This window comes from Capsicum annuum, chromosome 7 (assembly GCF_002878395.1).
Source record: "Capsicum annuum cultivar UCD-10X-F1 chromosome 7, UCD10Xv1.1, whole genome shotgun sequence".
Classification (NCBI taxonomy): domain Eukaryota; kingdom Viridiplantae; phylum Streptophyta; class Magnoliopsida; order Solanales; family Solanaceae; genus Capsicum; species Capsicum annuum.
Genome location: NC_061117.1, coordinates 34,192,717 through 34,264,805, shown reverse-complemented (window position 1 = coordinate 34,264,805; position 72,089 = coordinate 34,192,717).

Sequence of the window (72,089 nt, the reverse complement as noted above, 5' to 3'; positions counted from 1 at the left end):
ATATACGAATTTGAAAATTGAGAGAGGCCCAACCTGGAGAAAACTGAAACAGTCAACCTGGGCGATCATGATGAACTCAAAAAGACAAGTGTTAGTGTTCACTTAGCAGAAGCATTAAAAAGAGAACTCATTTGCTTTCTGCAGGAGTACACTGACATATTTTCTTGGTCCTATGATGATATGCCGAGATTGAGCACTAACATTATGTCGTATAAGTTACCAATTAATCCTGAGTTTGATCCAGTTAAGTAAAAAATATGGAAATTCAAGTCGAATTTAAGTTTGAAGATCAAGGAAGAAGTGATGAAGAAAATTCAATCTAAGGTTGTGGAGGTCACAAAATATCCAGTATGGCTGGCCAATATTTTCCCAAAGCTAACAAAAGACGGCAAGATCCTAATTTGTGTTGATTATAGAGATTTGAATAGAGCCAGTCCTAAAGATAATTTTACACTACCCAACATCCATATCCTCATCAATAATAGAATAAAGCATGAAATGCAATCATTCATGGATTTTTTCGCCTGGTATCATCGGTTATTAATGGATGAGGAAGATGCAGAAAAGACGACTTTCATTTTGGCCTGGGTGTTTATCATTACAGGGTGATGTTGTTTGGTCTTAAGAATGCGGTTGAAATATACATGAGGGCTATGGTAATTATTTTTTATGATATAATTCATAAATAGATTGAGGTGTACGTGGATAATGTTATTATCAAATCCCCCAAAAGTTCAAATCATCTGAATCATCTAGAAAAGTTCTTTGATAGACTAAGAAAGCACAACTGAATTTGAATCCTGCTAAGTGTACTTTTGATGTACCAGTTGGGAAATTATTAGGTTTCATAGTCAACAGAAGGGGCATCGAGCTAGAACCATCAAAGATCAAGACAATTCAGGATTTACCGCTACCAAGGACCAAGAAAGAGGTTAATAGTTTCCTGGGTCATTTGACTTACATAAGCAGGTTCATTACCCAATCAATAATCATATATGAGCCAATTCTCAAGATATTGAAGAAAGATACATTGAATGGGTAGATAAAAGAATGTCAGAAAGATTTTGATAGAATCAAGGAATATCTGTCCACTCTGCTTATTTTTGTCTACCAAGGGAAGTAAGTCCATTATTTCTTTACTGGTCAGACTCAAAAAAAAAATTTGGGTGTGTCCTCGAACAAGACTATGAGACTGGTAAGAAAAAGAAAGCAATCTACTAATTGAGTAAGACTTTTAAGCCATATGAGGCTCGCTACACTCTTGTAGAAAGGACTTGTTGTACTTTGACCTGGGCTGCACAATAGTTGAGGCATTATCTATCCTCAGACACAACATATTTTATTTCTAGAATTGAAACACCTAGGCTTTGAACCTTGAGAAGAGCTTCACCATTTGATGTCTCTAAGTAGGGTATGACTAGGGACTTTAGTCGTACCCATGGATACGAGTTGTACCCACTCTGCCCTCCCCCTTCATACCTTGATCAGTCTATAAGGGCAACACACTATCCATTATATGGCATGGCCTCCCCTTGTTCATAACCAATGCACACGAGTCACATACTACTCAATCGTATGGAGTAAATTTTTAACTTGAGTGGACTATTTTCTATACAAATAAAGCTTACGAGTTAGGGGTTGATTCATACCCTTTGGATACGACTCAAAGATGTCCACTCATACCCTTAATAGTATAGATGACCAAGGAGGATCCTAGGGTACAAGTAAAGGTACCACTCGTACCCTAGGGTACGATTACTTAGGGAGTTATATGGGGGAGTCGACCCCTGGATGGGGTAATTTTTAAATTTTTAACTAAGGGCCTTATGGTCATTTTCCATGCTGAAAAACCTAAGTCCCTTCATTGTATTAGGTATTGTAGCCTCCTAAGCCCTTATTTACTAGACCCAAACACTCCAAATCACTCTAAAAGTTTCTTGAAATAAGATTGGAGGCTAGGGTTTAGAGGGTGATCTTAAATAGGTAAAAGAGGAGTCAATAATCTTAGTGATTTAAGTTTCTCAAGGCATGTATCTCTTACCCTTCTTAAATAACTCTAAAACCCATGTATTTGACACTTGAATTAGTAAGTGTACACGGTGGTTTTGAAATCAAATCAAAAAGAAATTATTGTTAATGATGAACAATGATGATTCCTACTTGGACTTATGTTTATTCATGTTATTGATGATGATTTGCATATGGAGATACTTGTTATATATGGTATAACATATGGTTTGTGAGTAACCTTAATCTTGATGAATTTTACCATAGAAATGACCTTGATAAAGGTAAGTACACTAGGTGTGTGTGAAGATGTCTAAGTGAATTGTCTAGTCACATGTTCGTGATGTTTTGAACTACAGAAATGGCCCAATATATATGAATGGTTTATAAATAATATTGTGAAGGTAAAATAAGCCATGTATTGTGTAATTTATGACCTTTATGTGTGGAATTAAATATATGTTGATGCATGGGCAAAGGGTTAGAGTCCCAATATCGACTAATGATAGACGTGATGGCTTGAGGTTAAAGTCCCTTGCCTAATAAAATTGGTTATGGTTAAAGTCCCTTACATAATAAGATCTCATGAGGTCGAAGTGACTCACCAAATGAATTGGCTTGGGGTTAGAATCCCCTATCTAATATGCCATAAGGTTAGAGTACCTTGCCAAATTTATGAACATATGGTTAGAGTCCCTTGTTTGAATGAATGTGTGTGAGTGGTTAGAGTCCCTCGCCTATATAAATGTGTGTGAGTGGTTAGAGTCCCTCGCTTATAGGAATGTGTGTGAATGATTAGAGTCCCTCACTTAAATGGATGTGTATGTGGTTAGAATCCCTTACTTAATGATATGTGAATACAGTTAAAGTCCTATACCTAATGAGAAATTCTTGAACCTATAAGTGTGGAAGGTTGAAGTCCTTCATTGCGTGTATGATGAATAAGTGCTTCCAAAGTGTTGATAAATATTGCCCCCTTAAATGGCATGTGATATGTCTATATATATATGGATAAGGTTATGAATGTGAATGAATATGATATATTTCTTGTTGTTGAATCATGATGCTATTTTATCCTTATCCTTGGGTTAAATACTAGCGTTCCAACCACTAACTATCTCCGAGTGATATATCCCCAAGTTACATAGGAGCCGGAGTATCTTCTACTCTTCTTATGCAGTGATTAGATGATCAAAGCGGTTCATGCTTTTGACATTGGAGTGGTGAGCTTACTTTCTTTGGAAGACATTCATACTTGGTCTCTAATCTTTAGACTTAGTCATTTTTTACATGGTTTGACTATTGTCGAGGGCTCGTCCCGATATATTTATTTCTAAACTCTAATTTGTATGAGGTATTGTGGATTACTGTGGACTTAGGTATATTGGTTAGTTTATGAACCTAATTAAATTATTAGACACTATTTAATTTATGACTTATGGTATGTTTTCTACTATCTTATTTTATGGTCGGGATTCACCCAACCCTCATAATCGTTATGATAATTATGACGGGTTATTGGGATGACCTCTGATTCATGTAGGCTTGAGGTGCTCATACGACATGTCCCAATTTTAGGGTGTGTCAAGTTGGTACCAGAGCTTAGATTCATGGTGAGTTGGGTGTCCACAATACCGTGACAAACCCTTCTAAAGGCCCTATGGACAAAGATCGTCCAAATTTTAGAGCTCGAACCTGGCTGTAACATTCAACCATCTTCATAGGTTTCCACCTACCCCCACTAACCCTATTCTTTCACCTCAAAGGGATGCTAGTAATGTCGAGTTTCATCATTTTATCAACCTATTGACTAAATTGGTAGCCTCTTAATACCGTTTCTTTTGAGGCCATAAGAATTGGCCAATTTATAAGGTGATCCCTCTTATGTTCTCTGGTACAAAGGTCAAAGAGGATTATCAAGGCTTCGTTGATGAAATAGATAAGATCTTTCGAATAATGCATGCTTTAGATATTGAAGCTGTCGAGTTTGCTTTATAACAATTGAAAAATGTAGTGTACTAATGGTACAAGGTGTGAAAGTTGTCTAGAGGTGTTGATGCTAGTCTCTCCATGTGGGAGGACTTCTCTGAGGCTTTCTTAGACCGTTTATTTACTCAAGAGTTGAGGGAGACAAAGGCGGAAGAGTTTGAAAACTTAAAGCAAGGAAGGATGTCCATTCAAAAGTATTCCTTGAAATTCCATCAATTATCAAGGTATGCTCCTGAAATGTTTTCTATCATAAGGTCTAGAATGCATAAGTTTGTCTTGAGATTGTCCCATGAGTTAGTCCTTGAAAGAAAGGCGGCTTTGTTTATTGAGAACATGGATATTTCTAGGTTGATTGTGTATTAGCAATAAGTAGAAGAAGAGAAAAAGAAGCAAGTTGTTAGTTGAGCTTGCTGAGAGGCAAGGAAAGAAGTTTATGCCTTTTGAGTACAAGCTTAGTGAGAGGCAAGTGGCCATAGAATAAGTGGGGGAGCTTGAGTTTTTTCTCTCTAGCTAGTGTTCTCTCTCCTCATCCAAAGTTATTTGGTGATCATCAGACTCAGTTTAGTGGTGGGTCCCGAGCACAGGGTTCCTAATTCAAGGCTAGTGGTGCCCAGTCTGCTCCACCTTGCCCTCCTTGTAGATTTTGTGGTCAGAGTCATCATGGTTAGTGTGAGAAGAGAAGAAATAAATGTTTCTATTATGGTTATATTAGGCATATTCAGCATGATTTCCTCTCTCTAGCAGCTTCTTGGGCCAACAGGTCCCCCATTGCTACTCCATCTATTCCTGCCCCGAAAGGTGCTATTGATACGCCCAAATTACAACTCTCAATAGAAAGTGTAAGTGGTCCCTGTCAAATATAGAACCCAACTCAGTTGGGTGTCGAATCCTACTGGGAATACTGTGCTCACTGTCGCAATTGTTATTAGACTATTGATCAGAGTTTCTTAACCAAAATGGGGGTTTGATTTCTCTTTAATTTGTAAAATGATAAATTGTAACAAGATTCATTCTACTAATGATTTTCTCCGTATTTTTTAACTTTATAAGATTAATCAAACCAGGGTTATGATCACCAAAATGCCAGCATCATTTGGGTTATGAATTATTTATGAGTTCCACTTAACAAATTCAATTGCAAGAAAGGTTAAATCCTATTCTATATCCATTAGTTTCTCAACCTAAATGGATATATTATCCTATAATTCTCTCAAACTCATAGGATGCCTTATTCTTTCAACCTAGTTCTCATGTAAGCTAATCCTATTAGGGAATTAGCTATTACTCTAAAGGTTAAGGCCCTTAGAATTCATGTAAACACCTTCTTTTCCCCACAAACACTTTCCTCTCAGACAAGTGGTGTTCTAGGGCTTACTCTTCAAGTTTGCAACCAAGAAAAGTCTTGAAATTGAAGAAAGGTTTATTCAATTATGGAACTCAAATTGATTCCCAACCCATAGGTGAATTTCTCATTAAGTATCCCATAACCCTAGTTATGAGATTTATCCACAACACTCCATAGAAGATAAAGAATTCAATCTTGTATTATTCATAAATAAATGGAATGTCTACTTACAAACAATCCCGAGAATCAGTTCTTGAATCTTCAATGATTAGTTATTTGATACTAAAATTCCCCAAAGTACTTGGATACCAAGAAGTTCAATAGATGAAAAGAAATTTTGTAAAAGGTAAAAGATGTGTTATTAACCCTAAAAGTTGGTATTTATATATCCCAGCTAAAAAATAATTTAAAATTTTAAAATAGAAAAAACGCATCCCATTTGATGGTCCATATGACGGACCGTCAAAGATCTAATGGTCCACTATCTTTCTAGTCACTCGATTCATCCAAATGGCAGTTTCTGGATAACATCTGTCGGTACACCTGGGGGTCCGTTAATGGACTGACGGTCCACCATCTTTACCATTATGGAGTCCTTTTGGAAGGAAGCTTCAGGATAAGAACTGATGGTACACCTAGCGGTCCGTCAATGGACTGATGGTCCGACATCTTTACCATCGCGGAGTTCTTTTGGAAGGCAGCTTCTGGATAACAGCTGACGATCAATATGGTGGTCCATCCCATGTATAACAGTCCACTATATTGTCTATCACTCGACTCCTCTGGAGGCTTTGTTTTGGTTTAACTTGACGATATATATGGCGGTCTGTCGTAAAACTGACGGTTCATTATTTTAACCATCAATTCCCTTTTTCTGCTAATTTTTCCAGTTTTCTTCTGTGGTTATCTCCTTTCATTGAAAAACTAAAAACCTTCATAAAATATCACTTTGGTTTCTTGAAAACATACAATATTACTAAGAAAATGATGTTAAATATTCCGTAAAACACTGGAACATCAGCTATGTCTGCCTCTGCTTCTATTTTTGGCATAGGTGCTAGTCGAAACTATTTGTATGCACTTGCTATTCACCAAGATTCTGAGGTATCTCCCGATATTGTCACTGGTATATTGAGACTTTTCTCCCGTGATGTGTATTGTTTACTTGATCTAGGGTCTACTCTTTATTATGTGACCCCGTATGTGGTTGTGCATCTTGATTGTCGTCTCGAGAGTCTGTCGATTCTTTTTTTTCTATTTCTAGCTTGATCTGAGACCCTGTGGTTGTTAGAAGGGTCTATGAGAGGTGTGTGATATCAATTGGTGGTAGGGATACTCTTGTAGACTTAATAGAGTTGGACATGGTTGATTTCGATGTCATTCTAGGGATGGATTGGTTGCACTCTTGGTATGCTTCCCTAGATTATTGAACCCATAGGGTCATGTTCAAATTCCCTAATAAGCCAGTCATTGTATGGGAAGGTGGTTCCCTAGTGCCTAAGAAAAGGTTTATTTCTTATCTAAAGGCCCAAAAGTTGATTTCAAAGGGGTGTTTATATCATTTGGTCCGAGTTAAGGATTCTATCTTGGAAAAGCCTTCTCTAGAATCCATTCTTGTGGTTAATGAGTTTCCTGAGGTGTTCCCCAATGATCTTCTCGGTGTTTCTCCCGATAGGGAAATTAATTTTGGGACTGATCTTGTTTCGGACACGCCCGATTTCTATCCCTCCTTATAAAATGGCTTTGGCGAAACTAAAAAAGCTTATGGAGTAATTGAAAGACCTCTTATATAAAAGTTTTATCTATCCTAGTATATCTCTAAGGGGTGCCTCCCATGTTGTTCATGCGCGAGAAGGATGGTTCTCTTCGTATATGCATTGATTATCATTAGTTGAACAAAGTGACCGTAAATAATAAATATCCTCTTCCTAGGATCGATGATTTGATTGATCAACTTCAGGGTGCGAAGTGTTTCTGTAAAATTAATCACAGATCAGGTTATCATCAGCTTAATATTAGGGATGTGGATATCCCTAAGACGCCCATTAGAAAAACTACCCTACCCATGACATAGAGTTATTAGCCGTGGTCTTTGCATTAAAGATTTGGAGACATTACCTATATGGGGTTCATGTTGATATCTTTTTTAATCATAAGAGCCTCGAATATGTATTTACTCAAAAAGATTTAAATATCTAACAAAGAAGGTGGCTCGAGTTATTGAAAGACTATGATATGAGTCTTCATTACTATCTCGGTAAGGAAAATATATTCACTGATGTTCTTAGTAGTTTTTTCTTAGGGAGTTTGACCCATGTAGATGAGGATAAGTGGGAATTGGTGAAGGACATTCATCGTTTAGCTAATCTTGGAGTTCGACTTGCGGACTTTGAGGATGGTACTGTATTATTTTTCCTATATCTCAGTCATCTCTTGTTGTCGAGATAAAGGAAAAGCAACCATTGTACCCCGACTATATGAAGATCAAGAGTAATATAGGTCAAGACAAGGTTATGTACATTGTGATTGGGGGTGATGGTGTCTTGAGATACCAAGTAGGCTATGTGTTCCCAACGTCAATAGATAAAGGAAAAGGGTCATGGCCGAGGCTTATGAATCTCGGTATGCCATTCATCCCGGTTCCACCAAGATGTATCATGCACTTAGAGGGTTCTATTGGTGGGGTAATATGAAGCGTGATGTGGCTAGCTATATAGCCAAGTGTATGGTGTTTCAATAAGTGAAAGTTGAGCACATGAGGTCAGGGGGCTTGTATCAAGAGATCCCATTACCCAAATGGAAGTGGGAGGCAATTAATATGGATTTCGTTACCGGTCTTCCTAGATACTAGAATCAATGTGATTCTATTTGGATCATTGTTGATAGAATGACCAAGTTCGCTCACTTTTTGCCCGTGAGGACTAATTTCTCGGTGAAAGATTATGCTAAGTTGTATCTTGCGGAGATCATAAGGTTGCACGATGCTCTAATTTCTATTATTTTAGATCATGGTCCTCCATTTTCATCCTACTTTTGGAAGTTATTCCAAAATGTCTTGGGTACTAAAGTATCGGGTTTCTATTATTTTGGATCGTGGTCCTCCATTATCATCCCACTTTTAGAGTTATTCCAAAAGGGCTTGGGTACTAAAGTGTGCCTTTGTACTTTTTTCCACCCGCAAACAGATGGTCAAGCAGAAAGGATCATCTAAACATTAGAGGATATGTTGTGGGTTTGTGTGATTGATTATGGTGGTAGTTGGTATGACCACTTGCCTTTGAATTTGCCTATAATAATAGTTACCACTCTAGTATTGGCATTTCACCTTTTGAGACATGTATGGTAGGGGATTTCGATCTCTAATTAGGTGGTACAAGGTTGGAGAGGGTAAATTATTTGGCCCTAACTTAATCCACTAATCCATAGAGAAGGTGAATGTGATTCATTATTGATTGAAAGTCGCTCAAAGTCGCCAAAAGTACTATGTGGATATGAAGCATAGGTACTTAGAGTTTAGTGTTGGCGATTGGGTATTCTTGAAAGTGTCTCCCATGAAAGAAGTGATGCGGTTTGGTAAAAAGGGGAAGCTTAGTCCCTAATATGTTGGTCCCTAGTTGATAGTGAAGAGGATTGGCAATGTTGCCTATGAGTTGGAGTTTCCTTCTAGTATGAACTCCATTCACCTGGCTTTCCATGTCTCTATATTACGGAAATGTGTGAATGGTTCTTCTTAGGTTGTTCCTTTGAATGATGTTGGTATTTTAGACTCTTTTTCCTATGAGGATATCTCCGTGAGGATCTTGGATTGGCAAGTATGCCGGTTATGAATGAAAGAGGTGGATTTGGTAAAGGTTCTATGGAGGAACCAAAAGTCCGAGGAAGCTATATGGGAAGCAAAAGAGGACATAAAGTCTAAGTATCCAAACTTGTTTCCTATTCTAGAAACTTGGGATGGAGGTATGTGTTAATCTCATTGCTTTGATTTATTTCCTTGATAGACAATGGGTTAAAGTCCCCAATGTGTTGAGTGATTTGTGACATAATTGTGATGGGTTTAAGTCCCTAGTATCTTGAGTTGATTCATGATTTTGGTAAATGATGGGTTCAAGTCCATAATCCTTAAATTGAGTAAGTATCCTTGATAAGTTGACGGGTTGAAATCCCTAAGTTGTAAAATGATTAAGTACTGATAAGCAAGGGTTTAAGCCCCTAAGCTTTGAAATGATCAAGTGTCTTGATAAATAATGGGTTTGAGTCCCGATGATAATGACGTGAATGATTGTTTGAAAATGAGCATGATATGTGTTATATCCCTATTGTATGCTTGTTCTAACTTACTTGAAGGTCATTTTGATGTGTGATGACATGTTGTCTTGTGTTTATTGCTTGCCTTATCCCTCATTCGAGGACGAATGATCCAAGTGGGGGATAATTGAAACACCTAGGCTTTGAACCATGAGAAGAACTTTATCATTCGATGTCTCTGAGTTGGGTAAGACTAGGGACTTGAATCATACACATGGACACGGGTCGCACCCACCTTTCCCTCCCCCATCGTACCTTGATTAGTCCATGGGGTTAACACACTATCCACTATACGACATGGCCTCCCCTTGGTCATAACCAATACATACGAGTCGTATACTACTTAATCGTATGGAGTAAAGTTTCAAATTTAGTGGACTATTTTCTATACAGATGAATCTTATGAGTTAGGAGTTGAGTTGTACCCTTTGGTTATGACTCAAGGGTGTCCACTCATACCCTTAACAGTATAGATAACCTAGGAAGATCCTAGGTTACGAGTAAGGGTACCACTCGTACCCTAGGGTACGATTACTTAGGGAGTTGTATGGGGGATTCGTACCCCTGGATGAGGTCATTTTCCAGCTTTTAACTGAGGGCCTGGTGGTCATTTCCCATGCCTAAAACCCAAAGTAACTTCACTATATAATTAATTATAGCCTTCTAAGCCCTCATTTTACCAGACACAAACACTCCAAATCACTCTTAAATTCTCCTGAAACAAGATTGGAGGCTAGGGTTTGGAGGGTGATCTTCAATAGGCAAAACAGGAGTTAATAATATTAGTGATTCAAGTTGTTTAATACATGTATCTCTTCCCCTTCTTAAATAACACTAAAACCCATGTATTTGACACTTGAATTAGTAAGTGTACATGGTGGTTTTGAAATTAAATCAAAAGGGTTTTGTTTTTAAATGCTGAACAATGATGATTCCTACTTAGACTTGTGTTTATTCATATTATTTATGATGATTTGCATATGTGGATGCTTGTTTTATGTGGTCTAACATGTGGTTCATAAGTAACCCTAATCTTGAAGAATTCTACCATAAAATGACCTTGATAAAGGTAAGTACACAAGGTGTTTGTGAAGATGTCTAAGTTAATTGTCAAGTCAAATGTTGGTGATGTTTTGAACTTAGGAAATGGACCAATATGTATGAATACTTGAAAAATGATATTGTAAAGGTAAAATAAATCATGCATTGTGTAATTGATGACCTTGATGGTTGATGAATAAGAAGGGGGTTAAAGTCCCTAACATGAAAATTAACTTGAATTGTGTGTTGAACTAGATTGTGGTATAGAATTACTAGTGAAGTGTGAATGGCTCATAAGGGTCTTGAAGACCATAGTTTGAATTGTATGATAAGTTCAATGAAGATATTTTCCTATTGAAATGGTTAGGCAATGAAGGCTCCCATGAGGACCATGTGGTCATTTATGATTTTGAATTGGCTAAATAGGTTAAAGTCCTTATGTGTGAATTAAATGTATGTGGATGCATGGGCAAAGGATTAGAGTCCCAATTTTGACTAATAATAGACGTGTTTTCTTGAGGTTTCTTCTACCTAGTGAAATCTCTTGCGGTTAAATTCCCTTGCATAATGAGATCTTATGAGGTCGAAGTGCCTCGCCAAATGAATTGGCTTAGGGTTTGAGTCCCATATCTAATGTGGCATGAGGTTAGATTTCCTTGCCAAATATATAAACATATGGTTAGAGTCCCTTTCTTGAATAAATATGTGTAAGTGGTTAGAGTCCCTCACATATATAAATGTGTGTGAGTGGTTAGAGTCCCTCACTTATATGAATGTGTGTGAGTGGTTAGAGTCCCTTACTTAAATGGATATGTATGTGGTTAGAGTCCCTTACTTGATGATATATGAATACTATTAAAGTCCTATCCTAATGAGAAATGCTTAAACCTATATGTGTGGAAGGTTGGAGTCCTCGATTGCATGTATGATGAATGAGTGTTTCCAAAGTGTTGATAAATCTTGCCACTTTGAATGGTATGTGATATGTCAATATATATATATATATATATATATATATATGGATAAGGTTATGAATGTGAATGAATATGATATATTTCTTGTTATTGAATGATGATGTTATTTTATCCTTATCCTTGAGTTACATGCTATCGTTCCAACCACTAACCATCTCCAGACGCTATGTCCCCATAAGATATAGGGGCCGGAATATCTTTTTCTCTTCCTGTGTAGTGATTAGACAATCAAAGCAGTTCATACATTTGCCTTTGTAGTGGTGAGCTTTCTTTCTTCGGAAGGCACTCAACCTTGGTCTCCTATCTTTAGACATAGTCATTTTTTACTTGGTTTGGCTATTGTTGAGACTCGGGGGCTTGTCCCGACATATACATTTCTAAACTCTGGTTTGTATAGAGGTATTGTGGATGACTCTGGACTTGGGTATATTGGTTAGTTGATGAACCTAATGAAGTGGTTAGACATTGTTTAAGTTATGACTTGTGGTGAGTTTTCCACTATCTCATTTTATGGTCGGGATTCACCCGACCCTCGGGATCATTGTGATGATTGTGATGCGTTATTGGGGCGACCTCTGGTTTATATGGGCTTGAGATTCCCATATTACATGGATTAGTTTTGGGGCGTGTCAAGAATGGATCCATTGAAGTATACATTCCAGAAAGCCATGCCTACAGGAAAGTTAGCCAAGTTGCTAATGTTGTAAAGTAAGTTCGACATCGTGTAAATGACCCAAAAGGAAATCAAGAGTCAAGACTTAGTGGATCATTTGTGTAAGAGTCTGGTTGATAATGAGTACGAGCCACTTCGAACTTACTTCCTAGATGAGGAGATTTTATTCGTCGTAAAAGGCATTGCAGAGATGTACCCTGGATGGAGATTGTTCTTTGATGGAGCGGTCAACTTCAAAGGCTCAGGAATCAGAGCAATTTAAGTGTCAAAAATAGGCCAACACTATCCAACAACTACTAAATTATACTTCCCATGTACCAATAACATTTCTAAATATGAGGCTTAAATTCTAGGTCTCAAGTTAGCACTTGATATGGGTGTTTGTGAATTACTTGTCATTAGAGATTCAGATTTGCTAACTCACCAAGTACAGGGAGAATGGGCCGTAAAGAACTCCAATATTACACCTTATGTAGATTTAGTACAAAATTTGTGTGGAATATTCAAGGAAGTTGATTTTTGACATATCTCGAGGATATAGAATGAGTTTGTTGATACTTTGGCTACTATATTCTCCATGATTCAGCACCCAAATTAGAGTTACATTGATCCTTTAGAAATAAGTTTGAAGAAACAACCCAAACATTATATGTACGTCGAAGAGGAGCTAACAGAAATCCATGGTACTATGATATTAAAAGGTATTTAGAATCTGAAACGTATCTTGAAGAGGCAAGCAAAAATCAGAAAAATACAATCTGGCGTTTGGCAAAGAATTATATTCCAAATGGGGAAACTCGAGACTTAGGATTCTTAAGATGTATCGATGTCGTGAAAGCCACAAAATTAATAAAAGAATTACATCCAGGAGTTTATGGCACCCATATGAATAGGTTTTCCTTGTTAGAAAGATTCTGAGAACTGGTTACTTCTGGATGACTATGGAAAATGATTGTAGCAAGTATGTGCAGAAGTGCCCAAAATGAAGGTACACAAAGATTTGATCCGAATGCCTCTACATAAACTTTATGCAATGAGTTCACCATAGCCTATCGTGCTTTGGGGTATGGATGTTATCGGGACAATAGAGCCACCAGCATCAAATAGGAATAGATTCATTTTTGTTGCTATTGATTACTTTACGAAGTGGGTTGAAGCTATTTTATATAAAGCTATCACCAATAAGGTAGTTACAGATTTTGTCAGGAATAACTTGATCTACCAATTTAGAGTGCCATAATTGATCGCTACTGATAATGGAGATAACTTAAGTAGTCACTTGATGAGTGAGATTTGTGATCAATTCAATATTGTTCATCGCAACTCGACCCCATATCGTCCACTGATGAATGGAACCGTGGAAGCCGCCAATAAGAATATCAAGAATATCTTGAGAGAAACGATAAAAAAATGATAGATCATGGCATGAGATGTTTCCCTATACTTTACTAGGGTATCGCACAATAGTTCAAACCTCCACTAGGCAACTTCTCATCTGCTTGTTTATAGGAATGAAATGGTAATACTTGCTGAGGTTGAAATACCTTCCTTAAGGATTATTCAAGAAGTCGGATTAAGTGACAAAGAATAGTTTCACGCCCATTATGAAAAACTCATATTAATTGATAAGAAAAGAATGGTTATTGTATGTCATGGTCAGTTGTACCAACACAGGATAATCTATGCCTTCAACAAGAAAGTAAGAGCTTGAACATTTGAAGTTGGCCAATTAGTTCTCAAGAGCATATTTTCTCACCAAGAAGAGAACAATGTCATGTTCGTTCCTAACTGGCAAGGACCATACATAGTTCGCAAGGTACTATCCGAAGGAGCTCTAATTTTATTTGAGATGGATGGTCAAGAGTGGACAAAACTAATCAATTTCGATGCGGTAAAGAGATGCTATGTTTGAATGTTGTTTTTAGTTTTGTTTCATTGGTTTATTTGTAATCACCTTTAAGATAATATTTTTTTTATTATGTGTAATTGCCTAGAATCCCGCTCCTTTTAAGTACAAACTATGTTTGAGCTGTATTCCTAAGAAAGGGATACATAGGCGGCCTATGTCGACTTCGGTCAATCCCTTAGGAGAATTTATCCTTTCCTTTTAAGTATGAAATACGTGATGACCTGAATTACCTAGAAAGGGATAAGTAGTCGGTCTATGTCAGCTTTAGTCAACCCATTAATCTTTTCCATATATCTTTGGCGTAGTCCTGAGCTATGTTTGACCTGATTACTCCTTCAACGGGACACGTAGGTACCCTAACGGTTCGGTCACATAACCCTAGAAAATGGAAGATAAGGCAAATTTTTGAGATGGAATTTTTAAAATTCACAAGAGGAAGATCATCATCTAATAAACAAGATAAAGACCCGCAAAGACTAAAGATCCTCTCAAGCCAAAATCATCTCTAGTGGTATTAAACTGGAGTAGAAATTTTGAGGAAGTCCTCAAAATTTCCACTAGTATATTGGAATACATTTCAAATCCCCCAATACTAGAAGGTAAAAGTCCAGTTTTAGAAATTACTAGTTGCGACAAAGTCTAGATAGACTAAATCTCTTGTTATGAAAGACTTACTGAAGAACTCTCCAACAATAATGATAAGTTTGGAAATCCTCCGTCGGATGTCGAACATAGTTGAACCTCAGGAAGAAGACGTTTATTGAGCTAGTATATGACATGATAGGCAGAGATTTTCTAAAGCTTCTACAAAATTTTTTGAAACTAGTTTTCTAAAAATTAAGACTACTTTCCAAAATCTATATAAATATTTTTACTTAGTGATTGCCTAGGCATCTAGGGGAATGGGGAGTCAGGGTGGAAGTCCCAATATAATGAAGCACCCGAAATATGGCAGGAGCAAACCAAGGATCAGGGGAGGTTAACACGGAGTAGTTTCACTCAAAACTAATCATTTTTCTGTAGATGCAGGGATCAATACACAAATGAGAATCTTTTTCAAAAATCCCCAAGCGAGTTAGGAGCCACACCAAAGCATATAATGCTCAAGAATGATGTTTTTGGGTAGCCCCAAAGACGTGTTTGATACCCATTTATCGAAGACCTTTTGAATTGTCTATCTTATTTCTTGAAACCATAAAAGACAAAAAAAATGCGCCTTATCTTCTTTATAAATATTGTATTTAGAATTGTTCTAAAAAAATAGTCGTTAGCAAAAGAGACTTTGTGTCTACTAAATATTTACCTTGAGTGCATGTATGGTCAAAAGAGATAGGCCTATAAGGCCACACTAAAAGGATTTCTCAAGAGAAGGAAAAGCCAAAAAGGTTATCCCTAAATTAGCCATGAGGAAACACAAATGGTACATGTATAAAGCAAAAACACAGACAAATGGACTCAGATGAAACAATTTTCATTGCCAAGAAGGCCATTGCATTTAATATCTGATGACATGCGAGATAACATATGCTGGTGTTGAGGATATCATCCGTATTTAATATCTGATGACACGCGAGATAGCATACACTGGCATCGAGGATATCATCAGTATTTAATATCTGATGACACGTGAGATAACATACACTGGCGTCGAGGATATCATTAGTATTTAATATCTGATGACACGCGAGATAGCATGCACTGGTAGAGGATATCATCAATATTTACTATCAAATGACACGCGAGATAGCATATGTTGGCGTCAAATATTTCATTAATATATAATATTTTAAGACAGGCGAGATAGCATACGCTGGCGTCAAAGATATCATCAGCATTTAATATTTAATAACACGGGAGATAGCATACGCTGGCGTCGATATCATCTGTATTTAATATCTGTTTACACGCGAGATATTAAATGTTGATGATTATGCTGGCTCAAGGATATCATCAGCATTTAATATCTGTTGGCATGCGAGATAGCATACACTGACGTTGAGGATATCATCAGTATTTAATATTAGAAGAAACACGAGATAGCATACGCTGGCATCGAGGATATCACCAGCATTTAATATCTGATGACACGCGAGGTAACATATGTTGGCGTCGAGGATATCATTAGCATTTAATATTGTTGACATGTAAGATAGCATACGCAGGCATCAAGGATATCATAACATTTAATATCTGTTGATATGTGAGATAGCATACATTGACATCGAGGATATCATAAGTATTTAATATTTGTTAACACGTGAGATATCATATGCTGGCGTCGAGGATATCACCATCATTTAATAATTATTGACACACGAGATAGAATATATATTTAATATCTGTTGACACGCGAGATAGCATATGCTGGAATCGAGGATATCATAGCATTTAATATCTGTTGATGGGCGAGATAGAATACACTGGCATCGAGGATATCATCAACATTTAATATCTGTTGACACGCGAGATAGCATATATTGGCATTGAGGATATCATCAGCATTTAATATTTGTTGACATGGGAGATAAAATATGTTGACATCAGGGATATTTCATCATGAATCAGCATCTGATGGCATCAAAAGCAGTTGATTCAAAGGGATATCTTTAAATCGCTATCTGAAGATGGATGACATATTAGATTTCCTAGAAATTAACAATTTGGGATCATCTATAAGTCATATTACTTGAAATAGGGTAGCGTACAAGATTACCTATGAGTTGATAGTCCACAGTTCATCTGTAAGCCACAACAACATCCTAACCGGGTAGTGTGCAAGGTTACCCATAGATTGATAGTTCGAAGGCTATCCATAAGTCGCAACTAAATCCTTACCGAAGAAGATGCGAGATTATCAAACTGATACTTCCAAGGGTTCTCGATAAGTTGCATCATATCCAAGATCAATTATGTGCAGGATTACCCAAAAACTACCAATTTGAGAGATATCTATAAGTCATATTGTATCCAAGGTCGGATGATGTGAAGAAATACCTAAGAGCTACCGATTGGAGGGATATCTGTAAGTAATCTCTTATCCAACGTTGGATAATGTACCAAAATACCTAAAAGCTAGAAATTCAAATGATATCTGTAAGTCATCTCGTATCCAACATCAAGTAATGCGCAAGATTATTCAAAGATTATCAATTCAGGGGAAATCTATAAGTCTTATCAATACAAAAAATGCGCAAGACTTACCTGAGGCCACATGCAAAAAATAATTGTCAATAAACTGAGAGGTTTTCATTCCATATACAATGAGAATTATTGGTGACTAAAAGGGTTTCCATATCAGCATAAGATTAACCGGTTGTAGGGACCGTTCTACGTAAAATATTGTCGGTGTCCAAAATGGCCAACCCCTTTTCAATACATATTCAATAGACAAATAAGCTAATTGTTCAACAACCAAGAGGGTTGTTGTGCGTGTTGTTGCAAGTTATTTCCTTCCAAATAGGTACATGAGATAATGAATTCACTTTTTAGGCAAAAATTCACGTGGAGATATAGTAAAAAACTATATACCTCTTTTTTGAATTATGTTTAGCACTAACAATTTTTGTTTGAGACATTGTCGAGAGCATCCGAGAGGCTGAAAATCTCAAATCAAAACCACATGTGCAGATGCCTCCAGATAGGACGCAGCACAACGTGAAACTCTTTCTTAGCAGCAAAATGGGACATAGTCTAGAGAGGGACATCAAACTCTTTGAGCTCGAGCTAAAGAATGATCACCAACACCATCAAACCACACTCCTATTAGAAGGTATATGGTAATTTTGATTTTAGCTTCACCTTCGGGATATTTCTAAACTCATACCAAGGTAACCTTATCTTTCTTTCAAATTCGAGTCACAACATACTTAGAGTTATGGAAATTATATCTAGGTAAATTCTTTCCTATGGATGTGAAGCATCTCAAATTCATGGTTAAGAGGTTACAAGCCTATTTTTCACAACTCAATCAACTTGTCACTCCTCTTGAACCAAAGATCATCTGAAATAAAAGACTATACTTTCTACCGATTGAGTCAAACTACAACCCATTTGATTTCCTGAATCTCGGAGATATCTAGGCTAGGATCTATTTTGAAAACTTGACTGTATTCCAACCTCCCCTTAATTCCCTTATTCGTCAGCTTTTCGGTTTCACCAAAAATGTGAAAATTGGAATAACTCGTGAAATTCTTTGAAAATCATGCTTCAGAATCCAGCTTTATGAACTAAAAGTATCATGAATTCTCATGCAACCTGAGATATGTAGAAAACCTGATATTAGGGTCCGTCCATAACTCCAAGAAATTTGTGCAAGAGCCAACCCCTTTCAGAAATAAATTTATGGTCAAACAAAAATTAGGAACGTCAAACTCCCTTTGCCCGGGGTTACTTGCATCCACCCTACCCAAAGGGAGGGGGCTGTTGTTGACACTTAATTTTTACCCTCCATAACTAAGTTTAATTCTGAGTTTTTTAAAAAATAAAATAAAATTACAATATTTATTTTATCCGGATAAAAAGCTTTTCAAAGTATTTATTTGGGTAATTTTTCCATTTTAAGTAGCGATTATATATTACCATATTCAATTATATGAAACTGTATACTTTTGTTACTTAAATATTTAATTTACAGATCATCAAATTTTAATTAAGGCTTATCTTGAAAATAGATCCAAATGGTTAAAATCTTAATCCAAATATAGTTTGTTCTCAAAATTAATTTATTTGATAAAAATACTTATTTTATTTTAAACAATGAAGAAGATTGAAATTAAATGAGGTATTAATTTATTTTGAATTTTGATTTAATTTAGTCAATCTATTAGATTTAACCATAATTAAAATCAAAGTGATCACAATTATGATGCAATTGGCCAATTGATTTTCAATTTGGCCAAAACTTAAGTAGAATTGGCCAAATCCCAAAAAATAATCTATTCCAGCGTTGTTCATTAGCAACCCATCAGCAGCCCACATAATAATTTCAACTTTACACCAAACCATTCTCCCCGACCTGGCCCACTCTTCTTTTTCTCCAACAATATTGTATCAATGACAACAAGACCATAAAACAGCAATATCATCGATAATATCAAACCAAGAACAATTCCAGCAAAACCAATACCCGATTAAAATGGAGACCCGGGATCTAACGTGAATCGACCTAACAAAAGCCCGAACAACTCGTTCTCATCCAAACGCCTATCCCTCTCTCCACCCTCATGTGATCAACACTGTTTTTAGCACAAAATCAGTCTAGAAGCTTATAGATTTGACCTTAGGTGTCCAAATTCGTACTATATTAGTACCATACGTGGCTCTCATTACCTTAATCCCTAAGTTTTTGGTTTGAAATTCAAAAATCAAAAACCAAATCCCCCCTCCCTAAACCCATGGATTTTGTGGAATATTCCAAGGATTTGTACTTTTGCTCTTCTCATTTGCCGCCGATACGAGCAAGGACTGAAATCCAATCTCCATTATCCATTTTGTGAAAATTGCTTCTTAGCCCTGGAATTTGGATTTTTACCCCAAAAATCCCATATCAATAGAAATCAAAGTCATACACCAATTTGGTTTTCTGTATAAAGCTCCTATTAGAGACAAAGGGGGCAAGTCTTGAGGGTTGAAAAAAAATTTGAGTAAACAAGAACAGTCCATTTTTCTAGTAAAAATTTTGTTTCGTGAAATTCGTAGGCTAATCGAGGTTTCCGTGTTGACGATGATGATTTTCAGTGGTAGTGGAGTCTGACGGTAGCTCAAAGTTTTGTTTTGCTACCTCGAAAGAGGTAAACATACCTTTCCCCTTTTAATTTTATCATTAATTTCTTCTTCATCCCTTTTTCTCCATAGCGATAGTTGATTGTTTAGTTGTAATCATACTAACGTGTTGGGATTGTTCATTGTAGAGGGCTTCAATGGCCATAGGATTGTCTTGAAATATTTGTTGTTATGTTGTTTCTCTGGATCAATGTTTAAATTACACTATTTGCTTCATTATCAATTTCGTATATTTAGATTTTGTTGTCGTGGACTGACTGCCTCGTGTCAACCTTGTTGATTAGCTGTTAATGTTCCTTTCAAGCACCTATTATGAATATTTTGTTTTTCCTTTGTTTGGTTCACTGTTGTGACTCAATATTTTTTTTCGTTGCGAGATTTACACTATTGTTTCCATATTGAATTTTTTAAAGGTTTGATGCATAGTATTCTTTCAATTTATTGTTCTTTATTCAGCCATAAGTTCAATGCATTAGTCTCGTAATTTGTGTTTTGGGTTTGCCTTTGAAATCATTGCAGCATCAACCTTTGCGAGTTACCAGTATATAACTTTCAAATTGGAGCAGGGTAGTCTAACTTGTTAATTATTTAGTCAAACTTTAGTTGTCTTAGTTTTCATTTATGGCTTTAGTTCGATGTTGTTAGTGGTTCGCCTTTTCCATTCTTTGTTTCCCGTTCGTCTTCAGATTTTCATGGTCAACTACGAACAGTCCTAAAGCTCTTATTGACAAAAATGTCATGAAGGGACAAAGGATATGTTATATTTCTCTCGTATCATCTCCTGACCCTTCAAGGACACATGTCGACTCAAAGTTCTCGGAACTTTTCGAGAGAAGGCAAGGATGAACCAAGTGTTAGTTCAATTTTGAAATATTCTTTTTTTAAATCTATCTTTAATTTGACTTTATTTTTTATTTAGGGAGTTGATTAAATCGAGCTTTGTATGATTTGAACATAGTTTATAGAGTCTTTTTGATCAAATGGTAAGTTAGTCGTTAAAAAATGTGTATTTATCAACCTAATGAAGTTCATGGTTTGTAGTTTCATATGGTAAGAAAGGAAAGGATTAGCAATAATACTAGCTTAAGGTAGTATCCGTTTTACCTTATTAGATGTAAAGGAGTGTTCAAATCATAGTTCACTGGTTGGATTGTTTTGTTAACTGCTATTTGTTTGTAATCGTATACCGCCCCTACTTTGATTATGAATATGTGGTACACATATTAGCACCTTTAATGACCTTGATGGAATTTTATTAATGGTTTAAAATTAAAGGCGAATCAGCTAAGGTTAATACTTTTGCATAGTTGCATAGTAGAATTTGTATATGAAAATTTTGGTGTTTACATTTGTTGTTATGCAAAAGAGAGAATCTATTGCTTTTATAATTCACAGCAATATATAGTTTAAAGGGAACTGGACTTGATCCCAAATAAAATTTGTTTTCCTTTTTTCTATTAGTATTATGATGATGATGATTATTCTTCCCTTACTGTTCTAGAAGTCATAAGTTCAATTTTTATCCAAACATTCCTTAAAAAAAATTATTGTTATTTTTTTTTAATTTATGGGTCTATGCTATCTTTCCTCAAGAATTAATCACATTGCATTTGATTTAATTCTTGAACTTGTTCAAGAGATAGATTAACTTTCTTTTCGTTGGATAAGTTGGATCTTTTTCATATCATAGCTTGCTATTGTCTTTATGCGTGAGAATGCTCTTTTAACTACATCAGTTATCTTTAATTATCGATCTTTGAACATATATTAATTACTTTATTTTTCTTTCGTATGTGGATGCGCTCGAGTCCTACATGGACTCTTTTTCCTTTTCATGTCTATTATGGGCCATTGAGACCCATTTAATCCCAAGTTGATTTTGAAAGACTATGTCCAAAAGTCAATTGCTTGGCGTACGAGTGTAAGAAGATGGAAGAAAAAGAAACGGCTCAAAATCCCATTGGTAAAGTAGCTAAAAGACTTAAAAAGTTTCATTTGTTTATTATTGCTTCGTTTCTCTTTATATATTTAGTTACTTATTTATCCATTCATTTGGTGGCCTTGAAGTCAAAGTTTTAAACTAATACAGATAAAGCCATTGTGGGATGAAAGCCCAAAGGGACTATTTTAGGATAGGTGCAGGTGGGCTAAAAGTCCAAACGAATAGTTTAGGACAGGTTCATAGATTTGGACCCAAAGGAGTCTAGATCTCCCTCTTCCCTTTATCTTTTTTTCGATATGTTTGTTTGTTAGCTGTTTCCTAAGGCCTAGTTAAATCCCCTACTAAGTCGTCAAAAAACTTATTTTGCATAAACCTCAAAAATATTTTCTTACTCAACTTCTTTTTGACTTCTTTTTGAAAAAAACGACTTCACTTTTTCAAAATTAGCCAAAGGTAGTTTTTCAAATAGTCCGGATAACCACAAGTTGACGGATATTTTAGGTGCCTAAAAAACCTTCCTAAAATAGTAATAGAAGCCACTTACTCGGAATTTCTAAACTTGAAAGTTTTTTTCTGTTTTGAATCTTTTAGGTAATATTTATAGTTTTTTCTTGATATTTTCTCAAAAAAAAAAAATCAACTAGCGACTCTGTAATTAATTAAATTATTTCAAAATTTTCTTTTAAGTTTTAAAATAGTTTAAATAGGCAAAGTCAAATGGTTTTCAACCCTTTGAATCAAAAAGGGATAAAACAATATAAATACTTGAATAAAATAAACGGAAAAGGGCCTAAAATATCCTTCAACTATGTGAAATGGTGCAAAAATATCCTTTGTCTACCTATTGGGTCTAAAATATTCTTTCCGTCTATCTATTAAGGCTATTTTGTCCTTTTTTATTTAACTGGTCAGCTCCAATTCATCAATGACATAGTTTTTCATTGGTCAACTAATAATTAATTTTTCCGTAAAATTTCAATCCATCAAATGTAATAACCCAATCCGACCCTCACGGAAGGATAAGAAAAATGCTACAATTTCAGGATAACTAATTACGGGATTAGCTATTCCATTCAGTTTGTCTCAGCAAAACATGGGATAAACTCATCTTCTAAACTAATTTCGGAATTAATTATCAATATCCCTCTTACCAAACGACCCCTTAGTTCAAGTATTAGTCCACGATTATGCTTTCTTGCTCACCTTTGAGGTAAAACATATAATGTCATTTGTAGTCTTTGGCTCATCATTTTCTTGTATTTTTAGATACAGGGTTATGGGTGATTGAGATAAGTCTTTGTGTTTGATTATTTTAATTTTGTTTGTAAGTCACATCAGGATGTGGGCAAGAGAGCTTCCCTGTGTATACATCTCAACCTCAATTTTGTTGGTTGTCTAAGGTGTCGTTCTTGGATTTTTCTATGATCCAACCGAAGAAAAGTGAGTTGGAGGAATTTTTGTATAATTAGTCTTTTAGGAACAGGTTTTCTAGGATAAATACCCTCCAGCTGCTGACTCCATGCAGATTGTTGGAAGCAATGGCCTTGGCCATAACATAGAGTTCATGTCTCAAGCTTACCTCAGAAATAGAAAATTCAGCATGGTGCCCCAGTAGACGAGCATAGGAGTGAGTTTCCGTCGATCCAGATGTTATTGTCATATGTTTCTATGAAAATGGTTTAGCAAGTATTGCATATTATTAGCCACTAATAATACTATCAACCAAATAATTACGCTTAGCTTCAAATTGATTTGTTAAATAAAAGGGCAAAATAGTATTGATCTGTTAAATAAAAGGGCAAAATAGTCTCAATAGGTAGGTGGAAAGGACATTTTAGGCCCAATAGGTAGATAGAAAGGGCATTTTAGGTCTAATGTGTAGATAGAGGACATTTTTGCACCATTTTACATAGTTGAAAGGCATTTTAGACACTTTGCCATAAAATAAATAATATATAATAAAGAAAGATTTTATATAAGTAGAGGATAATGTCAACGTCAAGACAAACATTGGCAACATAAAGAAGGGAGGGGAGGGGGTGATGCTTATTATTTAGGGGAAAGGACACCCACTGACCATTTTTAGAATAAATGGCCAGCATTTGACATTTTGACTAAAAATAGCCGGTCGGCTAAACTATTTTCACATTATAGCCATACAAATTTGGGTCATTTTGGCCTATGTTGTTCAGATAATTTATATATTATATTGATATAGTTCATATACTGATACAGTTCTTAAAAAAGATAAAGTAGCTTTTTCCATCTTGGGCCATTTGGCCCTTTTCTAAAAATATTTCAGTTTTTTTTGCTTCAAATTTTTTAACTGAAAAATATTTTACTTTGTTTTTGTTGTTTAAAAGTAATAATAAAATATAATTGTATAAAAATGATATAATTGTTATATAGAATATGTATCTATATAAGATATATGTATAGAAATTGTATCAAATATGTTTATGTATAAAATATATATTAAAATATATATAAATTATATAATTCTTGTATAAAATGTGTACAAAACAACTGTACAATTATTGTATAATTGTGTATCAAAAATATATAATTTTTGTATAGAATATTTATATGTACAAGATATGCGTGGAAACTATATAAGATATATATAGAAATTGTATAGAACAAGCCAACAAATTAAAATGACTAACAAATGAAATTTTAATTCCATGATCATTTTCGTGAAATTAATTTCGATCGAATAGCTATTTATGTACTTTTCCCTATTGTTTAAGGTTTAAAAATGAGGAGGAAGGGAGGAGGGGGCTAAGGTTTATAGTTGAGGCAGAAAATGATTTTCAACCAAAATCTCATTGAGTTTAACTTATTTCCACCGTCAGTGGAAATTTTGATTTACACAAGCATAATTTTATAGGTAACAGATAAAATCATTTCCTTAATAACTTGATGTTTTATCTCTCTATTCCTTAATTTTAGAACTTGGTAATTTATCTTATACACGTTTTCTCCTTACACTTTTTATTGATTCGAAAAAAAATAATTGTTGTACCCATTTTTATCTCAAAAATTTCTTCTACCGGTAATGTTACAATCAATTAAAATCAAGCTTATAAAATCTTTTAGTCTCGATTTAGTTATTGATGTTTGGATTTTGAGAGTTAAACGAGTTAACTTTTTATTACAATTTTTTTACAAGTCTGTTAAAAAGTGATATAGTTTACCGTCAAAATTAAAATAGTTTACTTTTTATTATAACTTTTATAATCCCAAATGGGTCAATCTTAAAAAATTTGAATCTCGAAAAGTAAAAAGTCTCATAAAAATTGAAAGTTGATGCTTCTAATTGATCCAAATTAGATGGTGATTGCTTTGAAAGTTGATACTACTAATTAATCCAAATTAGGTGATCTTGAATAATAATAAAGTAGATATTAACGATCAATAAAAATAAGACACGATTAATCCTTCGTAATTTTAATAACAAAGCTATAGTGCTATAAAAAATATTGATAGAGTGAATATAGAATCCACCTTCTACAACTATTTTCATTGTTTATAATTTTAAGATTAAAAAATTAAAATAATTAAAACTTACCTATATTAGACTTTAAAATACTTGATTGTGTAAAACAAAGCTTCCACTAATGGTGGATATAAGTTAAACTACTCAATCTCATAACTATATTAGCCCGACCCCTCAATTTACGCCTTTGCATTAAATTGTGTTTTGGATATGTTGATATGATGTTATAACTATTTATGACTTGATGTAGTTTAAATGGAGTTGATTTCTTCAATAGTCACTCAAGTACTCAAGTAATAGTAATAGTATTAAAAAGTCACTTTTAATTATAGAGCCCCTACAACTTGTAGTCATATTTATTCTTCAACAAACCTTATCGAATAAGGTGGATTTTGTGTAGACTCATAATCTCATGAACATTTGAGATATACGGGAAGCAATTGGTAAAACTAATCTCCATGTTTACACCAAACTAATATAGATGTGTAACATTTATCTTGCTTAACTATTAGCTAATTAATGTATAATTTCACCTTATTAAATCTCTTATTGATATGGTTTGATGTATATAATTGGTACGAGTAAATTTTTACATGAATGCATCGCGTACAAGAGTGCAACTCTCAGAGCGTAACGTTTAGACATAATCAGTCGTTAACTTCTTCCAGAAGATCAAATTAGTTGGAGTATTTAATCTATGCATTCATTAAGATATTATAGTCTGATTTTTGACATTTCTATGAAAAATGGCCATGAAGTTTTGAAAAAAAAGCATCAAAATCAACTAGTATTTGTTTCCTCTAAAAGTTGGTTTGAATTTATCAACCTCGTTTTGCTTTTGAATTTAATGATGCAATCTTAACTATAATGATGTGCATTTGATTTTTTTTGATTTTATTTTGTATTATTTGGTTTTGATTTTTCAATGTTTGGTTTTGAAAAAATGACATCCAATTGAATCAACATAAACTTGGTTTGATTTTTCTTTTTTGATCAATTCGACATTTTTAAATTTGATTTTTTAGTAATTAGATGCCATATAAGAAAATTAGGATCTAATTTCGGGTAGTTATATTTGAATGATGAAAAAAAGAATAATTATTACAAAGAATGAGAAAGTGGCAATGTCAAAACACCTAAATATTTTTTTTGAAAAAAAATCAAGCACATGATTGAAATAATGGACATAATAGACAATATAATAATAGGGATAATACATAAATGAGACTTTTAACTTGATTTCAACTTACATTTATGTCCTCCAATTTTGAGTGTGAACAATTAGATATTTAAACTTGCATAAAGCTGAACAAACAGACACATGTGTCGTATGTGGTATGCTACGTGGCTAGTTCGCATCCTACGCGCCGTCCTACATGTATTATGCCACATAGGACGTGTGTGTCTACTTGTTCAAGTGTTTAAAAGTTTAAGTGTCTACTTGTACACATTCAAAATTGAAGGTCATAGATATGAACGGAGACCAAGTTAAAGGGTTTTCTTTATGCATTATACCATGATAATATTATATTTGATGTACTCCTAAAAAGCATAGTGGAACAGATCAACAAGAATAAACTTGCGCATCTAGTATCATGATCAAAACAAACTATAAATATTATATAATATCAAATGATTTTGTCGTTGATCATATATCAAGAATGAAATATATTATACGTATTGAAAAAATTATTATAATACTGATATAAAACTGAATTAATAATAATAAACGAATAATCACAAATACTATGTCGTAGCAAGTCGTTGTCTTAAAATCAAGTTCGGTCTGACTTTGATGCAAATACTTCTAGTCGATCACTCCTTAAGGTTTCATAACTACTTTCAAAAACGTGCACTCGTGATTGAAAGTCTGGAGTTTTTCCAAATCAATTGCCCAAAATTTGACAAAGAATAGGAAGCAAAGATTGAGGCAGAGAATTGATGATGGAGAGAGTATTTTGTTTCTATGTTTTCTGCATCTTTAGTTCTCAAATGATGCTCCTTAAATAGGTATATCATTTACGTTTCATTCATTAAAAGAGTGAAAGAAGAAAAACAAAGTTAATGAACGTAATGTAACGTTACTCTTGAATTAATGAAAAAGTCAAAGAGTGAAAGAAGAAAAACAAAGTTAATGAACGTAATGTAACGTTACTCTTGAATTAATGAAAAAGTCATATAGGCAAGTAATTTTCAAAAATTCTGAATGTCTTTTCATTTACAAAATTATATTTATCAAAAGCAGTTATTTGAATGAATGTGTAACATTTATGAAGTGGTAACTTTTTCATTCTACAACCTCTTATGACTTATGGATATTCAGACAGATTTATTATAGAGATTTACAAAATGATTTTATTTTTTGCATTAATAAAGAAGGAATAATTCTTCAATCCCTCACTAATGCAAATATAAAGAATGAATTAATTTTCAAAAAAAAAAAAAAAAAAAAAAACTTGTATCTAAGTGTCAATATCTTTCGAGTTGAATTGACATATAGAGATATGACACAACAACAAATATCCAAAAGTGAAGTACTCTTGAACTAGATGGATTAAATTGAGATCACACAACATATATCATATCCTTGATTCTAAGCAACCTCTACAATACTTCAAAGTGTTTTTATGGTTCTACACACAAACCTTGGGTCTCATGAGTGCTTTATAAAGATGATCCAAGTTTTTCATAAAAGTAGACCAACCCTTTACGCTCATGTAGATGATCCATCAAGTCTATCACCACCTTAAGGCTATTAATCACTAAGAGCAAATTAAGCTCAATCTTATGATACACTACCTTGCATCATACGGATAGAAATTATAGTGCAAATTGAGGGCTTATATGGCTTTGTTTGATCATAAATAGGTATTTATCATACTACCACAATGCATATGCTTTAGCGTCATCCCCCTCAATGATTCAAGGACTATTTTTCTGGTCAAAATCTTGGTCATAAAATCCACCAAATTTCTTTCAGAGCTTACATATTTCAAGAAAATAACACCATATTTATTTAATTGCATCATGTCAGATGCGAATATGTCTTTTTTTTTTATTGTATACACTATTTTTAGCAATCTCAATTACTTTGTGTGAGTCACATTGTAAAGAAATTGATAACACTTATAGTCCCCATAATAGCACATGTGCCAAAAGATTTCTCAGTCACTCTACTTCTTACCCTGTCAGTTTGAGAGCAATGAATTCAAATTTCATGATACAACGTGCTATATAAGTCTGCTTTGAAGACTTTTATGAAATAACACTTGCACTCAAAGTAAATACATAGCCACTAACGGAGATAAATTTATCATTGTTTGTTACCCAGTTTGCATCACAAAAATTATCTAAAACAATAGAAAATTTTGAAAATTTTTAAAATTCATAGTACTTCTCAGATATTTTAACAAGCAATGAAGAGCATTTCAATGATCACTACTAAGAATATGAGTATATTTATTCAATCTGCTAACAATATAAGTTATATCGGGTCGAGTATAGATTATACGAAACATTACACTCCCAATTATTTTAGCATATTCAGTTTGAGAAATGCTAGAATTTTTATTTTTTTTAGTAGGATCATAAGGAGTTCTCATTAAAACTACATCAAAACAATCAAACCTTTTCAACATCTTTTCAATATAATAAGACTGACAAAAAAAAAATCATTAACAGTTCTTTTGATTTTAATCCCTAAAATTACATCAGCTCCTCCAAAATCTTCCATTTCAACTTTAAAAAATAAAAATTTCTTAGTCTCATTTACAACATTCACATTAGGGCCAAAAATTAATATATATCCACATATAAACATATAATAATACAATCGGATTCTATTATTTTAGAATAAATACAGGTGACAGATGGATTAACAACAAAGCCATTATCCATTAATGTGAAATTAAATTTTTCATACCACTGCTTAGGCATTTGCTTAAGTTCAAATAAGGACTTTCTTAATTTGTATAACGTATTCTCTTATTTTGGGACAATAAAACCCTCAGATTGAGTCATATAGATCTTTTCTTCTAAATCACCATTTAAGAATGTTGTTTTGACAATCATTTGGCGTACCACTAAATTGTGAACTGCGGATAGAGTAATAAGAGTCCTAGTGATCGCTATTTTAGTTACAGGAGAATAAACATCAAAGTAATCAATATTCTTTCGGTTAAAGTCCATAATCACAAATCTAAAGTCCATAATCACAAATCTAACCTTGTATTTAATAGTGGTACCATCAGACCTCAATTTCTTCTTAAATATCTACTTGCTATTTGTGGATTTACAACCTTTAGGCAAATCATAAGCCTCAGGTATGATTAGAGATTATAGAATTTAATTCTCTTTTAATAGCCTCTTTCCAAAATACTATATTTATTTTGAATTTATTGCTTCATCATAAGTATTAGGGTCTTCAACTGTTAAGTAGATAGACACTAATTCATCATTTAAAGTATCAATATCAAAATTCTCAGTAAAGAAGATGGTGATAAAATGAAGACAAAAACTAATTTCAATTCGACGTCTTTTACTCCTTCTAAGTTATTTGCATCCTCATTAGTAATAACATCAGATATAGATATAACATGAGTGTTAACAGACATAGATATAGAATTATTATTTTGCACATCACTAGGTACATCATTTTTCAAAGAAAAAACATGCTCAAAAAATTCTGCATCTCTAGATTCACAAATAGAATAATTATTTAATGACATAAATCTATATGAAAAATTATTTTGAGCAAAAGACAGTGTCAAAAGTCTTAGCGCCTATATTTACACATTTAAAATCAGGTAGACTAATCTTAGCCAGACACCCCATGCTTTTAAAAATTGTAAGTTAGGAGCAAATTCTTTTCACAACTTATATGAGGTCTTGTCTAACTTTTTATGAAGGACTTTGTTAAAAATATATTATGCAAACATGATAGTTTTTCCCCCCATATATAATTTGATAGATCCGAACTTTAAAACACTGAATTCGTTATTTCCTTAAAGGTTTTATTTTTCTGTTCTGCTACACCATTTTGTTGAGGAGTATAGAGAGTATTAAACTAATTGATAGTATCATTTTCTCACAAAATTCTTCTAGAGTTTTAGTATTATATTCACCACCCCTATTAGATCTAAATCTCTTGATTTTCCTATCTAGTTAATTTTCTACTTCTACCTGAATTTCAAAAGCATGCTTTCAGCCTCATCTTTAGACTTAAGGAGATATACTTAGTATATTTAGAAAGTCATCAACAAAAATAACGTAATACTTCTTTTCACCTTTGCTAACAATCTTCTTGGAATCTACTAAGTCAGAATGTACTAATTCAAGCAATTTGATCTTTCTACTAATAACATATTTAAAAGGTTTCTTTACATGCTTTGCTTCAAAATGCACTAGACAATTAGAAATATCATTAATATTTACTGTAGGAATTAATTTTATTTTTTAAGTCTTTTAATAGAAGCAATATTAACGTGTCCTATTCTATCATCCCACAAATTAATAGACTCAACAATATAAGTATTATTGAAAATACTTGCATTCTTGGAAATCTTTTGAACAGTGTTCAGTATAAATAAATACCCACGAAGGTATTCCTTCCCAACAAAGTCTCCTCCATGATAATTATTTTATCAATTTCAAAAATAAGTTTAAGGTCTACTTTATTGAGAAGTGCTTCAGAAATTAAGTTTGTACGAAGGGAGGAAACATATATAGAAAATTGTTCAAGACTAATATTTTACCAGAAGATACTTTAAGAAAAAAAATTTCTTTACCCATAATTGTAGTAGTAGTGGAGTTACCCATGTAGACACACTCGTCATTAGTGGACTCTACAAAGTCACGGAACAACTCTTATTGAGGCAAAATTGCCTTGAAGCACCTGTATTCAATATCCAATCAGTCTTGTTAGCTACTACATTCGCCTTGACGATTACTGCAACAATCACTTCATCATTCTCAACAAGTTGAACTTGGACATCATTTTATCTCCATGTTTTCAGTTTTACAAACTATAACATATTTAGCAAATTTATAAGTGACAAATAAATCAAACAAAGGATTAATGATATATAATTCAATAAACGTCCTCTAACTGTTTTGTTATCTTTTTCAAATTTCTTTTTGGCAGCATCACCGACAGCCACAACAGTGTTAGAGCTAGTAATAATGTTAGAACCATCAATAGGGAGTTCATTAAATAAAATATAACCAACTTCTAATTATTCAATTAAAACTAAGTTTTTTTGTGACAAGTGGTTTAAATTATTTTCGTCTAATGGTGCAAGTTTTGACAAATCAGAAAAAAAATTATTCAAAGAAATAGTCATTTAACAATATTGTATGTAAGAAAAATCGCTTTCAATCATTGAAAAACTTACTGCAATATTGATATAAAATTAAAATTAATAATAGTAAAAGAGTAGTGACAAATACTCTGTCATGGCAAGCCATTGTCTTGAAAGCAATCTTGACGCGACTCCGATGCAAATCCTTCTAGTCGATCGCTCCCAAGGTTCATCGGCTACTTCCAAACATGTGCACTTATGTCTGAAAGTTTGGAGGTTATCCAAATCAATTGTCCAAAAGTTGACATAGAATAGAAAGTCAAGATTAAGGCAGAGAATTAATAAAAGAGAGAGTATTTTGTTTTGGGGATCTTTCAAAAATAGCAGTATTTTACTATAAAACCCACTTTCCATAGCCATATTTTACATAATTACCATTTATAGCAACTATATTTGATTTATGACCGCTGTATTCGGTTTTACAGATTGTATGTATTCATATAAATATGAATACAATCCCTATTTAGTCGCGCCAAAAATGGAATTCAATATTTTTAAAAAAGAAAAAAATCACAATCACGCTTATCTCGTTGAACTGAATATTTTCTTGCCTAACACTACCATTATCTTTTTCTATATTTTTTTATTTTTTGTGTTTTTTTTGTTTTTCTTAATTTTTTTCTATTTTTTTTGTTTCTTTCTGTTTTTTTCTTTTTTTTTTCTCTCTTTAATCTCTAACTTCTATTTCTCTTTCTTCTTTGATTTTTTTTTATTTTCTTTTTTATACTTATTTTCTTTATTAATTTTTTTATTCTATTTTATATTTTTTGTATTTTCAAAAAATATGACTAGTCGAGCACAAGTCATGGATGATAACGTAAATACCATAATTGTTTATCATATTTGTAGTCATACTGCCATTTTATATTTTTGTATTTATTGATACAACTATATTTGTATTTGCATTTTAAAGTTTGCACTTGTATTTATTTTTTATAGTTTGTATTTCTATTAGTATTTAATAGTTCGCACTTGTATTTGTATTTGTTAGTTTGTGCCATCACTTATATTTTATATAATTCACACTTGTATTTTAAAGAATGATTTTGTATTTGTATTTTATAATTGATTGCATATTATACTGGATTATATTTATATTATGGTTTTATCGTGTTTGTATATTCAGATTATATTTGGATTATACTTGTATTTGTATTCTATTTTCTTCATTACCTTTTTATTTTTAAGAAATTATTTTGTATTTGTAAGTTGATTGCATATTGTATTTAGTAGTGACTATGTACAATTTATCATTTGTATACAAATAAGTAAGTGCATTAATTGTATTTTGTTGATTCTAAAATATATAAATGTGTAATGTATCATTTGATACAAATGTACCATTTTGTATTTGTATATCAAAATTATTATTCATATTTGTAAATACACAAATATCACTTGATACAAATACAATGACAAACAAATGAAATAATTGATTTTACAAATACAATATGTATTTGTATATATTGTATTTGTATAAAAATTTAAGTTGTATTTATTTGTGTCAATAAATACAACTCGTATCAATAAATACAAACAAGTATTCGGGGAAATAAAATAAATCGTTCCTTTTCAATAATTAAAAAATACAAATGATAGTTCACACTTGTATTTATATATTATAGATCGTATTTGTATTTGTATTTGTATTTTATAGTTGACACTTATATTTATATGTTATAGTTCGCATTTGTATTTGTATTTTATAGGTCGCACTTGTATTTATATGTTATAGTTTGCATTTGTATTTGTATTTTATAGTTCGCACTTGTATTTGTATGTTATAGTTCGCAGTGGTATTTGTATTTTATAGTTAGCACTTGTATTTGTGTTTGCTAGTTCTCACAAATGAAAAGAAGGAGAAAAATTGAAAAGAAAAAAAAAAGAACGAGAAAAATAAGAGAAAAAGAAAGAGGAAAAAATATATTAAAAAAAAAAAAGGGAGAGAAAAAGAAAAAAAAAAAAAAAAAAAAGAAAAAAAATGAATAAAAAATAAAAAGAAAGAAGAAAAAGTGAAAAAAGAAAAACTAAAGAAAAAGCAACAACAAAAGGAAAAGAAAAACTGAAGAAAAAAACTAAAAAAGGTAACAACAGAAGAGAATAATACAAAATGGAAAAAGAAAGAAAATACATAAGAAATACTATGAATTGTAATTAGGAATAATTAATATGCAAGAGGGGGTTATGAATTGTAATTAATTGAAAATTAGGCTTTAAATGATAATAAAATCCCAATAATGACTAATTCGGATAATTTTCCCATTTGTTCTCTATGTTTTCCTGCATCTTTAGTTCTCAAATAATACTCCTAAAATAGGCATATCATTTAAGTTTCACTCATCAAAAGATTGAAAAAAGACAAATAGAGTTAATGTATGTAATGTAACATTACTCTTGAATTAATGGCAAAGTCGTAAAGCCAAGTAACTTTCGAGACTTATATTCTCGTTTCATACACAAAGTTACATTTATCAAAAACAATCATTTGAATGAATTTGTAACATTTATGAAGTGGTAACTCTCTCATTCTACGAACTCTTATGATTAACAAATATTTACACAAATTTATTACAAAGAATTACAAGATGATTTTATTCTTTGCATAAATTAAGAAAGAATAATCCTTCAATAAATAAACATAACAAGCCAAAAATCTAAAAAATTTAAATTTCAAATTCGAAATCAAAACACCAAACCAAGTAATTAAAGAAATTCGATTTGATTTCTCACATTAATTTGAATAATGCACATCCATAATCTTTAACTTTCACAATAGGTAGATTAGACATTTTACTCATTAGACGTAGAGTACTAGTGCATCTGGCCTAGAGTTAGGTAAAACTCAAATTCATATCTGATGTAATTTTTCAAACAACACCTAGATTTTTCTAAAAGTAAAATAATCTTTTAGTGATAAACTACTTAATTAAGATTTTACTAAGTTTTAATTAATTAAATCAGGTATTAATAAAAGTAAGCTACTAATCCACTTACAATTGTGAAATTTTGTCCCAACGTTAAAGGTGTAATATAAAAAAATGATGTTCAGATATCTTTAAATCTAATAAGGACTAAGCTCCAAAATCTGTGGGGAATATTCTTCATTTTTCTTGACCTTTTCTTCAATAAGCTTCTATTTGGCTGAAGTTACAGTAAATCAATAGTAGTATTTTATCAAGTAAATACTAGTTCAAAAAACTTATGAGTTGTTCTTTGTTGAAAAGCAGATTTATAGTAATCACGACTTGTATCACCAAGTAATCACGATGAATTAATCCCCATATTTTCATAGCCTAACAATTCTCTTTATAGAGATGCAAACATTGTTTCTTTATAGACTCTATTCTTCATATTAATATGCAAAAACTCATATTGTTTCACCTGTATTGGTGAATTAAACGTACTCTATCTAAGGATTAGGGTTAATGGGCAAATGATAAAGTAGCACACCTTATGGATGGACCCTACCCAATAGCTATTTTCAATATTTTACATTCACACGTGGTAGTTCAGTTGGTTGCTCTTCTATCTTGTAAATTCCATCCCCGTACCTCCATTTTTCCTTTTTAAAAGAAAAGGAAGTGTTCAAGCTCCATCAAATTAAAGAAAAACTTATCCTCCTTTAAATTTCCTAACATGATTTCATACAAGATAAATAGTTTGTGCGACTAACATATTATGAAAATACATTGTTATACATATGTTAGAAATATATATTCTCTTATCGTCATCATGAAAATTATCAAGTAGATTATAGAAAGTATGTCCAGTGCCCTTGTATTTGAGTCACATTAATACACCTAACTTTGATCTCATGCATCAATATTTCGTGTGTCTAAAATATGATCCCATAAGTTACCATCAATACCAATAAACACAAACTACATAAAATATCGTTAATGTTCTTTATCCTCTCACAAATCTCTCAAATTGCTATCCAACTTCATTCTCTGCCAAATTGAATCTCTCATGGTCATTTAGTAACATACTAAGATATAGCAACAAACATAATGGAGTTAAATTATGTTAGTTAGCAGCCATAAAAGTGACAATCTAGTATCATTTAATGGAGTAGTACTACTAGCTTTTTCTAGTTGGCTAGCTTAGCTTCTTGGGCTAAAATAACCCATATTGATTGTTGTAGATCGCTTCTTTAATAGGTAACTTACATAAATCTCGAATTCGTAATGGATTCTAATACTTTTTTCTATAATTTTGTTTAATTACATGATATCTCATATTTTGATATTTATGATACATATTTTTAGCCTTGATGCATATGCATTATGATACATTTGTAATTTATTAGTTAGTTAAATAAGGAAGTAACTAATTTTAAATTATTACGAGAGTAAAATTAGGAACAAACTGTGGAAATGATACATCTGGCTTCAGATGTATCATAATGATACATCTGGTTCCAGATGCATCACAATGATACATTTCGTAAAATTACTCACTAACCATTAAAAATTCAATCTCACACCAAAATAAATAATTTACATATGTTAAATGTATCAAACATTTATAAATAAATTTAAAAAATGAATCTCTATCATAAAGTATATGTCATATGTATCACCAGTATTCCAATAATAAATATATCATACTAATAATTTATATATTTTGATAACCGATTAACAACACCAATACATACTTTTCATACTATTATATCAGTGTTACACATGTTGTTTCTCACAGAATAAAATGTAACAACGGTGCAAGTATAAAATATATCACAAAATTAAATAAAATACCATATGTATCAATTGAGAAATATCCAAACTTAATGAGGGTGATTAAACCATAAAATAAACAAAAAACATATGCATCATCCTTAAAATTATGAAAAGAATATACAAGTTCTTAATATATATTTATAGATGTATTAAATACATTTATTTGATACATATGATTGATACATGTGTATATGTCTTGATACATATGATTGATACATATGTATATGTTTTGACACTTATGATTGATACATATAATCCTCCCTCCTCCATCAATCGTCAGCACCATCACCGCCACCTTGGAAACCCCCTCTGTCGTTCGTCCTCACCACCACCGCCACTTTGATCGTTATTGTCAAAAATCTAACAACTGATTGTTCAATTTACTTATGATTGATATATATAATCCACCACCACCACCACCCTCCGTCGTTTTTCCACACCATTACCGTCGTTTGGCTACCCCACCCATCTATCGTTCGTCCTTACCACCGCCATCACTTTGATCGTTCTTGTCGGAAATCTAACAATTGATTGTTCAATTTCTCCTCTTTTACTTAATGAGTACTGACTTAAAAGTTGAAAAAGAATTCAAAATTGATAAACGAAAAGTTGATAAAAAGATTTAAAAAAAGACAATAAAATTAGTGAAGAAGTTGAAGTAAAGGAGATAAAGCTATATCGATTGATTATAATTTGGGAGAAATTTTAGAGGATGAAATATTTGGAAAAAAAATCTTCAAAGAAAATAGATTGCATGCTTTAATTGTGGAGTAAAAGTAGGGTGGAAATTTTATTCATATGTATCAAGAGTAAACTATAAAATCCGAGATTTTAAGTTATTATTTAAAGGTAAGGGATTTTGGGTAATAAGGTCTCTTAGGTTTGTGATTTTGTGTAATTTATCCTCTTTAATAACTATCCAAGTCCAAAATTTTTCCCTTTTATTTTTCTTGTAGTGTAATTAGTTAAATAACAAAATATTCATACTATAACTACCAATTAGCTCTCTACAATTTAAGTTAATTACATAATATCTCACTTAGAAATTTTGAATACATACCACTGACAACCAACTGTAGGGGATACATATGCACGTATCTAAGATACATGAATCTACTACGTTGTAATATCCCGTACTTTTCTTAGCTTAGTTCAGCTCCTAGTTGCATGCATAAGAGGCTTAAAGCCTGAAAATTTTATTAAGTGGGGGATTTAGTCTTATCTTTGGGCTCCTAACTTCGAGAATTTTTAACTGGGTCTTTCTGACCCCGAGACGTAGATTTTTTTAGTTAATTCATATTCAGGAGTGTAAGGAGCATGTCTCTAGTAAGTTTCCGATTTTTTGGACAAGGATTAAGTCGTGTTCGAATTTAGATTCTAGAACCTCACCAAGATAGTGGCACATCGTGGTGGGTATAGAGATGAGCCCTTTATCCCGTCGTGGTGTACCTTTAATCTGCGTTCCAGCTGTGAATTTAATTCTTTGAGATGCAATTAATTTTTTTCCTTAATCAAATTCATAAAAACATGAATTAAAACGTCGGTTAGGGCATTATATGCCCATTTTATCCCAATTCTCCTCTCAAAAATAAACCCTAATCATCCCCCAAGTTCATCAATTTCATTTTTTTCTCTTCAAGAACACGAAGAATTTAGGTTCCCAAATCTAATAACTTTTAAAAAAAGCATCAAGATTGTGTTTCTCTTTCAAGCTTAAGGATTTAAGGTATGTGCAATGTTCATCCATGGGCCTTTTTCACCTGTGGAGTCCAAGAATCCCTTTTTGATATCAAATTATGAGTTTTTACATGTTTATGATGAATTGTCTCCATGAAGTTGTTATTGATTTTGATTACAAGTTATGTTACAAATTTTTTTCGTTAGAATGAGCCCTTATATGATTTGACTATTGAAATTCTCATGTTAAATCCCTAATTCATGGTTTTAATATTATAGCTATCTTTTCAATCACATGTTTTACCCATTCCCATGCTTAAATTCATGACTCCCATGTGTTTTATGAAATATCTAAATGTTGGGTTTTGAGCAATGATCCTTTATTATGGTTTTTAACGCTTTATATGTCCTTATTGTTATTTTCATTCAATGTTGGAGCATTATGAATACTCGATACTTAGTTGTTTACATAATTTTAATATCTTCATAATGATTTCAGATAAACCATAAGCATTGTTATTCAGTTAGTATCATTATTAGTTGTTTGCTCAGTTAAGCTTAGTTCAGTCCAGTAATCAGTGTCATTCAGTTTGGAGTAGGATTTAGCACAGAGCGAACCCAAGGATGGGGGCTCACTTACTAGTAGAGGGTGTGACCTTTAGTAGCAGTTTCTTAGTTCTAGAACTACGTAGCCAGCGTAGGTTAGAGATGTCAACCTGTCAGTTAAGGATTGATAAAGTGTTTACCTGCTAGTTGAGGGTAACACATATCTCATTAGAGCACCTACCAGATAAGGGTGACTTATTAATCCCTCGGGACATTAGTTTAGTAGATCCACACAGCCATGTTTTAGTACCCATGGCACAATACTAACTCCCTTCCAACTAGGATTACAGGGTTGGACCCCAATTAGCTCAGATTGGGACATGTCGGTTAATTGATACCTTCCACAGTCTTAGTTCAGTACAGAATTTAATTTAGATTTGTTTGAACATAGCATACAATTCATAGTTATTCAATTATCAGATTTCAGTAGTTTAGTTTACAGACTATTTCAATATCATGTTATATGCTTGGTCATGCATTCTTAGAAATTTAAGAATGCCAAGAGGTAGTCCAGATATCAATCATTTGAAAAAGAAGAAATTCAAGAAATTTGGTATGCCAAGAGGTAGTTCATATATCAATCATTTGTCATTTGCAGATGATATGATTATTTTAGGTAAGGCGGAGATGGGTACTATGAAAATGGTTGCGGATACTTTAGAGAAATATGAAGTTGTATCAGGTCAAAAAGTCAACAAAGAGAAAAGTGTAATTTATCTACATCATAGTGCTTCTAGAGGTGATATGGTTTTGACAGGATTACTTACTAGTATCTTAAGGAAGGATTTTTCTTTTACATACCTAGGTTGTCCTATTTTATATAAGAGGAAACAAAAAAGTTTTTACAATCACACGATTCACATAATTAGTTCTAAATTAATGAATTGGAAGGGAAAGATGTTGTCTAATGGAGAAAGGGTTATTTTGATTAAGCATGTTTTACAGAGTATTTCAATACATTATTTATCAGTTACGAACCCTCCACTGAATGTTGTGAATCAAATACATAAGATGATGGCTCAATTTTTTTGGAGCAGTTGTATTGGAGGGAAGGGGAGACACTGGACAAAGTGAAAAGATTTGTGTTTTCCAGAAACAGAAGGAGGATTGGGATTCAGGATATTGCAAGATGTTTCAATGGATTTATTTTGTAAGTTGAGGTGGAATTTCAGAAGTAATAATTTGGTTTGGAGTGAATATATGAGGAATAAGTACTACAAAAAAGAACATAGTACATTGATAATGTGGAAAAGAGGGGGAGGAGGCTCACAAGTGTGGGAAAAGTGTTGCAGGCTAAGGATTTAGTAGAGCATCAGATATGGTGGAACATAAAGATAAGTGATGTAAAGATATGGCATATCTTGGCAAAGGAAGGGGCAAAGTCTTTATGTTTTGAGCAGACAGTCATTTTGCAAATTCCTCCGGTGTATGCAGCTCCACATGTAGCAGCAAACATTCTAGGAACTACTTCTCTAGGAACATTATGGTCTGTAATGATAACTTTCATCAAGGCAATCTGCAGCTCTTAAATCTGTCGAGGAACCCATCTAAACTACCTACAATTACTACTTAATTAAATAGTGTGCATGTTTACACCAAAAAAAAAAATATCACGATTGAAGTAGCGAAGAAAACATGTCTTAAATGACTCATAATAACTAATTAGAAGTGATATAGCAAAATTGCTATAAAAAAATACTTGTGCCAAAAATTTAAGTAGGCCCATATAAGATGTCAGGTAAATTTAAAACATCAAGAGTTAATTTATTATTTTATGTCTATTTTACCTTTTTTTGTTAAATATTTTTAATTTTTAAATACTTAGATGACTTATAATAAATAATTAGGGGTGATATAGTAAAATTACGGTTGAAGCAGCTAAAGAAAACATGTCATAAATGTCTATTTTTTTTATTAAATAATATTAATTTTCTGATACGTAAATGACATACAATAATTAATTATGGATAATATAGTAAAATCATGGAGTAAGCAGGCATATCGATGAATACATAAGTTGAAATAGTTGAAGCAAACATGTCATAAATATTTATTTTACTTTTTTTATTAAATATTATTAATTTTTTAATACACAAAGGACATATATTAATTAATTAGGGGTGATATAGTAAAATTATGGAGCAAGCAGGCACATCGACGATAAGGTGTCTACTTTACCACGCTCATATATAGTAGTAATTATTAATCATTCTAACACATAAATGACTTATAATAATTAATTAAGAATGATGTAGTAAAATCACTGAGCAATCAGGCACATCAACAAAGAGGTGTCTGCTTTACCACGCTTATATATAGTAGCAATATGTGATAAATTATATATTATTGGTATAGATTAAGTGTATTGCATGTATGCTATATTTACATGTTATATATTTCATTTATTTTTTTTGTATATTATATTATATTAACTTTGTTGGTAGGTTTATAATTAATAACGAATCTTTGGTACCCCTCTTTACCATACTATACTAATAGCTTAGTATGTTCTAGTTCAACACAAGGTATTTAGCCCATCATTAGGCGAATATGACAAGTAATAAAAATAAGATAAATAACTTAACATAAGAATCAAATCACCCAATTATATCAAAGTCGCGAGACACAGACTTTCAGTTATAGCTTTGATTCAAGCTTTATGTCGGAGGTCCATATGAAATGCCTGTTAGCTAGGATGGCGTTGAAGGTTGTGTTTTGGACCCATTTTGAATTAAAATTGTTCAGCAAGTTTATGCTTTGCTTGTAAATGTTCCTGGAATATCATTGAAGCAATCCGATTTCTATTTTGGTATCAAAGCCATGGCATACTTTTAACAATAGATGTTAAATGTTCATCATATCATTTATCATGAATATTATGAGGAAATAAACTCCTATTAGAAACAGTAAAAAAAAAAATATGATATGCCACAACAATTGGATCTACTTAATAAGTGGACAATTCCTAAAGTTCAACCCAAATGATATACCAAATGGATACTTTTGAAAAATTGGGTACAAATTGTTAAAACAACTGAAGAGACTCTTACAGTTGACAATGATCATGCTACTTTCAAGTTATTATCTGAAAATGATTTAGCTCCTTATAGAGAATCTTATAGATTCATGCATATTGGTTCAATTCAAGTTGGTTTTAAACCACTTACTTTAAGAGGTCTACCTGAAAGCTTTATAGCAGCTTTAAGAGATGGTAGAAATCAAGATTGAAAAAAATCTCTTATAAAGACTGTTCAAATTGCAATCTTACAATTTACAGATATCTCTAAGTGGTGAGAATTCTCTAAATGCTTTAATATTGAGCATTAAATTGCACGGTTACAATTATATGCTAGATATTGAGGTTATATATATTTGTTATAGAATTAAATATAAACCTCTTTATACTTTAAATTCTATGTGTAAAATGATGGATTTTAAAAATGAAACTATTTTTATTGAAACTAATTTTGGTAGGCCTAAAGTTATCACTAGATGACCTATTAAATGGATGAAACTGATTTTCCCAGAGAATGGATTCTTGAGGATGTGGCTCCTCCCCAGAATAATCTCAATAGTGAGATCACAGAGGTAGAATAGACCGTGGATGGTACTGTTAAGATCAGATTTTCTAATTCTTTTCCTCTAATAAATAGAGCTAATAACTTGAGTGTTGCATCTGCATCTAGATTAACCAAATCAATATCTTTATATATTTCTCCTATTGATTATATTGTCAATTCTTCATCCAGAGCTTCTACTTCTCAGATTAGGAAAAGTTCTAGAATGAATAATATCAAAATTGATAGAGATAATATTGCTAATATTGTTCTTGATATGGATCCAACTGGATTCAAAATGGATTTTCCCACAGGTTTAAAATGAATCAAAATAAAATTAATTGCAGTCCAGAATCACCGACAAGAAAAAAATCTCAAATAAGTTCTTTAAATCAAGATGGAAACTTGTCATAAATTGATTTTTTTCAAAGCTTTAATAGAGAAGAAAAAACTGCTTTCTAGGAAGAATTTTATAAAGATCTTTCTATTCATAATATAATGATTTCTTTTGTTCCTTGATTTATGGACAAATATATTGATAATTATATTTTTATGCTTACGAAAGACTTTAAATTAAGTAATGGTGAAATCACTATGTCAGTATCCCCCCCCCCCCTTCCCCCAACCAACAATCTTTTCAAATTGAAAGGATAACAAAGTAGAATATTTTACTACATTTTCTAAATTGCTTGAAAATGATACTTCTCTTATTACTTCTCAACATGTCAATATGATGTTAAAATGGCATAATTATGCTAATATTTATGTGAGCTTATTAGGTGAACAAATTATTTCCCTATATGATAGAGTTGATAAGATTCTATCTGAGTTAAAGAAAATAGAGCTTAGTAATACTAAGCAGAAAGAACAAAAAGACCAAGTTGCTCTTGCTACTACTAGTATTCAGCCTCCCCCATATTTGAGATTTTAATCTGAGCAACGACTTAGATAATATAGAAAAAATATTAGAAGAAAAATTCAGTGGATTGAAGTTTAATCTTATCCACAGTGAGAGAAAAATAGAGGACAAATCAGGTTCTAGTGAGGTTAATAAAATCTCAGAAAACTTTGCAAGAAAATCAGTTCAAAGGATGTTTTATCATCCTAGACCAACTCCCCAGGATGTTCTATTAGAAGAATAAGAATTGCTCATTCCTAAAAGTTTTAGGGAAAATAAAATTGATGAATAAAACATAGATGGTTTCACTAATAGATAAATTTCTACTGGAGTACATCGAATGTTGAAGTACAGGACGATTTGTAAGGTTCATAAGAATAATAATGATAAGACCATTGCAGAGATGATTACTGCAGGATTCATTGATCAGCTAAAAGGCTGGTGGGATAATTATCTCACTTTAGACTAATGCGCAAAAATTTGCATGCGGTTAAAATGGAAGAGGGTCAACCTACTCTAAATGCGGTTTATATCTTGGTTCTTAATATTATAGAACATTTTTCTGAAATATGATCTGACAATAGTGAGACTATCAAGACTATGCTCCAAAATCTGAGATGTAAGACTCTCACATCTTTTAGATGATACAAGGATGTATTCCTGTCGAGAGTCATGGAATTATTGGAAAGTAATAGTTCTCACTGAAAGTCTAAATTTATATATGGTCTTCCAATGTTATTTGCTAAAAGAGTTAGAAAATCTTTTAGAGGACCTTCTTAAGTATTAACTCTAATGAGTACACTTATGGAAAGTTGATCAATGTTTGTACTCAAAAAGGTCTATCCTTATATAATGAGATAAAGCTGAATCAACAAGTTAAAAAGTATCGTCTTAATGAAAGACAGCAACTAAGGAAATTCTATGAACAATTTGCCATAGATATTTCTAGGAGTTCTAAAGAGACTTATAGGCATAAGAAGAAAAAATTCTCTGAAGATAGAAAGGCTAAGAGAATTGAGAAAAAATATAGGAGAAAAAAGCCAGAAATGATTTTATGAGATCCAAGAGGACTAATGTTTACTACAGATATGGTAGAGTAGGTCACTTTGCAAGAGATAGAAAAGTAAAAGAAAAAATAAAGAGTCTCACATTAGATGAATAGATTAAGGACTCTTTGTTTAAAATACTACTCAATTTTTCTCCGAAAAATTTGAGTCTGGACCATAGCAATAATGAGGAAGAACATTCATCTATGGATGAAGATCTACGGGTCCTTCATAATGAAGATTATATATCTTTAGAAGACGAATGTCTTTCATGCCAACAAAGACAACCTTGTAATAAAAAGGAAGAATATGATGTTTTCTACAATATCTACACTTAATTCCAAGATTTGAAAGTTAATTCTTAAAGGAAGACAGATTAGTAGATCTTTTAAAAATGCTAAAAAATCCAAGCCACGAGGATAACCAACCTTCTAATAGTTTTTCTAAAGAACTAGAAGAAATTCCCTCCCAAAATGGTCCCTATACCATGACAGAAGTCCTTAAACTTCTCAAAGAAAGATAAAAAATGGTTGTTGTCCCAACAACAACCCAAGATCTAAAGATTGAGATTGATAATCTCAAGAAGGAAATACCTTTCCTTAAAGATCATAATACGGCTTTGGACCAAAAGGTTTTTGTACTATAAAATCCAAGTGTCATACCTACAGAGGTAAGTCATAACCCTACCTTACCTAAAGAAGAATTTCTTCAAATGTTAGAAGCAGGTACTCAGCAGTATTTTTATGCTAAAATAACTCTTTTAATTGATTATAATTATAAAAAAAAAAAATTACTACTCTAATTGATAGTGGGACAAGTTACAATTGCATCCAATAAGGTCTATTACCTTTAAAGTATTTAAAAAAAAAACATTCATGTCCTGAGAAATGCTAGTGGTCATAAGATGGGGACAGAATATAAAATCTCCATGGCATATATTTTTCAATATAAAATATGCATGCTAGAAACTTTCTTACTAGTAGAAAATAGCAGTGACGAAATTATTTTGAAAAAATCATGGTTTGTCCATCTGTATCCCATTACTTGGTGGGATGAAAATAGGATAATTGGCACCTTCAATAATAAGAAAATTATGTTTGAATGGTGTGAACCACCTTATACAAGATATATAAATTTGATTAAGGAAAAACTACTTTCCAAAAATAGGCAATTGGATTTTTTAAAAATTGAAATTTGTGGTTTGACAATAGAACAAACTCTTTAAAATCCAAAATTGACAGAAAAATAGATTTTCTGAAAAATCAGCTTTCTCTAGAAATATGTGGAGACCATCTTTGGAAAAGCAAAAAATATGTGATTAGTCTTCCATATGAAGACAACTTTCAAGAGGGGAATATCCCCACTAAGCAAAACATTGGTAAATGAATTATAAATATTTAGAATTGTGTAAAAAAAAATTGATTCTCTTTTGCATAAAGATCTCATTTGACTTTCTAAATCTTCACAGTCATGCACTGCATTTTATATCAATAAATATGTTAAACAGGAAAGAGGGGTACCAAGATTTGTTATTAATTATAAACCTCTCAACAAAGTCCACTGGTGGATCAGGTATCCGATTCCTAATAAGAAAGACTTACTGGGTAGATTATATGATGCACTAATATTTGCAAAATTTGATTTGAAATCAAGTTATTGGCAAATTCAAATATTGAAGGCAGATAAATATAAGACTGTTTTTAATGTTTCTATAGGACAATTCGAATGGAATGTCATGCCATTTGGACAAAAGAATACTCCTTCTATATTCCAGAACATTATGAATGATATATTCATGCCTTATGTTTCTATAACTGATGACAAGGCAGTTGATGCAAAGGTATTTCAATAATACATCCTATGCAACAACTACATACAAATATCATATGCATTATGATACTATATTATCTCAAATAAGGTCAGCTGAAATTCAGTAATTTTACACGGCCACCAATATAAAGAAAGACTATAGTTTTTCTAAAATTATCCTCAAAAAGATTTTTACTCCAGAAGAGTGGGGAATAAGTACTCTTAAGGAGAAAGATTATATGCATCCAGAACAGAAAGTCTCAGTAAAATTCAATTACAGAGATTATGTTGAAAGCTTTGTTATACGAAAATCCTAATAGAAAATATCTATGGTTTATCAAGATATGTGAAAATATCTACAAATAAATCATCCCAAATTGATTTGCGCAATGGTGAATCTATTATTGTCCTTCGGCAAAAATTTTGCTAGAACCTTTTAAAAGTTTATATACTGACTGGATAGAAGAGTCTCCGATGCTTCTCAAAATACAAAGAGAAGATATCTACTTTAAAGGAATATCGATAATGTATTTTTATAGAATTTTCTATCCCATGGATTATGAAATGATTCATGAAAGTAAAACCTAACCTTAACGATTTTCAATGTTTGAAAAGAATTTTTTATACAAAATTCTAGAACAAACCCAATCAAAAAACAACTGATGGACATATCCATGGAGAACAACTTATTGATTCTATAAAAAAAAAGTCATTACCCAATACAAAGAATAAAGGGATATGGCCCCATTATAGGAACAGGATGAATTTAGTCCGTTCAAAAGCATTGTCTGAAAACTTCAAATTAAGAAGGGGATAGTATCAAAATCTGCAATGATTGCCTCATACATGGAGAAAGTCAAAAAAGACTTAATGAGAAACCTAGATAGGAAAAATGCATCAGATATATCCATGGCATCTATAAATCATACCACAGCTAACAAAGAAGTCTGTTTAGTTGGGGAATCCCAAAGCGTCCACAGTAATGAAGAATTAGACCCGAATGAATATTTGAAAAAGTTTTAAGACACATTGGAAGAATCTTCCAAATCAACAAAAGGTGAAGGGAAGATATAAACTAATTGAGAATACCCCATTATCAATTACATTATTGGGGGACAACACCATATGGACGACAGTTTTTATAAAGCATGAACAGTAAAGGCTACTTTCTTTAATGAAGTAAAGGTCATTTGTGTAATAGTAAAGAAGGCCAACTGGGAATAGTAAAGGCAATTTTATTTTGTCTTTTCCTTTGAGTATCCACTATATAAGGATCTCATTATTAATTTTGTAAAGGCAGGTTTTAGAAACCCCTCTCTCTCTCTCTACTACTCGAAGTATCTTTCTCTTATAATATATTCATTCGGGAATAAACGTTTTTAATTCTGGTCACACCGATCCAACTTAAGGTATTTTTATTTTAAGTTATTTATCTTATTTTTGTTACTTGTCATATTAGCCTAATGATAGGGTAAATACCTTGTGTTGAACTATAACATACTAAGCTATTAGTATAGTATGGCAAGAGTTACTTAAATAAGAATCAAATCACCCAATGATATTAAGATCGCAAGACATAGACTTGCAGTTATAGCTTTGATTCAGACTTCATACCGAAGGTTCATATGAAAAGCCTGTTAGCCAGGAGGGCATTGAAGGCGATGTTTTGGACCCATTTTCAATTAAAATTATTCAAAAAGTCTATGCTTTGCTTGTAAATGTTCCTGAAATATCATTGAAGCGATCCGATCTCTATTTTGGTATCAGAGCCATGGCATTATATTATATTATGTTATGTTATGTTACGTTATGTTATGTTATGGTATGGTATGGTATGGTATGGTATGTTATATTATATTATATCATATTATATTAAATTATATTATATTATATTTATAAAATTTGTATTTTTATGTAGTATATACATACAGCTCTCTGATGATTGGAAAACAAATTGATTGAATAAGATAAAAAAAATCCATATAAATATAGTACTAAATATTATGTTTGAGATACTAAAAAATATATTTATATTACACCAAATATATTGTGTTAAAATTCTATATGATATGTTTATATAATATTTTTATAGTATATCAAATTTTTTATTAAAAAATGACATTTGATATTTACAAAAAGGATATTTTTACTATATCAAAAGTAAAAAATAAAAACAAAAAAATAGAATGAGGAAAAAAAATATTAATAAATATTGGATAATAAGGAAATTGATATCATTTTTAGGGGAGAGAATCTAATATAGAAAGAAAGGCATAAATATGGATTCTTAATTTACGAGACCTTGTTTAATATATTTATTAGTTAAATAAAGTTGTAACTTTTTATAAATATGCTTAAAATAATATAAATTCTACTACTTATGAAAAAATGCAAAAGTTGCGTCACTTGCGTCATTAACTATAGTAATTATGTACTCCCTTCTTTTCAAAATAGTTGATATATTTTCTACAAAATTTTATCTGATGCACGTAAATAGATGAACACTAAACAATTAATAAAAATGGAAAAGGGATAAATATACTCTCGAACTATGATAAACGGTACGATATATCCTTCGTCATACTTTGAGTACACATGTGTCCCTGCCGTTAATGAAATGGTATGTATATGCCCCTCACACTAATGATAGGGGCATATGTGTACCCAAAGTATGATGGAGGGTATACACGTACCATTTATCATAGTTCAGAGTATATTTGTTCCTTTTTCATTTAAATTTTTTTTATTCAAAATAATTAACCCTAACCCACTACCGACCCAATAAACCCATTGAATTTAATTTCAACCAACTTGATCCAACCTTTATTTTTTGTTTCAAGTACGATACTACCTTCTTTTTTTCTCTTAAACGTGAATCTCAATCAAATTTCGGTTCGTCGGATACGTTGGCTATGTGGTGTTGACCGCTAATGGATAGTGTTTTTTCAACAAAATATCTCTAAAAATTGAAATGTGGGAGGTTCAATTTGTTTGGTGTTGTTTTTGAGTGATATGAGTTAATGTGTCTTTTTAAAAAAAAATGATCATAATGAGTGTTACTGTATTGTGTGTGTATATCGTTCTAGGTGTGGAAAAATGCATATGTTAGATAGGCGTCTCTTGGGTTTTAATTAAGATCGGGTGGGGTAGTTAGTTTACTGGGTCGATTAGTAGGTTTGGGTTGATTATTTAGAAAAAAAAAATTAAAATGAAAAAGGGATAAATATACCCTCAAATAATTATAAATGTTATATATATACCCTCCGTCATACTTTGGGTACATATATGCCCCTACCGTTAGTGTGAGGGGAATATATGTATCATTTCATTAATGGTAGGGGCATATATGTACCCAAAGTATGACACGGGTATATACATACCATTTATCATAGTTCAAGGGTATATTTATACCTTTTCCGTAATAAAAATTATACTAGTCAAATTACACTCCTAATAAATTTTTTCTTAAGATTTGTGCAAAACTTAAACATATCAACTATTTTGAATCAGGAGGAGGAGCACAAAGTAAAATCTCATTGGTGAAAATCATTTTCCTTCCTCAACCGTACTTTAAAAATCTAACTCACCTCTCAACACAACACAATAAGCATTCTCCTCTTTTTCTTATTAATCTTTTCAACTACCTATTTCACCTCACGTTATTGAAGTATTCAACTTTATTTTTCTTTATCTTTTTAAAATCATGATAATTTTATATGTTAAATATGTGTAGTAAATTTTTTATAGATAAATATTATTTCTAGATGAAAAAAAAGTGAGAAACATTTAAATAATAACTTTCTAAATGAAATAAATGATCAGAATAAGAAAATTAATTTATTAATAATAATCAGTACTATAATATCTATTTATACGAGTGAAAATAATAAATTAAAATAACTTTACACACATATTACAATGCATGTAATATAGTAATATTAAATAAAAATGGAGATATATTTAATAACAAATTAATTTCTAAAGTTTACTCATATTGCAAATAAATTTTAATTTATTATTTAGAATATTTCATTAGTGACAATCGAAACTCACGTATCTATATATACTATACTCCCTCTTGTCCATATATATTAACTTAATTTATAAAGCAATGTACATCTATTAAGAAAAAAGATTAGGACATAAATTGGACATCACTTTCCACTTTTATCCTTTAAAGTCAAATCAAAATTATAAATATGAGCAATTAAGTCTCTTGAACTCATCAAATAGAAAATATAAATGAAGCACAAAAATGAAAGAAACTTCCAACAACTCTTCAAGATTGAACAATCAAGTGATTTTGAATATTAAAAAATGACTCACAAATTAAGTTAACATGGACTAAAGGAAATAAAAAATAAGAGATAAACGAAACATAAATATGCAAACATACATGTGTGTGTATGCGCGCACACACACATGGATATATATATATACACACACATACATATATACATACATACATACATACATACGTATATATACATATAATACACGTAGTAAAATAACATTAGCTTTTGGGGCAAATTCATTAAAAATTTATTCTACTTATGATACTAACGAATTTAAATAAAAAATTATATATGTTGACACCTAATTTTTACCCTCCATAACTAAGTTTAATTTCGAGTTTTTTTTTATTTTTAAATAAAATTATAATATTGTTTTTATCTTAATATAAAGTTTTTTAAAGTATTTATTTGGGTAATTTTGCCATTTTAATTAGTGATTATATATTATCATACTCAATTATATGAAATTGTATAATTTTGTTACTCAAATATTTAATTTATGGATCATCAAATTTTAATCAAGGCTTATCTGAAATAGATCCAAATGGTTAAAGTCTTGATTTAAATATAGTTTGTTCTCAAAATTAATTTATTTGGAAGATGTTTATTTTATTTTATCAAATCAAGAAGCTCGAGATTAAATGAGGTATTAATTCGTTTCGAATTTTGATTTAATTTAGCCAATCTATTATATTTGCCTATAATTGAAATCAAAGTTACCACAATTACGATGCAATTGGCCAATTATTTTTAATTTGGCTAAAACTTAAATAGCCAAATCCCTAAAATCCCAAAAAATAATCTATTCTAGCCCAATTCATTAGCAACCCATCAGCAGCCGACATAACAATTTCAACTTTATCCCAAACCATTCTCCCCGACCTGGCCCACTCTTATTTTTCTCCAACAATACTGTATCAACAACAACAACAACAGAAAATAGCAATATCGTCGACACCTATTGTGAATATTATGTTTTTCCTTTGTTTGGTTCATTGTTGTGACTCAATATTTTTTCTCGTTGTGAGATTTACACTATTGTTTCCATATTGACTTTGTTTGAAAGTTCGATGCATAGCATTCTTTCAATTTGTTATTCTTCAATTCAGTCGTAAGTTCAATGCATTAGTCTCGTAATTTATGCTTTGGGTTTGCCTGTGAAATCACTGCAGCATCTACTTTTGCTAGTTACCAATATATTACTTTTATATTGGTCCAGGGTAGTCTGACTTGTTAATTATTTGGTCAAACTTTAGTTGTTTTAGTTTTCGTTTATGGATTTAGTTCAATATTGTTAGTAGTTCGCCTTTTTCATGCTTTGTTTCGTGTTCGTCTTCGGATTTTGGTGGTCAACTAGGAACAGTCCTAAAGCTCTTATTGACAAAAATGTCAAGAAGGGACAATGGATATGTTATATTGGTCTCGTATCATCTCCTAACCCTTCAAGGACACATTTCGAATCAAAGTTCCCGGAACTTGTCGAGAGAAGGCGAGTGTTAGTTGAATTTTGAATTTTTTTTTTTTTTGAAAATATATCTTTAGTTTGCCTTTAGTTTATCATTAGGGGGTTGATTAAATAGAGCTTGGTATAAGTTGAACATAGTTTATAGAGTTTTTTGATCAAATGGTAAGCTAGTCTTTAAAAAATATGTATTTATCAACCTAATGAAGTTCGTGGTTTGTAGTTTCATATGATAAGAAAGAAAAGGATTAGAAATAATACTATCTTTAGGTAGATCCATTTAACCTCATTAGATGTAAAGCAGTGTCTAGATCATAGTTCATTGGTTGGATTGTTTTATTTACTTCTATTTGTTTGTAATCGTATATCGCCCTTGGTTGGATTATCAATATGTGGCATGCATATTAGAACCTTTAATGAACTTGATGGAATTTGATTAATGTTTTGAAATTGAAGGCAAATCAAATAAGGATAATACTTTCTCATAGTTGTATAGTAGAATTATTATATGGAAAATTTGGTGTTTGCATTTGTTGATACACAAGGGGATCTATTGCTTTTATAATTCACAGCAGTATATATTTTAAAGGGGATTGGACTTGATCCCAAATAATTTTTTTTTCTATTATTATTATGATGATGATGATTGTTCTTTCCTTACTGTTCTAGATGTGATATGTTCAAGTTTTGTCCGAACATCCTTACAAAATTTTATTTTTTATTTATTTTTATTTTTTTTGAAATTTGTGGATCTATGCTATCTCTGCTCAAGAATTAGTTAATCACATTGCATTCGATTTAATTCGTGAATTTGTTCAAGAGATAGATTAATTATCTTTTCATTAGAGAAGTTGGATCTTTTTCATATCATAGCTTACTAACGTCCTTATGCGGGAGAAATGCTCTTTTAATAACATCATTTATCTTTAAGTATCGATCTTTGATGTATTAATTACTTTGTTTTTCTTTTGCATGTGAAAACACTCGAGTCCTACATGGACTCTTTTTCCTTTGCATGTCTATTCAATTGAGGCCCATTTAGTCCCAAGTCGATTTTGGAAGACTAAGTCCAAAAGTCAATTGCTTGGCATACGGGTGCAAGAAGATGGAAGAAAAAGAAACGGGTTAAAAAATCATGGTTAAAGTATCTAAGAGACTTAAAAAGTCTCATTTGTTTATTATTGTTTTATTTGTATTTATTTATTTAGTTACTTATTTATCCATTCATTTGGTGGCCTCGAAGCCAAACTTCTAAACTAATACAGGTAAAGTGATTATAGGCTGAAAGCCCAAAGGGACTCGTTTAGGAAAGGTGCAAGTGGGCCAAAAACCCAAAGGAATAGTTTAGTACAGGTGCAGGTGGGCCAAAAGCTCAAATGAACAGTTTTGGACAAGTTCATAGATTTGGGCCCAAAGAGGTTTAGATCTCTCTCTTCCCTTTATCTGACTTTCCTTATGTTTGGTTGCTAGCTATTTCCTAAGGCCTAGTTAAATCCCTTACTAAGTCATCAAAAATATTAGGATAGAGTGAAAATCAAAACTCCCTTTTAGGTATGAGCCTAAGACGACCCTGAGTCAATTACAGATGAATCATATTTATGTGTTGAAGAAAATATATGTTTGTTTAATTCAATCCATTATCATTTGGGGTAGGGTAAAGGCTTATCCTTGTTCACTTTAGTGTAGGAATGACTCAACCATATCCCTGTGAAAGATTCAAGATGGTTACCAGACCTGATAACTTCCTGAAAGTATGGTGGTATCATATGAGCGGAGAAGATAAAAATATTGTTAGTACGCATATCAGGCACCTTCCTTTGCTCATCGAGATGGACGCTTGTCCTAAATGATCCACGTTCTGACGATATTTTAGGATGATGAAAATATAGTTTTTCACTCCGGGGACATTGAATTGACCCCCACTGTTGAAGAGGCGATGACTTGTTATGAGAGCATTGATATGTGTGTCAAGATAATAAGTATACCTAATAAAAGCATTCTAGTCCCCATTGTATAGAGCCGTCAAGAAATCAAGGATGCCTTTTCAATCAACGATGACACCTAATTGGGGGAATGTGATGGGGCAAACATATATTTTCGTGAGTTGTATCCCCAGTATGGAAGGTATAATGCTTTTGAGAAGTTTGGACACAAATTTGAATTAGAGGCAAAATAGAAAGAGAAAAAAGCACTTTCATTTGCGGTAGGTCTACTCAAAACTATGGTGTTCCCATAAGGAGAAAATGACACCATTCATCCAAGAGTCGTTATGGTGACGCACACCCTCCTCTGTGGAATGAAATATGGTTCAACGAATGTATTCCACACACTAGATCCCATGATTTTAGATGAAATATATCTGTCTTTGGGAAGGTGTCAAACCGAGCATCCCTTTTTTCAAGGTTACAACCTCATTCTGTAATGGTGGATGATGACACGCTTAGTGAAAAATCCTAGAACGGAGTAGCCAGACCCTCAGACAAGGGTGGATCTTCTATCATCACATGACATGTGGTATTTCCTACATAGGTTTAAGAGAAAGGCATCTCCAGAATTTTGGTTTAAATTTTTTGGGGAATTGGGAGATGACAACGTCCAATAGTCCATCAGATATCTTTGCCCGAAGAAGCACATAACTCGAGGAGGTGAATGGCGTTTTTTAGTTCTTCCAGATCTCAGGGGGACTCATCCTTATAATCCTGGCAGAGTCCTTAGGTAATTCAAAATTAAGCAGGATACACCGTAAACTCCGCCTTTGCTTAGATTCATCACCAAGTATGAAGAAGAAAAAATCCTACTCGAAGACTACATGGTAGATGGGTGGAGGAGAAGAAAGGTAGAGGAAATTTCTTTTTGTATCGGGTATGAACCCGAAGTCAGTGATACTTCCAAGGAGTGCTTGAAGAAGAATCTTATCAAAACATTGATCCCAGGGTCAAATGTATCCTCTTGAATTATTGATGTAGAATCAGAACATCAGATCCGACTCTACAGGATTCAAGAGGAATTCCAAATAAGTCAGATCGTACATCAATAGACGCATATAGAGGATGCCTCGACCATACGCATATTGAGAGAAGAGTTAAAGCGAACCAGACAAGACGCTGATAATATTAGGCAGTGTCTGATCGATTTGGATGATTGCATGGTTTCCCAGATCGATAGCATAGAAAAGATGACCTAAGAGAACATAGCACAATTTTACGGGAGTCACTTGATCATCAACGGATATCACATATGGAAAGAGGTGAAGAAGGCAAAGATCCATGAAGAGCATCTAGGAATTAGTTTATCTATCCCCTGCGCGGGACCTTGTTCTTTCTTTTTTGTTATTTTCTTTTTCCCTAAAGATTGTAAGCTACTTTTGTAAGCGTTTATGCTCTTTTTACATATCAATGCGAATTTGGGGGATAATGGATTGGCTTTTAAAAAGCCATATATTTTCTTCAAAATTCGTTAGGCCAACCCTAGTCTCAAAAGGGTCACCCCAACTAGGATATGAGTTTATTATAATGTTATTATGTGATATAACTACATTATGTGTTTATGTGCATTTTTTTGAATCAAAGACAAAATTTACCCACTATGCTCTTGTGGATCAGTTTGCCTATGATGCAAAAAACCCTATGTAGTTACTTCTTGTCAAATATCTTGCATTATTTATCACATATGGGAACTAACACATCTACCTTTGAGTTATTTTACTTTACAAATAATAGAAAACTACTCCGTGTTGAAACAAGCTAGCAAAAAATCCCTACTTCACCCGATCAAAAGTTCATAATATATCGTACCCTAACCATCATTCAAATATGACTAGAAGCGACAAAGATAATGCATTGAACATAAGGGATAATGTGATAGTAAAACAAAGCGAGATGATCGTTAAACTTGCGAGGAAATTTGAAATGCTTCAAAAGGAGATGAACCGTACTAGATATTTGGCTAATCTGGCCATCACCGTCAATGATCCCTCCCCATGAGGACATGGGACTCCACTCCAAATTATTCCCCTCAGTACACCTATTCTTGAGAACCATTCAAATAATACATCATACGTCTCTGCTTCCTAATTACCCGCAGATCCCATAATTAATAATCCTCCAATTCACACTATCCAAAACACCAATCAAGAAAATAATCCAGATGCTTACCATCTACTTAATCCTTCGCTAACCCTACAAAATTTGTCTCCAAATCCACAAAATTCACTTTCAAATCCCCAAAATCCATTTTCAAACCCTCAAAATTTGCTCTCAAATTCACAAAAATCCGCTCCTAAATCCATAAAATCCATCCCCAAATCTACAAAACTCATTTTCAAATCCATGAAATCTCTCTCATATTCTACCAAACTACTCTCAAATTCCACAAATGTTCTCAATTTCCAAAATGTCCTCCCGACTTACCACCCAACCTCCTCTCATCCTCAAAATCAAGCTATCCTTTCAAATCCTTCTTTTGTCATCATATCTCCTAACATATATAATCCCTTTCCCAATCCTGAGGTATACCATTATGAGAAGAAGGTAAATGAGTGGAAAACTGAGCATAAAAAGAAGTTTCTGGCCATGAATGAAAAGATAATGAGGATCAAGGAATCTCATGGGGCAGGGGATATGATGCTTTAGGGTATAATGATCTATTTATGCACCTGAAAATAGATTTACCAGAAGGGTATAAGGTCCCTAAGTTTGAAGTGTTAAATGGCACCGGGAATCCCATGGCTTTTTTCAGAAGGTATTGCAATCAAATGGTTGGGGTAGGGGAAAATGAGGTGCTACTAATGCACCTATTCAGTCGAAGATTAAGTAGTGAAGCTTCAGATTAGTTCATGGCTCAGGATCTATAAGATAATTTGGGTGGAGGGCATTGGCTAAAAGCTTTCTCAGTAGGTTTGCGTATAACATTGAAATAGTCCCTGACAGACAGACATTAGATCGGATTAGGCAAAAAAGTGACGAATGTTTTTGAGACTATGCCTTTAGTTGGAGAAAAGAATATGATAAGGTACAACCTTCCATGTATGAAGAGGAAATGGTGTGGGTGTTCTCGCATGCTCAAGATGGAGAATTTTACACTAGGATAGTATTCGCGGTCAGGACAACTTTCGCAGATTTTCTAAAATTATGGAATCGCTAGAGGAAGGCATTCAAACAGGAAAGATTTTCTAAATCCCAACATCATTTGGGACATCTATGTTCTCAAAAAAGAAAAAGAAAGATGTGAGTGCGGTCTCTAATGATTCTATTGCTAAATTGAAGAAGAAATTTAAGCCTAGGAACATTCTCTCCTTTCCACCGTCACCAAGTTTTCCACATATATTCTACACCCAACCCCAATACCAAGCTCCACTACCAAATATACAATCCCAGTACCAAGCTCTATTTCCAAGTATACAATCCCAATACCAAGCTCCACTTCCAAATATCCAACCCCAATACTATGCTCCAAAGCCAAATATTTTACCCCAATTCCAAGTTCCGCAGCCAAATTATCAGTCTCATCTTCAAGATCCCCTCCAAACAACCAAATAAACATCCAAGTGCCTCCAAAATATCATCAAGTAACACCTTCGCTAATCAAAACCATTATAACTCCCCACGTCCAAACCTCAAAAGGAGACCTCCAAAACTTCACATCAATGGATGAAAGTTGCACCCAACTCTTTGAAAAAATAAAAGACACTGGTCATTTACAGCCTATCCAATCAAAAATTGTCAATAACAATTCCTGATTTTATTATGCCGATCAAAATTGTGCCTATCATTTAGGAGCGCACGGCATAGTACTGTGTATTGCGTTAGCCTAAAGCATAAGATATAAGATTTGATTTATTAGAAGGTTATCACACCTTAGTCACCGGCACCAAATATCAACAGTAACCCATTACCTAATCATAGGAGAGACACAATTAACATGATCAAAATAGAGCGCGAATGGTTATCTAGCAAAACCATCACTAAAGTAGGTCCAGAAAAGTTCAAAAGCACAGAAGAAGTGAAGAAGATAGAGAGATTTGTAGCTACCTTAAGTGTCAATGAAAGGCCTTTATTTATAGTGATGAAATCCCCAATTCAAGTATATACTCCACCGCCTAGAAAAGTGTTTATTATAGAGATTGTCGTCGCTCAGGGGATAACACAGTCTGGACGAAGCTACATTACTGAATATTTAGCTAATAGGAAGGATTTGAAAAAAGGAAAACACTAAAGTGGAGGTCGAGAAATTTTAGAGGTGTATGTAACCAAAAGAGTACTTAATTTTCAAGTATTTAGAAAAGACTCCAGCCCAGATTCATATTTGGGCACTGTTAATGAGCTTGCAATACCACCGACAAGCTTTATTGAAGGTCCTAGATGAAGCATATGTTCCCGCAGACATAAGAATTGAGAATCTGGTTGTAATGATAGGGAATGTTATGGAAATACATCACATATCATTTTGTGAAAAGGAGTTATCGTGTTGGGGGTGATGCATAACAAAGCTTTGCATGTTATTATCAGTTGCCGGGACTATGTGATTAATTTGGTATTCATAGATGACGTATTTGGTTTGAACATTTGTCGTCTTTCTACATTGGTTAAAATAGGCCATAACTTAGGAAAAAATCACCAAAGCCACATTAATGTGCGGGCTTTAGATGGAGGGCAGAGAGATACTATAGGTGAAGTTGACTTATACATCCAGGTGGGACCTACTAAACTTAAGGCTAAATTTTATGTTATGGATATCCACCCTAGTTACAACCTGCTACTAGAGAGACCTTAGATCCATGGTGCAAAGGGCATTTTATCAAATCTTTATCAATTATTGAAATTTATTTAGAAAGACCCTGAAATAGTTATTCAAGGAAAATGAAGCCATTTGAATCATCCGAAGGGTTATGTTCCTTTGATTGAAGATATAATGAGGGATAGTATTTTCTATATAGTGGAAATTGTAAGTGCTGCAGAGAAAGATCTGATGCCATAAGTGCTAATGCCTTCTATCTACAAAATAATTACAACTGTGATGTTAAGAAATGGGTTCAAGCCCGTCCGAGGCTTGGTTAAGAATTTGGAAGGAATTATTGATCCCATTATGGTCATGGAAAAAGCATCTAAGTATGGGTCAGTATACCGGCCGATAAAGAAAGATGAGATTGAAGATAAGTCAAAGATAAGTCTATTTAACCAGTTGCCGCTCCTGAACCAATCATTTTCTATGTGTGAGATCTCAAAAGATGATGGTGTTAGGGATAGGATAGGAAATATTTTCGAGGGATGCAATGCTATACCAGAGAATTTCACAAAGTTTAGAGAGATAAGGAAGGTTGCACCAGGATAGGCTGAGCAAAACTGGACCTCCACTTTACTCATAACTCATCACCCGCCGTGGTAGATGAAAGGGAAATTACTAGTAGTTTTAAAATTTGGTGATGATCCGAAGGAGGCCCCGTGATCCACCCTTTTATGTCTCAAATTTTTTTCATGTTTTACTGCTTTCAAAAAGGCATCGTTTGTAATTATTTCCCAAATTTCCCATAGTTTGTAATATGCCATAGTTTGTAATTATTTCCTGAATTTCAATGAAAAGGCCTCCCTTTATTTAAGAAGCTATTTTGAAATATAATTATATTATTTTATTTTATTATCTTATTATCATCTAACTTGGTTCTTTTATTTATTACAGTAGCAGTAATTTAAAACTTGTCAATGTCATGTCTTGTCAAGGGTTACATGAACAAAGTGAGGCAAATAATAATGAATGGAAAGAAGGTGATGAGGAGTGGTTAGTGGAAGATATCTATGAATTTGAAAATTGAGAGAGGTCCAACCTGGAGAAAACTAAAATAGTCAACCTTGGCGATCATAATGAGATCAAAGAGACAAGTGTTAGGGTTCTCTTAGCAGAAGCACAAAAAAGAGAACTCATTCACTTTCTGCGGGAGTACACTAACATATTTGCTTGTTCCTATGATGATATTCCGAGATTGATCACCAACATCATGTCGCATAAGTTACCAATCAATCCCGAGTCTGATCCAGTTAAGCAAAAAATATGGAAATTCAAGCCGATTTTAAGTTTGAAGATCAAGAAAGAAGTAATAAAGAAAATTCAATCTAAGGTTATAGAGGTCACAAAATATCCAATATGACTAGCCAATATTGTGCCAAATCTAACAAAATACGGCAAGATCCGAATTTGTGTTGACTATAGAGATTTGAATAGAGCCATTCCGAAAGATAATTTTCCTCTACCCAACATCCACATCCTCATCAATAATTGAACAAAGCATGAAAGGCAATCTTTCATGGATTGTTTCACCTGGTATCATCAGATATTAATGGATAAGGAAGATGCAAAAAAAATGACTGTCATTTTTACCTAGGGTGTTTATCATTATAGGGTGATGTTACTTGGTCTTAAGAATGCAGGTTCAATATACATGAGGGCTATGATAATGATTTTTCATGATATAATTCATAAAGAGATTTAGGTGTATGTGGATGATGTAATTATTAAATCCGAAAAGAGTTCAAATCATCTGACTCGTCTGGAAAAGTTCTTCGACAGACTAAGAAAGTACAACTAAATTTGAATCCTGCTAAGTGTGATTTCGATGTACCAGTTGGAAAATTACTAGGGTTCATAGTCAACAGAAGGGGCATCAAGCTAGACCTATCTAAGATCAAGATAATTCAGGATTTACCACCACCAAGGACCAAGAAAGAAGTTATGAGTTTCCAGGATCATTTGAATTACATAAGCAGGCTCATTTCCCAATCAAAAGTCAAATGTGAACCAATTCCCAAGATGTTAAAGAAAGATGCATTGAATGGGTAGACAAAAGAATGTCAGAAATATTATAATAGAATCAAGGAATATTTATCTGCTTCGCCTGTGTTTGTTCTACCAAGGGAAGGAAGTCCATTATTGCTTTACCCATCGGACTTAGAAAATGATTTTAGGTGTGTCCTCGGGTAACTCGATGAGACCAATAAGAAAAATAAAGCCATCTACTACTATAGTAAGAAGCTTACACCATATGAGGCTTGCTACACTCTTGTAGAAAGGACTTGTTGTGCTTTGACCTAGGCTGCACAAAAGTTAAGGAATTATCTGTCCTCATACATAACATATCTTATTTCTAGAATTGAAAAACCTAGGCTTTGAACCATGAGAAGAACTTTGCCATTTTATGTCTCTGAGTAGGATACGACTGGGGACTTCAGTCCTAACCATGGATACGGGTTGTACCCACCTTTCCCTCTCTCTCTCATACCTTGATAAGTCTATAAGGGTAATGTACTATCCATTATATGACATGGCCTCCCTTTAGTCATAACCAATGCATACAAGTCATATGCTACTCAATCATATGGAGTAAAATTTTAACTTGAGTGAACTATTTTCTATATAGATGAAGCTTATGAGTTAGGGGTTGAGTCGTACCCTTTGGTTATGACTCAAGGGTATCCACTCTTACCCTTAATAGTATAGATAACCTAGTAGGATCCTAGGGTACGATTACTTAGGGAGTTGTATGGGGCAGTCGTACCCCTGGACAGGGTCATTTTCAAGCTTTTAACTAATAGCCTTATGGTCATTTTCCATAACTAAAACCCTAAGTCCCTTCTTAATATAAGGTATTGTAGCCTCCTAATCCCTTATTTTACAAGACTCAAACACTTCAAATCACGCAAAAAGTTTCTTGAAACAAGATTGGAGGCTAGGGTTTAGAGGGTGATCTTCAAGAGGCAAAAGGGAAGTCAATATTCTTAGTGATTCAAGTTGTTTAAGGCATGTATCTCTTCCCCTACTTATATAACTCTAAAACTCTTGTATTTCACACTTGAATTAGTAAGTGTACACGGTGGTTTTGAAATCAAATCAAAGGGATATTGTTGTTAAATAATGAACAATGATGATTTTTACTTAGACTTGCATTTATTCATGTTATTGATGATGATTTTCATATGTAGATACTTGTTGTATATGGTATAACATATGGTTCATGAGTAACCTTAATCTTGATAAATTCTACCATAAAAATGACCTTGATAAAGGTAAGTACACTAGGTATTTGTGAAGATGTCTAAGTGAATTGTCTAGTCACATATTAGTGATATTTTGAACTAGGAAAATGGCCCAATATGTATGAATGGCTTATAAATGATATTGTGAAGGTAAAATAAGCCATATATTGTATAATTGATGATCTTGATATATGGAATTAAATGTATGTGGATGCATCGGCAAAGGGTTAGAGTCCCAATATCGACTAATGATAGACGTGATGACTTGAGCTTATAGTCCCTTGCCTAGTAAAATTGCTTATGGTTAAAGTCCCTTGCATAATGAGATCTCATGAGGTCGAAGTGCCTTGCCAAATAAATTGGCTTGGGGTTAGAGTCCCCTATCTAATATGGCATAATGTTAGAGTTCCTTGCCAAATATATGAACATGTGGTTAGAGTCCCGTGTTTTAATGAATGTGTGTGAGTGGTTAGAGTCTTTTACCTATATAAATATGTGTGAGAGGTTAGAGTCCCTCAATTATATGACTGTGTGTGAGCGATTAGAGTCCCTTACTTAAATAGATGTGTATATGGTTAGAGTCCCTTACTTGATAATAAGTGAACACAGTTAAAGTCCTATACCTAATGATAAATTCTTAAACCTATAAGTGTGGAAGTTTGGAGTCCTCCATTGTATTTATGATAAATGAGTTCTTCCAAAGTGTTGAAAAATCTTGCCCCTTTGAATGGCATGTGATATTTCTATATATATGGATAAGGTTATGAATGTGAATGAATGTGATATATTGTTTGTTGTTAAATGGTGATGCTATTTTATCCTTATCCTTGAGTTAAATTCTAGTGTTCCAACCACTAATCATCTTCGAGATATATATACCCAAGCAATATAGAGGCCAAAGAAACTTCTTCACTTCCTGTGCAGTGATTAGATGACAGAAGCAATTCGTGTATTTGACTTTGGAGTGGTAAGCTTCCTTTCTTTGGAATAAATTCATACTTGGTCTCTAATCTTTAGACTTAGTCATTTTTTACATGGTTCAACTATTGTCTTCTAAACTCTAATTTATATTGAGGTATTGTGGATTACTGTGGACTTAGGTATATTAGTTAGTTTGTGAACCTAATGAAATGGTTAGACACTGTTTAAGTTATGACTTAAGGTATATTTTCTACTATCTCATTTTAAAGTTGGGATTCACCCAACCCTCGTAATTGTTGTGATAATTATGATGGGTTATTGGGATGACCTCCGATTCATGTGGGCTTGAGGTGCCCATACGACATGGCCCAGATTTGAGGCATGTCAAGTTATTATCAAAGCCGAGGTTCATGGATAGTTGGGTGTCCATAATACCATGACAAACTCTTCTGAGGGCCCTATGGATGAAGCTCGTCAAACTTCTGGAGTTTGGACCTAGGCTAGGGTTGCAACATTCAAGCATCTTCATGGGGTTCAACCTACCCCCCACTAACCCCAACTTTGAGAGTGACCATCCTATTCTTTTGCCTCAGAGGGATGCTACTAATGTCGAGTTTCGTCATTTTATCAACCTGTTGATAGAATTGGTAGCCTCTCAATTAGAGCGTGGTGCTCCGGCTACCATTTTTTCTGAGGCCACAAGAATTGGGATATTTATGAGGTTGATCCCTATTATGTTCTCTAATATGAAGTTTAAGGAGGATTCTCAAGGCTTTATTGATGAAATAGAGAAGATCCTCCGAATAATGCGTGCATGAAAGATTGAGGCCGTCGAGCTTGCTTCCTACCAATTGAAAGGGGGCTTTGTTTATTGAGAACATTGATATTTCTAAGTTGATTGTGTATTTGCAACAAGTGGAAGAAGAGAAAAAGAATCAAGTTGTTAGTTGAGCTTGGTGTGAGGCAAGGAAAGAAGTTTATGCCTTTTGAGTTTGAGCTTAGTGAGAGGCAAGTGGCCACAGAAGAAGTGGCAGAGTTTGAGTTCGTTCTCTCTAGCTAGTGTTCTCTCTCCTCACCTAAAGTTTTTTGTCGAACTCAGTTTGGTAGTGGGTCCCAAGAACAAGGTGCCGAATTCATGGCTAGTGGTGCCCAGTCTGCTCCACCTTGCCCTCCGTGTAGATTCTGTGGTCAGAGTCATTATGGTTACTATGAGAAAAAAAGAAATAAATATTTCCATTGTGGTCATATTAGGCATATGAAATATGATTGACCCTCTCTAGTAGCTTCTTGGGACAACAGGGCCCCTATTGCTACTCCATCTAACCCCGCACTAAAGGGTGCTATGTCTGTCTCTGCTTTTGTTTTTGGCACCAGTGCTAGCCGAAACTGCTTGTATGCACTTGCTATTTGCCAAGATTCTGAGGTGTCTCCCGATGTTGTCACTGGTATGTTGAGACTTTTCTCGTGTGTTGTGTATTATTTGCTTGATCCAGGGTCTACTCTTTATTATGTGACCCCGTATGTGATTGTGCATCTTGATTTTCGTCCCTAAAGTTTGTCGGTTCATTTTTTTATTTCTACCTCAATCGGAGACCTGTTGTTGTTAGAAGGGTTTATAAGAGGTATGTGATATCGATTGGAAGTAGGGATACTCTTGTAGACTTAATAGAGTTGGACATGGTTGATTCAGATGTCATTCTGGGGATGGATTGGTTGAACTCTTGCTATGCTTCCCTAGATTGTCAGACCCGTAGGGTCATGTTCAAATTCCCTAATGAGCCGGTCATTATATGGGAAGGTGGTTCCCTAGTGCCTAAGAAAAGGTTCATTTCTTATCTAAAGGCCCAAAAGTTGATTTCAAAGGGGTGTTTATATCATTTGGTCTAAGTTCAGGATTCTAACTTGGAAGACCCTTTTCTAAAATCCATTCTTGCGGTTAATGAGATTCTCAAAGTGTTCCCCAATGATCTTCTCGGTGGTCCTCTCGATAGGGAAATTAATTTTAGGATTGATCTTGTTTCGTACATGCCCGATTTCTATACTTCCTTATATAATAGATTTGGTGGAGCTAAAAGAGCTTATGGAGTAATTGAAAGACCTCTTATATAAAGGTTTAATCCATCCTAGTGTATATCTGATGGGTGCTCTCGTAATATTCATGCGCACGAATGATGGTTCCCTTCGTATGTGCATTGATTATCATCAGTTCAACAAAGTGACCATAAAGAATAAATATCCTCTTCCTAGGATCGATGATTTTTTTATCAACTACAGGGCGCAAAGTGTTTTTGTAAAAATTGATCTTAGATCGGGTTATCATTAGCCTAAGATTAGGGATACGGATATCCCTAAGAAGACCTTTAGAAAAACTACCCTACCCATGACATAGAGTTGTTAGTCGTGGTCTTTGCGTTAAAGATTTGGAGACATTACCGATATGGGGTTCATGTTGATATCTTTTCCGATCATAAGAGCCTCCAATATGTGTTTACACAAAAGAAGTTAAATCTTCAACAAAGAAGGTAGCTCGGGTTGTGGAAAGACTATGATATGAGTCTTCATTACTGTCCCAGTAAGGCAAATGTATTCACCGATGCTCTTAGTAGGTTTTCAATAGGGAGTTTGACCCATGTAGATGAGGATAAGTGGGAATTGGTGAAGGACATTCACCATTTGGATAGTATTAGAGTTCAACTTCCAAACTCTGAGGATGGTGGTGGATTTATGCTTCCAGTATCTCAGTCATCTCTTAATGATGAGATAAAGGAAAAGCAAGCGTTGGACCCCGACTTGATGAAGATCAAGAGTAATATGAGTCAACACAAGGTTGCGGACTTTATGATTGGGGGTGATGGTGTCTTGAGATACCAAGTAGGTTATGTGTTCCCAATGTCGATAGATTAAGGGAAAGGGTCATGGTCGAGGCTCATGAATCTCAGTATGTGATTCATCCCAGTTCCACCAAGATGTATCATGTTCTTAGAGAGTTCTATTGGTGAGGTAATAGGAAGCGTGATATGGCTAGTTATGTCGCCAAGTGTACGGTGTGTCAATAAGTGAAAGTTGAGCACATGAGGCCGGGGGACTTGTATCAATAGATCCCATTACCCGAATAGAAGTGGGAGGTAATTAATATAGATTTCGTTACCGGTCTTCCTAGATCCCAGAATCAATGTGATTCTATTTAGGTCATTATTGCTAGAATGACCAAGTCTGCTCACTTTTTGTCCATGAGGACTAATTTCTCGATAGAAGATTATGCTAAGTTGTATCTTGCAGAGATCGTGAGGTTGCACGATGCTCTAATTTCTATTATTTTAGATCATGGTCCTCTATTTTCATCCCACTTTTGGAAGTCATTCCAAAATATCTTCGGTACTAGAGTGTCCAGTTTCTATTATTTTGGATCGTGGTCCTCCATTTTCATCCCACTTTTGGATGTCATTCCAAAAGGGCTTGGGTACTAGAGTGTGCTTTTGTACTGGTTTTCACCCGCAAATGGATGGTCAAGAGAAAAGGACCATCCAAACATGGGAGGATATGTTGTGAGCTTATGTGATTGATTATGGTGGTAGTTGGTATGACCACTTGCCTTCGAGTTTGTCTATAATAATAGTTACCACTCTAGTATTGGCATTGTCCCTTTTGAGCCATTGTATGGTAGGGGATATCGATCTCCTATTGGGTGGTACGAGGTTGGAGAGGGTAAATTTCTTGGCCCCAACTTATTCCACCAAGCCTTAGAAAAGGTGAAGATGATTCGTTATAGATTGAAAGTCGCTCAAAGTTTCCAAAAGTAATATGCAGATGTGAGGCGTAGGTACTTAGAGTTGGGTGTTAGCGATTGGGTATTCTTGAAAGTGTCTCCCATGAAGGGAGTCATCCGGTTTAGTAAAAAGGAGAAGCTTAGTCCCTGGTATGTAGGTCCTTACTTGATTGTGAAGAGGGTTGGCAATGTTGCCTATGAGTTGGAACTGCCTTCTAGTATGAACTCCATTCACCCGATTTTCCATGTCTCTATGTTACGGAAATGTGTGGGTGATTCTTATTAGGTTGTTCCTTTGAATGATGTCAATATTTTAGACTTTTTCTCCTATGATGATATCCCGGTGAGGATCTTGGATCGGTAAGTACGTCGGTTATGAATGAAAGATTTAAATGATGTCGATATTTTAGACTCTTTGTCCTATGATGATATCCCGGTAAGGATCTTGGATCGGCAAGTACACCAGTTATGAATGAAAGAGGTGGATTCGGTAAAGGTTCTATGAAGGAACCAAAAGTTCGAGTAAGCTATGTGGGAAGCATAAGAGGACATGAAGTCTAAGTATCCTCACTTGTTTCCTATTCTAGAAACTTGGGATGGAGGTATGTTTTGATCTCATTACTTTGATTTATTTCTTTGATAGACAATGGGTTAAAGCCCCCAATATGTTGAGTGGTTTGTGTCTTTGTTGTGATGGGTTTAAGTCCCTAGTATCTTGAGTGGATTCATGACTTTGGTAAATGATGGGTTCAAGTCCATAATCCTTAAATTGAGTAAATATCATCGATAAGTTGATGTGTTGAAGTCCCTAAGTTGTGAAATGAGTAAGTGTTGATAATCAAGGGTTTAAGCCCCTAAATTTTGAAATGATCAAGTGTCTTGATAAATAATGGGTTTGAGTCCCGAAGATAATGACGTGAATGATTGATTGAAAATGAGCATGATGTGTGTTATATCCCTATTGTATGCTTGTTCTAACTGGCTTGAAGGTCGTTTTGATGTGTGATGGCATGTTGGAATGTGTTTATTGCTTGCCTTATCCCTCATTCGAGGATGAATGATCCAACTGGGAGGAAATTAAAACACCTAGGCTTTGAACCATGAGAAGAACTTCACCATTTGATGTCTCTGAGTTAGGTATGACTAGGGACTTGAATCGTACACATGGACATGGGTCACACCCACCTTTCTCCCCCTCGTATCTTGATTAGTCCATGAGGGTAACATACTTTCTACTATACGACATAGCCTCCCCTTGGTCATAACCACTGCATACGAGTCGTATACTACTCAATCGTATGGAGTAAAGTTTCAAATTGAGTGGACTATTTTCTATTCGGATGAATCTTACGAGTTAGGGGTTGAGTCATACCCTTTGGTTATTACTCAAGGGTGTCCACTCATACCCTTAATAGTATAGATGACCTAGGATGAGGCTAGGTTACGAGTAAGGGTACCACTCGTACCCTAGGGTACGATTACTTAGGGAGTTGTATGGGGGAGTCATACCCCTGGATGGGGTCATTTTCCAGCTTTTAACTGAGGGCCTTGTGGTCATTTCTCATGCCTAAAACCCAAAGTTCCTTCACTATATAAGTAATTGTAGCCTTATAAGCCATCATTTTACAAGACTCAAACACTCCAAATCACTCTAAAATTTTCTTGAAACAAGATTGGAGGTTAGGGTTTGGAGGGTAATCTTTAAGAGGCAAAAGAGGAGTCAATATTATTAGTGATTCAAGTTGTTTAAGGCATGTGTCTCTTCCCCTTCTTAAATAATGCTAAAACCTATGTATTTTACACTTGAATTAGTAAGTGTACATGGTGGTTTTGAAATTAAAACAAAAGGGTTTTCTTATTAAATGCTAAACAATGAGCTGAACAATGATGATTCCTACTTAGACTTGTGTTTATTCATGTTATTGATGTTGATTTGCTTATGTGGATGGGCTACTTCGAACTTACTTCCTAGATGAGGAGATTTTATTCATCGAAGAAGGCATTGCAGAGATTACCCCGGATGGAGATTGTTCTTTGATGGAGCAATCAACTTTAAAGGCTCAGGAATCAAAGCAATTTTAGTGTCAGAAATAGGCCAACACTATCCCGCAACTACTAAATTATACTTCCCGTGTACCAATAATATTGTTGAATATAAGGCTTATATTCTAGGTCTTAAGTTAGCACTTAATATGGGTGTTTGTGAATTGTTTTTCATCAGAGATTCAGATTTGTTAATTCACCCAAGTACGGGGAGAATGGGTTGTAAAGAACTCCAATATTACCCCTTATGTAGATTTAGTACAGAATTTGTGATTAAGATTCAAGGAAGTTGATTTCTGACATATCCCGAGGATATAGAATGAGTTTGCTGATACTTTGGCTACTATATCCTCCATGATTCAGCACCCAAATCAGAGTTACATTAATCCTTTGGAAATAAGCTTGAAGAAACAACCCAAACATTATGTGTACGTCGAAGATGAGATGACAGAAAGCCATCATACTATGATATTAAAAGGTATTTAGAATCTAGAACATATCCTAAAGAGGCCAGCAACAATCAGAAAAAGATAATCTGGCATTTGGCAAAGAATTAAATTCCAAGTGGGGAAATTCTTCATAGAAAGACTCCAGACTTAGGTTTCTTAAGATGTATTGATGTAGTGGAAGCCATGAAATTAATAAAAGAAGTACATGCAGGAGTTAGTGCAAAGAATCATTATCAATAATAGGAGAGGTTAGTATTCCATATACAACGAGCATTGTAGGTGACCAAAAGAGTTGCCACATCAACATAAGATTACCCGGTTGCAGTGACCATGTTGCACAAAATATCGTCGGTGTCCAAAAGGGCTAACCCCTTTTAAAGACATATTCAATCGACAAATGAGCTAATTGTTCAACAACCAAAAGTCTTGTTGTGTGTGTTGTTGCAAGTTATTTCATTCCAAATAGGTACATGAGAGAATGACTTCGTTTTTTAGGCAACAACTCACGTGGAGATATGGTAAAAAACTATATACCTCTTTTGTGAAGTATGTTTAGCATTAACAATTTTTGTTTAAGACATTATCGAGAGCATCCGAGAGGCTGAAAATCTCAAATCAAAACAACAAGTGTGAACGACTCCAGATAGGATGCAACACAATGGAAAACTCTTTCTTAGCAGTAAAATGGGACATAGTCTAGAGAGGGATGTCAAACTCTTTGGAAACTAGCTAAAAAATGATCACCACAACCATCAAACCACACTCCTATTAGAAGGCATGTGGTTATTCTGGAATATTCTGGTTTCAGCTTCACCATCAGGATATTTCTAAACTCATACCAAGGTAACCTTCTCTTTCTTTCAAATCCGAGTAAAAACATACTTAAGAGTTTTGGAAATTATGTCCAGATAGATTCTTGACTAAGGATGTGAAGGATCCCACATTCATGGTTAAGAGGTTACAAGCCTCTTTTTCACAACTCAATAAACTTGTGACTCCTCCCGAGCCAAAGATTGAATGAAATAAAAGACTATTTTTCTACCGATTGAGTCAAACTATAAAAAGTCTGCTTCCCTGATTCTCGGGGATATGTAGGCTAGTCTCTATTTTGAAAACTCGACTGTATTCCAAATTCTCCCCAATCTACTTATTCCTCGGCTTTTCGATTTCACCAAAATGTAAAAATTGGAATAGCTCATGAAATTCTTTGAAAATCGTGCTTTAGAATCCAGTTTTATGAACTAAAAGTAGCCTGAATTCTCATACAGTCTGAGATATATAGGATACCTAGTATCAAGGTATGGCCATAACTCCACGAAACTCGTGTAAGAGCCAACCCCTTTTAGAAATGAATTTATGGTTGGACAAAAATTAGGACCGTCAAACTCTCTTTGCCCAAGGTTACTTGCATCCACCCTACCCAAATAGAGGGAATAGTTGTTGACACCAAATTTTTACCCTCCATAACTAAGTTTAATTCGGAGTTTCTTTGATTTTTAAATAAAACTACAACATTTATTTTATTTGGATAAAAAGCTTTTTAAAGTATTTATTTAGGTAATTTTGTCATTTTAAGTAGCGATTATGTATTATCATATTCAATTATATGAAATTGTATAATTTTGTTACTTAAAAATTTAATTTACAGATCATCAATTTTTAATCAAGGCTTATTTTTAAAATAGATCCGAGTGGTTAAAATCTTGATTTAACTACAGTTCGTTCTAAAAATTAATTTATTTGAGAAAAATACTTATTTTATTTTATAGAATGAAGAAGCTCAGGATTAAATGAGGTATAAATTCATTTTAAATTTTGATTTAATTTAGCCTATCTATTAGATTTAGTCATAATTGAAATTAAAGTGGCCACAATTGCGATGTAATTGGCCAATTGATTTTCAATTTGGCCAAAACTTAAATAAAATTGGCCAAATTCCTAAAATCTCAAAAAATAATTTATTCCAGCCTAATTCATTAACAACCCATCAGCAATACACATAACAATTTCAACTTCGGCCCAAACCAGTCTCCCCGACCCGGCCCACTCTTCTTTTTCTCCAACAATACTGTATCAATGACAACAACACCAAAAAATAGTAAAATCATCAACAACATAAAACCAAGAACAATTCCAGTGAAATCGATACCTGATTCCAATGGCGACCCGAGATTCGACCTGGAAAAATCCCCAATGGCTCGTTCTCATCCAAACGTCTATCCCTCTCTCCACCCTCACATGATTAGCACAATTTTTTAGCACTAAATCAGCCTAGAAGCTTCTAGATTTGACCTTAGGTGTCCAAATTCGTACTAAATTAGTACCATACGTGGATCTTGTTACCTTAATCCCCAAGTTTTTAGTTTGAAATTAAAAAATTAAAAATCAAATTCCCCCCTCCAAAACCCATGGATTTATGGAATATTCCAAGTATTTCCACTTTTGCTCTTCTCATTTATCACCGGTACGAGCAAGGACAGAAATCCCATCTCTCATCGTCCATTTTGTGAAAATTGCTTCTCAGCCATAGGATTTGGGTTTTCACCCCAAAAAACCCTACATTGATAGAAACCAAATTCATTCTCCAGTTTGGTTTTTTATATAAAGCTCCAATTCGAGGAAAAAGGGACAATTCTTGAGGGTTGAAAAAAAATTGAGCAAAAAATAACAGTCCATTTTTCTAGTAAAAAATGTATTTCGTGAAATTCGTCGGCTAATTGAGGTTTCCAAGTTGACGAAGATGATTTTTGGTGGTGGTGGAGTCCGATGGTAGCTCGAAGTCTTGTTTTGTTGCCCCGAAAGAGGTAAACATACCTTTCTCCTTTTAATTTTATCATTAATTTCTTCTCCTTCCCTTTTACTCTGTATCGATAGTTCGTTGTGTAGTTGTAATCATAATAATGTGCTGGGATTATTCATTGTAGAGGGCTTAGATGGCCGTAGGATTGTCTTGAAATGTTTGTTGTTATGTTGTT